Source organism: Astatotilapia calliptera, unplaced genomic scaffold, assembly GCF_900246225.1.
Source record: "Astatotilapia calliptera unplaced genomic scaffold, fAstCal1.2 U_scaffold_1, whole genome shotgun sequence".
In the NCBI taxonomy this organism is placed as follows: domain Eukaryota; kingdom Metazoa; phylum Chordata; class Actinopteri; order Cichliformes; family Cichlidae; genus Astatotilapia; species Astatotilapia calliptera.
Window position 1 is genome coordinate 2,290,281 of NW_020535618.1, and position 72,089 is coordinate 2,362,369.

The following is a 72,089-nucleotide window of genomic DNA, read 5'->3' on the forward strand; positions in this document are numbered from 1 at the left end:
AGACATGTAGATGAGGCTGATGTGGAGAAATTATTTTAGAATATTTTCATGAAGTCTAATCAGGAGCTCACCTATAGCAATTCATTGTTTTGCTCCAACACACCACAAACCTAACGATGACATCATCATAAAAACTGGAACCACTGATTAGTCCGAGTTTTGAGTTCAAACTCTGCTGAACTAAATGAAAAGAATTAAAAGACAACATGCCATAAAAATGTTTTCAAAACTTTATTGTCAATAAACAGAGTCACAAAAAATAAATAAATTGATTAATCAATCAATAACATTTGACCTTATTTTGAAATGTAGACTGCAGTAACAGAAATGCATTGATGGAGAGAAAAGATTAAAAAAATCAGAGAAAACATCTAAATCTGCAGTTACACTGAAAAATAACATAACACTGTACATTATAACACTGTACAATATAACATTCATTCAGTTGAAGATGATCAATAAATCCTAAACACTATCAGGCAGATCACTGATTGTTTATAATCCACAGTAATCCATCGTTTCTTCACCACATGCAGTGTTTATGGTGCAGGTTGGTTCAGTCAGTATCAATAATTATACTGTAACAGCTGATCTCTGCATGAGGATTAATTTGTGTTGTTCAAATCTCACAGAACCAGTTTGATCTCACAAACAGCTGAACCTGAAGATGAAACACACTCAGTGACTCTGTTATTGTAACATACAGGACACTGAAGTGACAAATTCTTATTTCTCTGATAAAGCAGGGCTAGGCCAACGCCGATCAGCATGAACCCTGTTATCATGGTTCCGAATAGGTAGATATCTTCAGCGTCCTCGATCGACAGTCCCGCCAGGCACACGGTCCTCCAGTTCTGCCACCCGTCCATCGTGTAACCGGCAGGGAAAGTCCCTCCAGGGCACTCAGGCTCTCCCGAGCCCCGACTTCTCGTTGAGAAAAGGGGGTCAATAGCACTCAGAGACCAGTTGATCAAATCCATAATTCTCTTTTAGGTTTAGAGAACGACAGTGAGAGACTGTTCCAGGGAAAGTAAATTCACACAAGACAAGACAAGGACATAGAGGCGAAGCAGGGAAGATAAGGGTGAGGAGGAGAGGAGAAAGTGCGACCGCCTTCGCTGAGAGCTCAAGAAGAAACATCTGTTGCCACCAGCTTTTCTATTGGTTCAAAAACATTGAGTGGGAGACTGACTTTCTTGTCTAAAGATAGAAGTGAATACAATTCTTTAAATATACTGTTCACCAGTGAAAAACCTGAAGTGTATTTTTTTTAAATAATTTGAATTAAAACAAATTATAGATCTGACAAACAAACACACAACACCAAGAGATGATAAGTTTATCATTAAAAGCTAAAAACATCCAGAAGAAACAAGTGTTTTATAATAATCAAATTACACTTAATAACTGCAACGTTACATTAATCCTCCCGCAAGAGTTGTTTATGGCCACTAGAGGGCGATGCTTGACTTTAAATACTTCATGAATACAATTAGATCATTAATTCTTTTACAGTTTGTTATAATAAGCGAATAACTGAATAAATCACACGCTCAGCACGCTTGCTGTTCTTAATGAAATGGCCTTATTTTCTTTAAATCTTAATAAAGATTACATTCATTTGTTCATGTGACTGTATGTTTGTTGTGTGTCTGTTCAGCACAATAGTAAAAGAAACTATGGAGATCTCTACACTGTGTAGTCTAGAGATGAGAGAACAAAATATTGTTGTTCTCTTATTTAAAGAACAAAGAAGTTAAATAGACCAAAACTCATCACAGTTATATTAATGCTGTTTTGTCATCATAGAAATACTGATGGTAGTGATTCATACACATGCACATTATTGTAGTGCTCCAGTACTTAAAGACCTTACCCCTAATGATGACGTCATCAGGTGGAGTGATAGTCGAACTCGGACCTGCATGATTCCCACCCCCTGGTGGTGACATTGCGTCATTGCACCAAGGACCAACCTGCTGCAATTGTTAATGGACACACAGGTTCACCAGTTGCTTCTTCATAAAGACGTCCAGAATCCACAGACATTAAAGTTCATGTTTGGAAAAGTGACACAAGGAGGGAGAAACAATAAGGAACTCTGTTAAACCTGACAACAACAGCACCACAGCTTAGCAAGAAGGGAATGAATGCAGGAAGGTTCACAATTCATTACTCAAGCCAAGTTAAAAGAGATTTTGCATGAAGTAATAAGTGCATTTCTGCCAGAGGTTTCTTCCTGTTAAAAGGGAGTTTTTCCTTCCCACTGTCGCCAAAGTGCTGCTCATAGGGGGTCATATGATTGTTGGGTTCTTCTCTGTATGTATTATTGTAGGCTCTACTGTACAATATAAAGCGCCTTGAGGTGACTGTTGTTGTGATTTGGTGCTATATAAATAAAATTGAGAGAGAGATATTTGTATGACCTTCATCTGAAACCAAACAAAACAACCTCAAAACAACAACAAAGCATATGTTATTATATTCTTATTGTCAGCAGTGAAGATTTAAACCAGTTTCAATTGTATTAACATTACATTACAATGAGCGCCTGTCTCTGAGTGTGGATTTCCATGGAGATTATGCTAGTTTGCTTCATAATAATCAGTTCTCACATGTAAATTGTGCGATCATTTTCAAAATTAAACATTTTGTGTTCAGTTTTTCAGTCACTACAGATCTGATGATTTGTCACCTCTGATTACAGATTATTCCAACAATCTATTAGATTTTTATTGATTTAGTCAAACTGGATCATTCCACTCACAGCTGTCCAGGGACACACTGATTGTTTCATACATGACCACTAGAGGGAGAAAATTGTCTTTAAGTACTTCTTGAATACAAGCAGGTCATCACTGATGCTTCCATAGTTTATTACAGGAAATGAGAGGCTGAGGTTGAGCTTCCTATTAAAAGTGATGTATTTCATTCATCTGTCAATAAATAGTGCCTTCACTTTAACATGTACTATGAATGTGGGTGTTGAAGAGTGTCAAGAGTGTCCAACGATGCACAAAGGAATCCACACACTATAACATGCAAGGTAATGAGGAAAGCTACGAATTGGCATGCAAACAATACATCTGAAACTAATTAAACATGAGGCAACAGGAAGGAAGCAAAACAGAACATGGGCATAAGGCTCATTTATGTTGGAAGTGATAGCAGAGCTGTATGTTTGAATTGTTTCTGAAACCACTCAGTCAGATAATAGTAAATCATGTTTAGGTGGAGACGAGTGAGCTAACTCCCTGCTAACTTCTAACTCTGTTTAATTTAATAAATTCTGTTTTCATAGATGCCTGGATGTTAAACTCCATTGTTACACCTGGCAAAGCAGCAAAACTGATCATTTTATTAAAGATGAAAGATTTTAGACAGTTTTTAACTCGCAAGGATGCTGCAGTGTTCGTTTGACTTTTGGGACCTGAAGCAGAGTTTGGACTCTTAAACAGCTAATGACATCAGACTTACACCAGGTCTGTGTGGTTTACTGAAGATACATAAACAGGTCATCATTTTATACAGGTGTCTGTATGATCAACTCCGTCACATCTCTAAGTTTCTGCCTCGATCCTCAGCTCTGAACACCACACGTTGGATTTTGTTGAGAAGATGAGAGAAGTCATTATGAAGGCAGATGAAACCGTGGTCTCGTGCGATGTTACATCCGTCTTCACTTGCATCCCAGTCACTGAAGCGTTGGAGGTAGTTTGTAAGAGATGTAGGTACAGCAGCTCTCAACAGACAAACATTGTGGAGTGATCATTTAACCAAATGATCTACAACATGTAATGCGTTAATATTGAGGTATTAAATCATGTTATTTGTACTTCACAGTGAAACAGAGTCCTGAGGTCAAGTTTTTTTTGTTCTTTGTGCTTTACCAACAGAACCACACAAGCAGAAGAAGACCCAGTGAGACAAAGTTTATTGATCCTGCACAGACACCAGATCGCTGCTGCGGTGATAGCAGCAGGTTCCACACCTCCTGCTGGTTGTCCGCCTCAGTGAGGTGACTCTTGCTTCTTTTAAATCTCCAAAGTGCCGCAAAACCAAGAACAGCGACACCGACAGCAGCAGCAGCAACAACGGCAAGAACGACTTTCAGGGTGGTTGAAGTTTCCACCTCGAATGTGTCATCCACATCTCTCTGTGCCTCTTCTTCTTTCACACCATCCAGCTCCCACATGTGTTCATGTGTTTCACCTGCAGAGAAAACAGCAGCTGTCAGAGCAAAGTCCTTCACACAGCAGCACAGCAGCAAACTAACAGGTGTGAGTTCTGCAAGTGAACAGCTTCAGTTTCTGAGCAGTTTCAGCTTAGACACAGAAAACATCTAAACATCAAGGCGGCTGTGGGTGAAGCGTTTTAGCTCAGCATCTATTGGATGTTCATGTGTTAAATCACAAGTGCAGGAAACTCTAGCAGGGCTGTAAACATGGGCAGTGCTGCAGTTTCTCAGAGGTGACAAACTCACCTGTGACTGTGAGGTTGATGAAGTGACTGATCTCAGTGTGAACTCTTTTACTTCTCCCAGATTTCCTCACAGCTATGTGACACTCATACATCCCAGCATCATTAAACGTAACGTTCTTCAGAATCAGTGAAACGTCTCCATCCTTCATCTCCGGGTCCCTCAGCTTCACTCGGCCATAAAAAGATGGATGTTGGTAGTTTTCATAGGAGCGTTTGTTCCTGTAGAAGTAGACGTAGCCGTCTGTGTTCAGGTCAGCTCTGCTCCACTTCAACACTGAGATTATTTCATCTGTGGAAATCTGACACTGAAGAGTGACGTCATCTCCAAGCTTCACCTGAACATCCTGCTGAAGAGCTGAAGCAAAAAGAAGAAGTGATATTTTTAATATTTAACACACCTCAGTGACCTGAACTCACAGGAACATTTAACATAAACCACGTGGTCTCAGGTGAGAAAACACCGGAAACATTTTTAGTGAGTCAAACAAACATGCTTCTTTTAATCCGCCCACAGTGTTCAGTAAGCACACTCATGATTCAGTGACTTGATAGGAATGCCCTAGGTTTTTTCTGTATAACATCATCATCTGTGGAGGAATTTTGGGCAACTCTTCTTTATTGTGTTACTTCACTTCATTTTTTCAGACTCTGCTGTAGATTTGCTCTGCCTGAAAACACAAAAACACTTTTTCTGATGTTAAAGTGATATTTGACTCTTGGAAACAAAAGTCTGGTCCTTCAGATCAGGTAAACATTTGTGTTAAACATGATCAAATTCCCTGAAGATGTTCGTGACATATCAAGTTTCGAGTTTCCTTCACCAGCTTTCCGAGTTAGATTTAAAACACCTGGAATGATCTCCACCCAGATAATGAACCAGTGTTGCTCTCTGACACCAGACCCGAGCAGATGTGATCACAGCTGTATCCAGCTGTCAGATGGACTTCAGCTGAACACATGTCTCCTTTGAATTATCTCCTGGCCGTCAGACAGTGACTTCAGACTGATGTTAATGACGTTCACTTAACAGTCAGTGATTAAACCTTCATGGAAATGCTTCTCGATTCCTATGCCATATATTTTTAATTTCTAGGTAAACACATGTTTACACACAAGTCCGACATGTTAAATATGATTTGTTTGAACAGATATGGTTACAAACTGTCTCCACCTCCCTTCGTGTGAGGTTTGACTTTCCTGTATTTGAGAAGTTATTCGACTAATGTTGTAAAACCTTTTGGTTTTAGCTCTGCCTGATGTGTTAGCATGAAACAGTGCAATTCATCACATTGTGCTCAGTAATGAGCCCCTTCTTCTCAAGTGGTCTCACAGTAGAGTCATACTGACAGCCAGGATTTCATTTAAAAAATCCCCCTTAAAGGCAGGTGGGCCTGTGGAGGGAAAGCTGAGACCACTTCCAAGCTGAGGACAGTTATTTGAGTTGTGTCTGGACATTTCATCGTTGACTTGACCTTTTCTGTTTCTTTTAAAGCTCTGTGGTTGTAACAGTCACAGTTTTCTGCATCTCGTGATGTTAGCTTCAAATGCTGAGGGGCTTCTATTGAACTATATCAAACTGTCTGAAGTCCTGACTCAGTCTGAAAATGGGTTAGACTGTAACAAGTTTTAACATTCAGCGTGTGACACGTCAAGGCAAATACCTTCAAAGTTGCTGCAAAGATTAGTTTAGTAATACAGCAGCGAGAAACTTGGACGGACAGTAGGACAATATATTGTGATACATTTGTGTTACAAATTTTTTTCCTTTATTTTGTTTTTTAAACATGGAATATAATTCTGCCTGGTGACTACTTCTACTTTAATTTTATTTTGGTTAATCAGGCGGTACCTTGACAAGTGTGAATGGCTCAGACATAGAGTATGAAAGTGCTATACCTACTGTGCAAAGTGACATCTTTTCTAAGTCATTTTGGATGTAAAGGTTTTAGTGCATAAGAACAAGTCTATTCATCACTTATCAACAAGGGCTTAATGTGAGACTTTTCTGATCAAATATCTCCACTCATTTAGAACAAATCCTCAAAATAGCCTCTGAACAGAGACAACCCCACTCCACAGTTTGTACTATTGCCAACTATTGTCTCATTGTTAAGTGTTGTATAGTAATAACAGATAAGTCTCCATCCATGATTAAACAGTGATTTTAAGACAGGAAATGTTATATTTTGCACTATTTGACTGCAACATTTGCTGCTCAAAAAAAAAAAAAAAAACCTGAAATAATCTTTCAAAGTGTTGAAGAAATTACTCAGAATGATACAGATTCAACATTACTTACAATTTGTAATAATCTATTTTCAGTTCTGGGTTTAACTCACCGGTAGATGTAGAAATCAAACATAAAGACAGCAGCACGTTGAGAGAAGCCATCCACAACAGCATGGTAGAGACTCAGAGATGACAATGCTTTAAAGGAAAGTTCAAAGTTCAAAGGAAATCACACCTCTGTCGCTCACAAGTACCCAGTAAATAAGTATATTAAATAAATATATTGAAATAAATTAGCATCTATGGTCCAATGAGGAGAAGTTTCTCTGGGAAACTTCTCTGAACAAAGTCAATGAATGAATGACTGAAATTCAGAGATTGAAGTATTCATTGTTTTGACTGTAAAATGTCAAAGTGAAACAAATTTTACCTTGAAGTTAAATTCATAGGTAAAAAAATCCCTTCACGCAGTCAGGTAAGTCTGTCTGTGAATGATATAAAGGTCAGATTTGCATATTTGTTCTTTTTATTCATGCTTGACATTTTCACTTTCAGTTTGTTTTTTTAGACTCAATAAAACTTAAAAGAAATGAAATGGACAATGAGTCAAGGTGCGGCGGGACTCATTTAGTATTTTGTTGGTAGTTTGTGTTGTTACACATTTGGACACTAGAGGGCTGTCACCTACCTACATAAGTAACGACCAAAAAGGAGATCCGACCTGAGATGGGTGCAGACACTTGTACTGAAGATGGTTCGTTGACTGCAAAGGCAGCTGGAAATCTTGGCTCGGCAGCATCACCACGGATCAAAGCAGAAGCTGAGAGAGCTGCTCTGATGGAGAAGTGTGAGTGACAGGAACAGGATCAACGACTGAGGAAAAGTGAGTAGGCTGTGTTTTTTCGGCTGAAATAACTGCATCATCGGCCACAGAGCATGAGCGAGTCCTTGGAACATGGCATAAATTACTAGCCTTAAAAGATTCAGCAACCTGCAGTTTCTAAAACCTTTCACCTCAAAGGAAAACGATCCATTTACAGTCTGTTAGAGGAAGGATCGATTTTCACTGTTAGGGTGCTGTAAGGAAAGAGGCAGATAATATTCAGCTAAGTGGAGATATTTGTGATTTTCTTCACTGAGTTCATGTGCATGAAAAACAACCACCACCAACAGTTCTCTCACAGGAATTAATGCAACTTATGAAGCTGCAAGTCAAAAAAGAAGCACCTGAAGGCATTTTCAATACAAACCAAAAACAGAATGACATCACAGCAGCTTTCATTTATCGCTTTGCCTGTGTGAGACGTGCTGATATTTGATGGAAACCCACTTGAGTACAAAGTTTTTATACTGGCGTGAGCGTGGAAGGAAGCAATGGCAGAATTAAAATAGAGCAAAATTAATCTCAATTTGTTGGAGCGTGTGAACGCATCATCCAGATGATGACGGACATCATACAGTTTTCTGTGGAGTGGAAGCCATACTGAATGGCAACAACGATTATTCCTGTCTTTAAAAAGGCTGAATGGCTGCTGAAAAGCTTAAATACACACAACAGGTAACGAGGGAAAAGGAAACAGGTGGGAGCACAGTTGATAATAATCTCAGGATAAGGAGACATGGCATGTAGAATTAAACTCAAGCATGCAAGACACCAGAATGTGAGAATAAAACAGGAACAGCAGAACAATGCATAGAGGAATGACAGAACTACAACATAAACCACATCTTGAAATCCAAAAGAATGAAGAAGTCCACAACAGAAACACAAAATGCTGTGTCAAAGGCCCAGGAACTGTAACAGTGTGATTATTAAAGTATTAAATACAAAGGAAAAAATTGAACAAAAAATTAAAAAGAAAAAATGAAATATCAACAAAACGCTGACTGATGCACATCATGTGACTGTGTTGTGACTGTGTTGAATACTGGCCTGTAGCTGGAATATAAACAATATTTACTGTGACTTCCTGAGTAAATAACTAATTTACATATTTGATAAGCCAAGGCAACTTTACTAATAAAGTTCTTTAAAACAGCAAGTGCCGACCAAAGTTAAGAACAGAATAAAAATACAAAATCATTTATGTGAAGACACTTTAAAACAATCAGAAATCAGCTGTCACTCTGTGGCCAATGAAAAAGGTGTTTTAAGAAGTGTTTTAAAAACAGGACAAAGGCTTTCTGATAAATTCAAATCTGTTTCCTGCCCGGGGCTTTCACGGGGTGAGAAAGAGACACAACAAAAGAGACACTTTGGACACTCATTCCCCCACCTCTCCCCCCTCCATAGGGCCATCACCACCATCAAACACTTCACCTACAACACCCCCCTCCTCACCCCACACAAAGGAGGATTTCACACCACCTCCTCCCACCACTGTTCTTCATATTCATGAAGCAGGTGTGAGGAAGCAGTTTATGCTCAAAAAGCTCCCGGCCCAGACGGTGTGTCTCCTGCCACCCTCAGACACTGTGCAAACGAGCTGGCCCCAGTGTTTTCTGGTATTTTCAACTCCTCACTGCAGGCATGTCATGTGCCTGCCTGCTTCAAGTCCTCTACCATAATCCCTGTCCCCAAGAAACCTAGATTAGATTAGATTAGATGAGATGAAACTTTATTAATCCCTCGGGTGGGTTCCTTTGGGAAATTCAGTTTCCAGTAGCAAAGCACCGAAAGAAGTTGCATGTTACAGATACATTAAGGGGAATGAGAGTAAGGATATAAGCATAAATACACCACATACAGTGGGGCAAAAAGTATTTAGTCACATTCTGTCTCTCACAGTTGAAGTGTACCTCTGGTGCAAATTACTGACCTCTGTCATCATTTTAAGTGGGGGAACTTGCACAATCGGTGGCTGACTAAATACTTTTTTGCCCCACTGTATACACATATATAGATACAACACACATATGTAGATCACTGGACTAAATGACTACAGACCCGTGGCTCTGACATCTGTGGTCATGAAGTCATTTGAGCGCCTGGTTCTCTCCTACCTCAAGACCCTCACGGCCCCCCTCCTGGACCCCCTGCAGTTTGCATACAGAGCCAACAGGTCTGTAGATGACGGCATCAACATGGCCCTACACTTCATCCTGCAGCATCTGGACTCCCCAGGAACCTACGCCAGGATCCTGTTTGTGGACTTCAGCTCTGCCTTCAACACCATCCTTCCAGACCATCTCCGAGGCAAGCTTTCCCAGATGAATGTGCCTGATCCCATCTGCCGGTGGATCACTGACTTCCTGACGGACAGGAAGCAGCACGTGAGGCTGGGGAAGAATGTCTCGGACTCCCGGACCATCAGCACCGGCTCCCCTCAGGGCTGTGTTCTTTCTCCTCTGCTCTTCTCCCTGTACACCAACTGCTGCACCTCCACCCACCAGTCTGTCAAGCTAATCAAGTTTGCAGATGACATCACCGTTATTGGACTCATCTCGGACGGGGATGAGTCTGCCTACAGGAGGGAGGTTGAACGTCTGGTGTCTTGGTGCAGCCACAACAACCTGGTGCTGAATGCCCAGAAGACAGTGGAGATTATTGTGGACTTCAGGAAGCACACAGCCCCACTCCCCCCCATCATCCTGACTGACACCCCCATCACCTCTGTGGACTCATTCCGCTTCCTGGGTATCACCATCACTCAGGACCTGAAGTGGGAGCCCACCATCACCTCCGTCATCAAGAAAGCCCAGCAGAGGATGTACTTCCTGAGGCAGCTGAAGAAATTCAACCTGCCAACACGGACGATGATGCAGTTCTACACTGCAATCATCGAGTCCATCCTCACCTCCTCCATCACAGTGTGGTACGCTGGAGCCACTATCAGGGACAAACAGAGACTGCAGCGTGTTGTGCGCTCTGCTGAGAAGGTGATTGGCTGCAGACTCCCATCTCTGCAGGACCTGTACACCTCCAGGACATTGCGGCGTGCAGCTCGGATCACAGCTGACGCTTCTCACCCTGGACACAGTCTGTTTGACCTGCTCCCCTCAGGCAGGAGGCTCCGGTCCATTCGCACCAGAACCTCTCGCCATAAGAACAGTTTCTTCCCCTCTGCTGTTGGACACATGAACAATAACCATATGACTGTTCCCACCACTAACACATGACCCTACGCTGTGTCACTGCATCATTCCATGTTTGGCACTGATCACCACCTGCACTCATGTATATATCTTTCTACGCAGCACTTTTAATTCTTATTCTTATTTTTATATCTATTTGAGCGTTATATGACAGTATGTTTGCACTGAAGCACCGCAGCAATTTCCTAATGTTGTAAACCTGCTCAACATTTGGCAATAAAACCCATTCTGATTCTGAGAAACAGGAAATACCAATGGTTTCTCTTTCTCTTCCAACAGATTCCCGATACTTTGATGACACATGTTGGGGACAGCTGATGAGAAGTATTTTAATGATAAAAATCTGTTACACACAGATTTATTAATAACATATTAAATAGTAAACTGGCATATTGTACAGAACGCAAAGTACATAACATTTATTTCTTTTCTTTTTTTTAATTTTCCTTTGTTTGCCCTGTTTTATGAGTACTGTATATTTAAAGACAAACAAAGCCAGCAGTGCATTCACAGATCTTTCAAGTCAAGTATAAATACATTCATTGTCACAGAGCAGCTTCCACCTGATCTTGCAAACAGCATCATTGTGAATGACTTTGCTTCATCGTGATGGTTCGAACAATAATATTTTCAAACAATAACTCAGAGTTGATACGAAAACAACAGTTACCGGAAAATTCAACAGCTCTTATAACTGAACCAACAATTTTGAGCAGCAATAAACAAAAATATTAAAGTTTTGACTTTCATCAATGATACACATTTATTTATTCCTATTTATTTCCCAGGGTGGGATCATTCAGTACACATTTGTTTGCATTGTTTAATTCATGTTTAGTTTAGTTCACAGTGAGCTTCAACAATCCCTCTAAATATTACTATTACTGATACTACTATTAATAGTAGTATCAGGTTGCATCATAAAACAACTGTTTTCATTTCATTGCGAAGATGTTGGACAATGATCATATCTAAAATATACAGTTTCTATGGGACCTTCTCACAAAACACAGATATTTTAATAAAATTACCTCACATTTTAACAGTATTTCTCATAAAACATGCACTAGTAGACCTGCACATATCTTTATCATTCAGGCATTTAGTTTGTGTTGATGCAGAGAAGTGTTTAACTTCCTGGTTTGCACTTCTGTATAGTGACGCTGCCATCAGCACATTAGGAATGTTCCCATGAATGACTTCCTAATTTGAACATTAGGAAGTCATTCATTGAACCAGATCAGATATATTCACAATTAGTTTCATCAGTTACTTCACACAACATGTGCAGTTTTTCATGCTTCTGTCCTCAAGCTTTGAGATATCTCAGTGCTACAGCAGCTAAATTTAAACAACCTGGAATAAAATAAAACCATAGCACAGTACATGACCTGATCACTATAAAAATATCAATATTTCCGTCAAAAGAAAGGCATCTGTGTTTTTCCTCAAAGTTTTGTAACTTCAATTTAAAAAAACACAAACAAAATGGAAGAATAAGAAAAATAATAATACTGACGTTAAGTGTAAAATTACTCAGACCAGAAAAAGACTAAAACTGAAGTAGACTGGAGATGGTGGCCTGCAGTGTGTGTGTGTGTGAATGCATTTACGCACATACTTTAGGATTAGATGTGAATATTCTGAAGGTGAATTCAGCTGTTTGTGATGCTGGGTGGTTTTTCTTGGTTAACGAATGTGGTTTAATAAATTTGTTAAAAGCTGTATATCAATAAATGTAATAAAATGTGTTAATGCTGTAACAACGTGCTTTTCAGTACTTTAGTTTTCATAAAGAAAGCTTATATGTTTCTGTAGCAGCTTCATTACACTTCAGCAGAGTCTTCAGTAGGAAGCTTGACTGGATGTTGCTTCTTATGTTGATGAGTTTTTCGGTGTACCCCAAAAGCAACGGCAACAAGAGCAACAAAAACAGCAACAGGAACAACAACCTGAAGAGATGGAGATCCGACCCTTTCAGCATCATCCATGTTTCCATCTGCACCTCGTTTTTCCATGACTGTTTTCTCCAACACGCTTTCATGTGTTTCACCTGCAGAGTAAACAGAAATCAAATCACAGGTGGAGAGAGTTCTAACTGGATCATAAAGCGCGGAGGAAGTTGTTAGTTTACATTTAATGAGCTCCACAAACTCACCTGTGACTGTGAGGTTGATGAAGAGACTGATCTCAGTGTGAACTCTTTTACTTCTCACAGGGTTCCTCACAGCTATGTGACACTCATACATCCCAGTGTCATTAAACGCAACGTTCTTCAGAATCAGAGAAACGTCTCCATCCTTCATCTCTGGGTCCCTCAGCTTCACTCGGCCATGAAAAGATGGATGTTGGTAGTTTTCATAGAATCGTTTGTTCCTGTAGAAGTAGACGTAGCCGTCTGTGTTCAGGTCAGCTCTGCTCCACTTCAGCACTGAGATTATTTCATCTGTGGAAATCTCACACTGAAGAGTGACGTATGCTCCAGGTTTTGCCTGAACATCCTGCTGAAGAGCTGAAGACATCACAATTATAAATTATTATTTCCTGGTTCGGGGTTTAGAGTTTTAGAATTTAGTTTTAGAATTAAATTAAAGAAATTAAAACATGAATAAAAATGTTGTGTCCACTAGCCACTGAGCAGACAGACACATGGGACAGACAGAGAGAGAGAGATTGTTAAAGAGAGATTGTTAAAGAGAGATTGTTAAAACATCTATTCACTCACCTGTTAACTCAGAAATTAGAAACAAAACCAGAAGGATTTTAAAATAAGCCATGTTTAACAGAAGCATGAAGACCACGAAGCAGCAGCAAGAATCCGGAGTGAAACGGAAAGATACATGCTGAAACTGAATTACCCGTGTGGGGAATTTAGAGGGGAGTGAGTCACCAGCCCTGCTGCTTACCTTTCTGTTTCTGTTTTACCGTTCAGTCTGTGCCAGGGTTTTAATAGTTTTGCAATTTTCATTAGTTTTTATTTTAATTTAGTTTTGACTTCAGATTTTCAATTTTATATCAGTTTTAATTAGTTTTTACCAATTGTTTGCTAGTTTAGTTTAGTTTTTATTTTTTTGAAAAGCCTTAGATTCAGTTTAGTTTTGATTAGTTTCAGTTATAGTTTTAGTTGTGTTTGCAATAATTAAGTGCAACAAAATCCCAGTTTCATCATATCAGTCATTCTCTTCTGCTTATCCTTGGGTATGTTGCTATTCCAGCTACCATACCCTGCACCCTGCACAGGTCGCCTGTCTGTCGCAGGGCTAACACGCAGAGACAGACAACTCACATTCCCACCTATGGGTTCTTTAAATAAATAAATAAATAAAGGCAGATGAACAACCATTGATACCAGGCAACTATAAAATGTATATCTTGGCCCCAATGAGACTATTAACTCTTGCAGCACCGGGTGTTCGTAATTTTGGTTCAAGTGAATTGATAAACTTTTTGAAGGCAATTGACTCACACAGTTGTGTAGATATCCCCGTCCTGTTGTCTCGGGATGCATCACGCTGCCTTGCGTGGGGTTAGCGTCTGTTTCTGGGGATGAGGGTTGAGTGTGCTCCCTTCTCAAGGTAAGCTAGGTTAGCCTTCTGTGTGAGCTTTTCAAGTGCACTTTAAGGTTTGTGGGATTTTTTTCCCTTTAGAAATGTCCCTCATATTTTGTCTCTTTCCACTACAAGACACTTGCTTTATCCAAAACACAGTCATATTCAAAGTAATCCCAAATTGGACTCTGGCGCTTTCTCCCGACTTTTCCTGACATGATTCTGCGCGTGGACGGAGCAGCAACACAGACGACTCGACTAACGTACTGCCACCTGCTGGCATAATGAGACACAGCAAGAAAAAATCTGGAAACTAAACTTCATTTTCACCCTTGACTATTGTATGACACGCACATCAATGAAAACTAAACACATTTTGCTATAAATTCAGTTAATTTTAGTTAGTTTTGTGAACACTCATTACAGTTTTAGTTAGTTTTCCTTTTTTTGTTTTTATTTTTATTTCCGTTAACGAAAATGTTTTTTCACTTCTAGTTTTCGTTAGTTTTCGTTAACGATAATAACCTTGGTCTGCGTCACGGTGTCCCATTCTCTGCTCAAAGAATCAGGTTTCATGTACTATGTGTTGAATTTCGCGTTACTGACACCAGCAAAAAAGCCCAGCGGTAAGATTTTAGCAGCACAAGCTGTGTGTCACATTACATGTGGTTTGTGACTCCCAACTATTTGTGTGTCAGTGCCTGTGAGGCTGAGTCTATTCCCCAGTCTGTGGCTGTCTGGGACTGTGGGCTCAGTGGTGATGAAGCTCAGGCTGCTCTTTGTCCTTGCTGCTGAAACCTCTGAGCTGAACGAAGACCTCCAGAGGGACCACCTCTGAAGAGCAGAGACCCAGAAGGAATTTGTGTCAGCTCACTTTCAGTTTCACTAACAAGATCAACGTCATGACTCACGCTGCGTTCACTGAACCAGAGGAGTGTAGGAGGACTCAGAGGGCGTAACCACACGCAGGCTTCATGCTGACTGAGGAACCAGGGACAAACTGCTTCACTGAACCTCTGCAGAGCAGGTTTTTATGTTAACAATCACAACACAACTTATTGACTTGAAAAGTATGAAATTGTTTTGAACCTGACTAAATGATTTTGTGACTTTTTCAATGAATAACCAAAAGGTGTGCCTGCAATAAGCTGTTTGTCTTTTATCCTTTAAAATGTTATCTTCATTTATTTGTGACTCTAAGAACGTCGAGGTAACAGGAAGATGTTTTATTTGCACTGAAATGAGTTTTACAGTTGTGTTCACTGCAGACTGTCAGGATCTGCTTCACAGCGTATTGTTTATATTCTGTGTTTGAATGGAGGGATTAAGCTCCTCACTCTGATTGGCTGCTGTAATAGTGAAGTTTACTTTTGACCTCTTTAACCTCGCTGCTCTGTGTTGTTTCCTCTTTTAGAAAAATAAAAGAGCCGAGCGTCGACAGGCGGTGTCTTTGACTGGATGTTACCTCGCTGGTTCATATTTCCAACCAAATATCTATATTTGTTTTTTCAGGATCAGAATTTTTTGTGTGTGAATAACAAGAATGCATGAATCCAGCCTACCTGAGTATTCTTGCTGACCATGTCCGTCTCTTTCAGACCACATCTGCTGATGGCTGCTTCCAGCTGGATAACACACCACTTATTTTAAAACTTTTTCTTTAACACGATCACTTCACTGTGATCAGACGACCTCCACAGTCACCACATAAAACACAAGCCTTTAGGATGTTCTGGAAATCTTCAGTAACATTGGGTATCATGTCAGTTTGGAGTAAAATATCTGAGAAATGTTTACAGTATATTTTTTTAATCTATGACATGAAGAAGTGAAGCACTTCCAAAAGCAAAAGGGGAGTTCAACTTGATAGTAGAAAGGTGTTCCTAATAAAGTGGCCAGTGAGTATATAACACCATAACTAAATCAATAATATGACCACAAATTGTGGTGGTTGAGCAGGCGATCCACAGTTTACATCTGCTAGTATGACGTTTGCTCCACATCAGACACAAAGCAGCTGTTGCTCATTCACAAAGTGGAGGTTTTAAACTTTCAGAGGTGGAGAGCCTGTTGTTGCACTTTACTGTCAGCAGATGGCAGCATCAACGCATGATTTAATTTCTAACGAGCATTTATGGACCAGCTCCAGTGTCTCATAGCACCAGAGGGCGCTTTAACACAATCAGATTTGAAGAGTTTCATCAGTTCATCAGCTTAGAAGAAACTCCAACACGTTGTACACGAAGGCAGATTATAAATGGAGTTTCCTTCATATCACCAAATGTTGATATGTATCTATTAAAATAAGAGTGTGACTTTGGTATGATCTATTAAGAGTCTTCTTATAGAGTTGCTCCGTGTTTTCTCTTCTTTCATTTAAACTTGAGGTTGAACATTTTACTTATAACATAGAGTTAAAAATCATATTTTATCATGAACTCTGATCCATCATGTAGATACAGAAGAAGCTGAGTCCAGCTGTGTCTGAGAATGATTTTGTCCATTAAATCTGTTAAAATCAAATGTGTCATGTCTGATAAGCAGACGACTCTCAGCTCTGGTGTCAGACATCAAACTGCACAGTAACTAAGATTCGTGTGGGAAAGTGTTCCTGCTGCTTTAAGTCTGTGGCTCACATGAACTTTGTTATCTGTTATCTGAGGACTGAAGTGTGTTTGTGTTCACCACAACAACGTTTCCCATCAGACATCTTTGTGAAATAGTGATGAGATTTGTGGGGACCTGTTTGTTACTGTTCCCCCCTCTCCCCCCAGACCTCATTTGTAGGGACGTAACACAGCCACAGTCAGTTTTTGTCCTCGATGTCAGCTGAAGTTATTTGTGGGTTCTTTTCATCCCACACATTTTTCTGGCAGCCGTGGCTGAATTTTTTTTGGCCTACACTTACTGAGGCTTGGTTTCTACAGAATTCCTAGTTTTCCACTTCATAATTAGAGTTTGGACATTGCTGACTGATGTTTTCACTTGTGGGATATCTTTAACCTCCTAGGACCCTGCGTCCACATATGTGGACATCACATTTTGGGTTATTTAGACCAAAATACTCAATTTTGCTCTACAAGGGCCTGATATCCACTTAAGAGGACATTATACTGCTACTGTTCTATCAAAAATGTAAACAAATATGCTCATATGTGGCTTTCGTTTTTCTTAGAAACAACCATCAGGTAAAAAAGAAAATCTGGTAATTCTTTGATTTTACACTCATTGGTCCCCAATCAGCCCAAATATCAAAGAGAAATTAAACATGCATGCTGTGGAAGAGTTGAGGTCTTAGGAGGTTAAATATCCTTTTACTGTTTTATAAAGTTAAACTTTCTTCTACAAATTCTCTGATAGTTCTTTTGCGGTCTCTTTGTCTCTGATTTCATCAACGTCAGTGCAAAAAAACATTTAGCGGTGTGTCTGAAGACCAGAACCTCACTGACTTTTGATAACACACACAAACAAGCAAACAAATGGCAGGTAAGGATGGTTACCATAATAGTCATTTAGACCTGTGTGTGTCAACTTGTTTGTTATCATGCCAAAATTTCCAAGGTATGTAAACTTTTGATTGGGGTCATTTGAGTTTTTTCTGATGTCATTATGATTTAAAAAGGTCAAACATAAGAACATGTGAAATAAAAGATTTTGTATTTTCTCTCATAATTCCCAAAGTCACAAATTCTGCCAGGTTATGTAAATTTATAAGTACAGCTGTACCTCCGCTGTCTGCACAGTCCCATGGCAGTAGGTTGAGGGTTCATATCGAGCAGTATGAACTCTTATTATATCATATGAGTTTTCACGTCTCTGGAATAGTTGGCACTAATAAGTATAGATTTCTGTGGAATGGCATGGATATGAACCATGAATTAGATTCATAGATGGTCCCAGTGTTAGGCTCAGTGATGCCAGGTAACACAATGATATCCTGCATTTACTGACCTCCGTGGGCTCTGAGACAGCAGCTAGAGTGCCTGTTTACCCTCGTGATTAATATTCACAATGAAAATGCTAGTTCAACATCGCAAAGTCTGCATGTGTTTCATAGTGTCTAACAGGACCTGGTAGAGTTCAACCATTCAAAATAAACAGTTGAAACAAGCAAGACATAAGAACATCAGGAAATAAATAAATCAAGTTGTGTTCAATCGCTGAGAAGTGACAGTCAGTGGGGGTTATGACAGTTGTGTACCAGTGTGGGACTCGCACTTTGTCAGCAGTATAACAGCTCGAGCGCGTGGATCTTGTAATCAAACTAAATGCAGAAAGGTTTTGGGTTAAAGTTCAGCTTCACCTCTCCCACTGTTTGTTTTTCTTTTTATTTATTTATTCATTTTACAGTGTTCTTCTTCTGTGACTCAAAAGAAGAAAAAAACAGTGTAAATATACTTGTCTGTATCTGGAGTGCAGTTCTGCAACTTTTGAGCCGTCAGTTTGTGAGAGGTTGTCTTTTATTTTATTTATCTTGTAAACCTGGTGAAACAGTATTTATTGCTAAAATACAGCAGAAACTAAAACATAAAAACATCAAAGTAGCAGAAACAACATATTTAATTGGTAAAAATAGGACAAAATACATGATGACTCAATAAAATGATTAAAAAGGCAGGTTTTTCTTTATTTAAAATGTTTTAATATTGTTTATTTACTTTTTCACAGAACCAAAAATGGAAAAACTAAACAACCATACTACATTTTTAAAAGCTTTATTTAGTTTTTCCTCATGCAAATCTTCAGATGTCCTTTTTAGAGTTTAAATACACATATCAGTCTAAGATGTGACAGAAATATAAACCAGGCTTCATATCAGTGAACACAGTCCTGACTAACCTGCTCACTGTGTATGTTAACAATGATCAGATGAGTGTTTATTTTTTGTTTTTAGTTTAAACCTGATTTGTTTTTTCTTTTGCTCCAAATTGTACTGAATTCACAGAAGATGAAGCATCTGAACTGAAGTTAAAAAGACAATTTCTTAGAGAGACATAAGCTGCATGAAGGAGTGGAAGCTGAATGTGATATTTTGTGGCCTCTGTGTGATTCATAGTCTGTTTGACTGTTAAACAGTGACTCAGTGGGTCTATTTAAATTTGGTTCACAGTTTTTCAAAGGAAGCAGAAAGTGGAGCTTTGCTGATTTCGGGGATAAACACAATACAATATAAATAACTACAATAAATGATTTGATAAATGATAAATGATTTGATGATCAACAAAAATATCGAGGAACTGGCGACAAATGTTGGAGATGTGGGGAGACGGAGCTAACCATTTCCATATCTTTTGGGACTGTAAAGTTATTCGCCAGTATTGGTCTCTAATCCATGATCATCTACAAAATGTTTTCTCATTTGTTTTACCTTCAACCTTTGAGGCCATAATTTTGTGCAATTTACCAGTTGACAAACTGAACTCCAATGATAAAAGACTGTATATCCTACTGGCCGCAAGTAAAAAGCCTCTTACGAGGAGATGGCTTAGGCCTGAACCACCGACGATGGAAGACTGGATACATTCTGTACAAGAGATCTATACGATGGAAAAAGTGTCATTTTCTCTTAAACTTCAGAGCGATACCTTCTACAGAATATGGTCTAAATGGACAGACTATGTTAAGCCTGTGAGATGTGATTTTGTATAAGACGTTAAAACCCTGAGTACTATGCAAACTTACCTGCTGCCTCCTAACCCAAGTCCTTTTTTTTCCTTTTCAATTATAAGTTAAAAATGTGAGAGCAAAGACAGTGTAAAAAGCCATACTACTGTTATGTTCAACTGCTTTCTCAATAAAAGAGATAAAGATTTAAAAAATGTGTTGATTTGAATCTGCTGACTCACAGATTAAAGAATAAAATTAAACGTCTTTAACTGTGTGATTAAGAATTAGAAATCAAATATTTGGGCTGTCCTGATTAAACAGCACAGAACATAAAATGGAGAAAGTCATGCAGAGTTTGTGGTTTATAGCTGTTTTACACTCTGCTGCACCACCCACTGAATTTCCTCTTTGAAAAGAACAGTTCAGAGTTGTGTTGTTGCTCAAACAGGAACTGTTGACTCTCTGTTGCTGACTCACACGAGCAAATTCCTGTGTAGCATTTAGTTCTGTGAGATCAGAGTGCTAATCTGAGCAGGGATCATACGTCAACTTTGTATCCATGAATATCACCAACATGCCTGCTGCTAGTTGTTCCTCTCTGTGTTGTGAAACTGTGTTTAGTCTTGAGTGACAGTTGTGCAAGTCTCAGCAGTTTGAGAGATGAGGATTTTTTTGTACCTCTATTACAACAAAGGCCACAAGATAAAGTTTCATACAGGAGTGTCTGTAATTTTTTCAGCTTTTCACAGATCACGTCTTCATGTTACACAGAATCCCTGGTGACTGGAGCTCACCTCCCTCACGGGGGGTGAGCGTGACCATCTGCGCCCCCTGTCGACCAACTTGAACTTAAAGGGCTGCATAGCCAGATACCGTGAGCTGTCTGGTGATCTGGGCGCTGGAATCCTTCATGCATCCATTGCACCTGGACATGGTCTGAGCAGAGGGTCAATGAGCGTCCCACGAGCTAATATGGAAGACTTGAACGCCCACTGGATCACCAGGCACACCTTCTCCACCGTGCTGTATTTGGTCTCCTTCTCTGTCAGTTTCCGGCTACTGTATAGGATCCGACGGTCGACCCCACTTACCTACTGGGACGGCTCCCCACAGAGAATGTTTGTTTTTTTTTACCTGCAATAACGCCACCTGACACCGCTCTGCCCACTGGAGTAGATCCTGGGCACCCTTTTCGGTGAGGTGAGGTCAATTAAGGGGCTGGTTAGGCCACAGCTGTAGTAACTGTAGGAGACCGATGCTGGACAGGAGTGTCAGCACTGCGGCCAAGGTGAAGGCTACCACGCCCAGTGGGACAACCCTGAGCTTTATGATAGCATCGTGTAAGAGAGGTGGCAGCCCTCAGGACAGGGCAAAGACCTCCTACAGCTGCTGGTGTCCCATTCGCTACGCCCCCTGGTGTTCAAGGTCCATGGCTCAGCGGGGCAGGGCAATTTGGCAACGCCAAGACCCTCCATCGCCTCAGGGGACAGATTTACTGGCCTGGCTGTCACTGCTGTGACACTTGTACAAGGTAAGGTCTCCCTGTCACCAGTCACCTTTGCACAGGTAAGGGAGATCTGACCTGTGTAACGGGTCTATCTGGTTATCTGTCTACATGAGACCGGGACATGTGTGACCGGAGAGTGTAGATCCACTCAGGGGATTTAGGGGAAATATTTAATATCATTACCATTTCTGTGGACTTCTGGTCCAGAGCAGTAGACTGTTTTCAAAAGTTCAGTAAGAACAAACAGAAGCTAAGAAAGATAATTAATAAACTGTCCTCTACGTGTCAAGTTTTCTCAAAATTTGTAAGGACTTGCAGACAACGAGAGATAATCTGTATAAATATGAAAAGTAAAAAGAAATAAAAATATAAGTGTCAAACTGAACAAGAATCTGCAAAATTGTCATTCTTTCATTACCGTAACTTTTGGGTCATAAGCCCTACTTTTTCCCCACACTGTGAACATTATACTGACGTGCGGCTAATGCATATTTCTTTTCAAAAACATTTTGCCTGGTAACAGTAGACCAATAAAAGTGATAAGTAGTATATATACGGTATATATTTTTTACCGGTTGTTAAGAGACGTTGTAATGTTGTTTCTGCATTGTTCCATAGAAAAACCATAAGCAACGTAATTTGTGTGTTACTGATAGTACGTATACTTAAAGGTAGCCGTGTTACAGGCGCTGTTCGAGGAAAAAAAGCATTTGCAGTATGTATTTTTGTATGTTACCATAACGTTTATGTTACCTTATGGATTAAATTAAACGTTAAAAATCCTCACGTGTAATATTTCTGTGTAAATATCTCATATTACAAGTGAAACGTATACGGCTTAAAATCCGGTGCGGCCTGTACGAGTACAAAATTGATTTTCTTTCTAAAATTAGAGCATGCGGCTTTTAATCAGGTGTGCTCTGTAGTCCGGGATTTACGGTATTTGAAAATTGCTCAGAGAATGCTCTGTGCGCATGCGTGTGTAGTGGGCGAACATGGATTTTCAGTTTCGACAGTCCTGCTGTGTGTATGTGCTCGATTTAGCAACAATCAGCCTGTTTAAGTCTCTTCTTCATCTGATTTAAAACAGTTATGATATGACATGATTCACAGTAAAGGAATATTTAATATATCACATTTTATCAGAAGCTGATCAGAGCTTGAAAAGTTTACTTACTCTTATAATTCAGCTTTCACATAAATGTAGTGGTGCCAGTATATTAAAAGAACAATATTTGAATATAGAAACAGAAATAAAAGCACTTTGAATGTTTCCTGAAGCTCATATCATATTTACATTATATTATCAAAGTGTGGTGTTAAGTTCATTAGCTAGCTGTTGTTTAGCTAATCTGCTTTCAAGTCTGTCAAACAATGCTGTCCGTAACGTTTCAAGCCCACACTTTTTAAACAGTATGTCACAGAGTGACAGTCACAGTACGTAGCAGTGACATGGTGGAGGCTGTGCCTTAGAAATAGGAGGAGGAGTGACTCCCAACATAAACCCGCGAGTGCACTCCGAGTGTGCTTCATAAAACATGTTTGCTGTAACATCTCCGTGGATCTGCGGGACTTTACTGTCTGTCTCCTTCGTGGGCTTTACCTGTGCAGGTGAGTTTGATTTTAAAATCCTATCAGTTTATGTGAGCTGCTCACACAGAGGACGCAGGTCTCCTGACACCAAACCTCTTCTGTCATGTGAGAAAGTGGATGTTAGTGTTTAGATGTACTAAAAGGTGTACACATACACAGGCAGGTATTTAGATAAACACTTTATTTATCCACAGAGGGAAACTCACAGATCCAGGAGCTCATTTAAAATAAACCCTTCAGTCATAACTGTGAAACTACTAAACAGATAGAAACGAGTTCTCAAGAGCAAAATGTTGATAAATAATGTTGTAAATAAATAATGTCTTTGATACAAAATGTCTGAGTTCGACAATGAAAAACACAATCTAACATAAACACTGATAACTAATAAAATTTGCATTGCAAATCCCTACTTGACCGTAGTGAAGTAGGGTTTGCAATGCACACTTAGATTTGCCACACTTAGAGGACAGTGGTAAAGCCTGGGGCAACATATAAAGTTTATGTAAACTTCAGAAAACAGCTGTCAGGATCATTATTTAGGCTGAATTTACACATTTGCACATTAACTTTCTGTTTTGAAGTCAAGTACCTCAAAGTCCATGGACCTCATAAAATATAAAACTGCACAAATCATGTATAAAGCTGAACCAGATATAATGCTAGCAAAAGATGTTTTTTGACAGAGAAGAGGACTGTAACCTGAGGAAAAGTTAAACTTTAAAAAAGTTTAACTTTTCCCCCTACGCTGAGGTAGGGGGAAAAGGAAACTGTTGTTAATCCTAATGCATTAACAACAGTTTTTTTTATTTCCATTTGTAGAGTAAAACTGTGGAACAAGTTTACTAATGTTCAGGTGATATTCCATAAAAAAACTCTTTGAAACCTTTTGGGAGAATAATGAAACGGTGGATATAATTAGATGGTAGATGTAACGGTCTTTTGCATTTGATGTTTGTTGTATTTGATATTTGTTAAGACTTTGGGGTTTGTTCCTTTGCGCCCTCTGGTTGTGAACTGTGTAGGGTACAGCTTTGCTGTTTGGGTCTCCACCCAGCCACTTTTCTTTTGCTAGCGCACATGGTGTCTGCATGCTGCAGCTCACAGGCAGCTCCACACATGGAGAAAATATCGTTTGAAGAGTGGAAATAATTGACAAAGAAGATGGAAGATAAGGCAATAAGGCCATAAAGGACTATTTAGCACCTCCTGGATGTCAGCTCACGAGGTTTGTGTATTTTAAATGTTTATTTTCTGTAATTAAGGATTTTTGATTGTTTGACACTACGTACAAGAGCGCATTTTGATGTGATGTTTTTGTTTTATTGTTTTGTCCGTGAGCAGTTCTCACGGGTTGTCAAGACCAGAATAAACCCTGTTTTATAACTACATCGTGCGTATGTCAATTCTTGAGGGTGCTACAGTAGATATAAATTATAGCTGAATCCTAGCTTTATTTTAATTTATACATAGATGTTTTTCTTTTGAGTCCTTAAAAGTGCTGATGGTGAATCAAGTATTGATCGTGGTGTAGTGATTGATAAACGTGTGTACTACGTTGTGTGTATGTGTGTACATATTATGCAGGCATGTGTGTGTATATTGGTTTGTTTCATAGCCAGAAATAAAAGCTCATCATCACCTTGAGAGCATGTTGATGTCCCACAGTGGTCACACTAACTGATCAGCCACAGGACTCAAATGAACATCACTGTCTTGGTTTTATTTTGCAGCAGCTGTATTTTTTTCTCCTATGGAATAAAAACATATTCTGACTTTTTAAACAAAATATATTTTTGCCTACTTTTAGTTAAATTCACAAAACAGCGTTACAATAAATAATAGACATATTTTTTTCTTAAGGTGGAAAAAATTCAGGCAAACTCTGTTTGCAAAGAAATGAAGGTTTACAGAAGCTGGAGTTGAATATCTATTTATATTTATTTTGAATATTTTGCACTGTGATGGTACACTGGCATAAACATGTGTATGTGTTCGTGTCTGTGGTGTGTCTGGTGACCCTTTAGCCTGATGTGATAGATCCAGTGTGTACGTTACACACTGAAGGAAGACAAGGCTCATCCAGGTGCACATTGAGATTTATTGCTATGAAACACGGGGATAGGCTCCAGCGCCACTGAAAAGTATAAGCTGAAGCAGATGGATGGATGCTATGAAGCACAGCTAAACAGCAGTTCTGTGTTACTCATGGCTTCCATTACAATAACTGGCCTACGTTACTTTTTTTTAGGGATTACATGTAATAGAACTTTAGTAATCAGATTAACTTATAGATAATAAACCAGTTAATAATACACAACATAAGATGTACTGGCTGGTTTGCTAAAACATATCTTATAACTTTAACTTAAACCAAATTGTTTTCTATCACATTTGTGATGGAACAGCACGGTTACACAGTCTAATGCAGGAGATTAACATCACTTAGCTAGCACACAAACGTTACTAGCTTTACCCACGGATAATATGAATTAACTTCTTTATTTGGTCTCATTAAAGGCCTTATAAACAGGAATTACACTTCAAACATGTCACTTTAAATAAGTATCAACTTTACATGAATGTAATATCGTATACTGCTGTCACTTGAACCAGCAAAACAGCAGTTCTGTGTTACTGGCAGCTTCCATTACAATAACTGGCCTGCATTACTTCTGTAGGGGATTACTTTGCCAGTAATTCATTTTTCTGAGCCACCATGCCACCTACTGGCGGAAATCAATATCGCACCACTTAAGGTGGCAGCAAATGAGCTTTTCCCTCTGTGCTATGATGTAAACTATCATCACAACAAAGGCAAAAAGATGATTGGGGGGGGGCAGCTATAAAAGTGAACAGTTATACTTAGACATAATAAACCAGTTAATAATACACAACATAAGATGTACTGGCTGGTTTGCTAAAACATATCTTATAACTTTAACTTAAACCAAATTGTTTTCTATCACATTTCTGATGGAACAGCACGGTTACACAGTCTAATGCAGGAGATTAACATCACTTAGCTAGCACACAAACGTTACTAGCTAAGCTACACTATCTCTACTTTTAAGATTAGGCTTAAAACTTTCCTTTTTTCTAAAGCATATAGTTAGGGCTGGACCAGGTGACCCTGAATCCTCCCTTTGTTATGCTGCAATAGACGTAGGCTGCCGGGGGATTCCCATGATGCATTGAGTTTTTCCTTTCCAGTCACCTTTCTCACTCACTATGTATTAATAGACCTCTCTGCATTGAATCATATCTGTTATTAACCTCTGTCTCTCTTCCACAGCATGTCTTTATCCTGTCTTCCTTCTCTCACCCCAACCGGTCGCAGCAGATGGCCGCCCCTCCCTGAGCCTGGTTCTGCCGGAGGTTTCTTCCTGTTAAAAGGGAGTTTTTCCTTCCCACTGTCGCCAAAGTGCTTGCTCATAGGGGGTCATATGATTGTTGGGTTTTTCTCTGTATCTATGAAGCGCCTTGAGGCGACTTTTGTTGTGATTTGGCGCTATATAAATAAAATTGAATTGAATTGAATTGAATTGAACTAGCTTTACCCACGGATAATATGAATTAACTTCTTTATTTGGTCTCATTAAAGGCCTTATAAACAGGAATTACACTTCAAACATGTCACTTTAAATAAGTATCAACTTTACATGAATGTAATATCGTATACTGCTGTCACTTGAACCAGCAAAACAGCAGTTCTGTGTTACTGGCAGCTTCCATTACCAGAGGTGTGGACTCGAGTCACATGACTTGGACTCGAGTCAGACTCGAGTCATTAATTTTATGACTTTAGACTTGACTTGAAAAAATGTTGTAAGACTTGTGACTTGACTTGGACTTTTACACCAATGACTTGGGACTTGAATTGGACTTGAACCGGTTTACTTGAAAAGACTTGATATTTTACCCCAAATATAAAATTTAACATGCATATTATATAGAGATTGAAAATGTGACGTCATTCACGGGTAGAACCGCAAAGGATTCTGGGAACTCGTGGCAAGAGGTGCTAGCGCACGCAGGCTTTCAATTGAAATCAGTCACACAGCGATAAAAAGAAACACAAAAATGTCAAGAAGCCGTTGTATTATTAACTGCAATAGCCGGTCGCATGACAGCCACGGGAAGCCGACGGGTAAAGAGATCGGTTGTTATCGGATTACGTCGTTGAAGAGAAATTGTTCGAGCCATGTTTCCGAAGTAACAAAGACCCGACGGATGGCCTGGATTGCAGCCATTCAAAGATCAAATATAACGTCCTAGAACACTCCAGCTCACAGGTTAGTCTGCTCCAAGCATTTACACAAAGGTCAGTCTGCTGTTGTAGTTAATGCGTCATTTTTCTTAACATAATTGGTGATATAGGTTACAAGCAAGTCTGGCGCTGAACAGAAATGGTCGCGCTATGCTCCTTTATTTATTGTGCATAAATAGTGAATTATCCTGACACAATATTGCGTTTCGCTTCTGTTATTATGGTACACTGACAAAAACACATACTTTTATTCACAGGATAAAACAGGTTTTTTGTATCACTAATTGCCCAGTACGATTACAGCATACAGTATTATTGTCACTGCTACATTTCTGTGATGGGTACCAGAAATTATTTCCACTACTAATTAATTACCGTTGAGCTCAAAGGTTATATTAATAAACGGTTAACGAATGTGTATTTATGACGACGATTTGTGAGACTGGTAAACTTATGATACGTACGATGGTCTTTCGTTCTACACGGTGCATTTCAAGGTCCTGTACCCATCCGTCGGTAAACTGTACCTGGGCTTGTTGCAGTGACCTGAAGTTACTAAACTTCATGAGTGTGTGCGCTCACTCCAAGAACCGTATGATTATAAATATGCATATAAATATGCTACGATGAGATAGCTGACTTCATCTAACTAGCAAATGTTTTCCAGGCTACGTTGGTGATACAGTTTTTTTTAATGTGTATGATATTTTTGTCATGCGATTTTAAAGCCGGTCCTACAACCACATCCAAGAATAACATGCAGCTTATCTCAGAACTGTCGGTGAAAATTATTCTTGGAGCTAGGTTTAATTGAGCTGCATTTTAAAGAGGTGCAATTTCACAATTTGTGTATATTTTCTAAGTTCACTATTTTGTCATGTGTTGAGAAAAACACAGATTTTAAAATTACATGGTCTAACATTTACATTTAGCATATAACTGCAACATTATTTTTTCGTTTGTTTTTTTTAAAGACTCGAAAGGACTTGAAATTCAAAGTTTCAGACTTGTGACTTGACTCGGACTTTTACACCAGTGACTTGAGACTCGACTCTGACTTGCCTGACATTACTTGAGACTTGACTTGAGACTTGAGGATAAAGACTTGAGACTTACTTGAGACTTGCAAAACAATGACTTGGTCCCACCTCTGTCCATTACAATAACTGGCCTGCATTACTTCTGTAGGGGATTACTTTGCCAGTAATTCATTTTTCTGAGCCACCATGCCACCTACTGGCGGAAATCAATATCGCACCACTTAAGGTGGCAGCAAATGAGCTTTTCCCTCTGTGCTATGATGTAAACTATCGTCACAACAAAGGCAAAAAGATGACTGGGGGGGGGGGGGGGGGGCAGCTGTAAAAGTGAACAGTTATACTTAGACATCTGTATCCTCTCTGCTCTGTGTTGTTTTCTCTTTTAGGGCACAAAAGCATCACAGCTGAGTCTGGGCAGGATGTCACTCTGACATGTGGAGCTCCAAACAAGAACATCATAGTGGTAGAGTGGAGCAGAACTGACCTGCAGCCAGATTATGTCCTCTTGTACCGGGATGATCTGTTTGTTCCAGACAACCAGCATCCATCTTTTAAGAACCGGGTGGATCTGCAGGACAGACAGATGAAGGATGGAGACGTGTCTCTGATTCTGAAGGATGTGACGATTAATGACACTGGAACATACGAGTGTCGTGTGTTCATGAGAGGAGCAAACCGCAGGAAGAGAGCTCATCTGAAGACTAAGCCAATCACCACCATCAGCTTAAATGTTTCTCCAGGTGAGTGAGTAGAGTTGAGTGTGTGTGTGTGATCAGAGGTGAAGCTGCTTCCTGGTTGTTGATGTTTGTTTCTAAAGATGTTGTTGATGAGACTTTGTAGAAAGCAGCTGGTCTGAGTGATGTGATCAGAGTGCAGTAGATAATGTCTGACAGCAGTTTGAAGAGGAAATGGATTCTGTTCTGTTCTTCACTCATCACCTACCTGACAGCTGACACCTCACACCTGTTTCTCACCTGCAGGTCAGACAGGAGGACACACAGAGGATGGAGGGAAGGAGGATGGAGGGAAGGAGGATGGATCTGTTGGACTGAAAGTTGGTCTTCCAGTTGGGGTTATTGTTGTCGCTGCTGTTGTTGGTGTTTGTTTTTTGATCTATAGAAAACTTAAACAACGTAACCAGGGTACATACGAGCCTCCAGTTGAATGTCAGCCTGTTGGAAATGTCTCAGTGTTTTCCAGCTGATCTGAGACTCCTGCTGTTACAGAGGTGACACTGAGCACTCAGGGTAAAGCCAGTTGTGGTTTTTCAATCATGTAAGTGAAACAGGAGCAAACTGAAATGTCACACATGCCATCAAGAAGTGGCAAAAAAGATTTTTATGGGTTTTAAATGTTCTTTTAATTTTAGTCCAGGAAACCTTTTCAGGTTTTATGTTTAAACGTCCATTATAGAGTTGGTTTTTATGGGTAATAGAAAAATAGTTCAGTAAGTTTAGTATTATAAAAGTCTAAACTGCTTACAAAACAAATGTAAGGTTACTAACATCAAACATGTTCTGTTTGTACTGTGAGCTGTAGCTGCTACTTCCTGCTCTCGACCTCCTGCTGAGCTAACGTCTCTTTAACTTTACTTTTAATATCAAACTACCTGCTGCTTCACTTTAAACAGATAAAACACTCATGTTTATATCACAGAAGCTTCTGATGTGTATTATATACGGCTTTAAGCACTGAACGCACTTCTTAACTTTGTTATTGCACACTGTATGTAATATATTTATTTCTATAAGTAGGAATGTTGTTTAGTTTTCTTTTTGTTTTTATCAGAAACCTTCTGACTTGTTGACTCAGTTCATGCAGTTTTCAGGGAGTTTCTGATTTAAATGTTTTTACTGTAAAAGAGCCTTCAGATGCTGGTTGTTGTTGTTTCCTGGTGCTTTGTGAATAAACTCCATATTTCAGTTAAATCAGCTTCTCAGAAGTGACACTGAGCACTCAGGGTAAAGACAGTTGTGGTTTTCCAATCATGTAAGTGAAACATGTGCAGGCATGTCACACATGCCATGAAGAAGTGCCAAAAAAAGATTTGTAATTATTTTTAAATTTTCTTTGGTGTAAAATGTCGACAAACATTCCAGGAAACATTTTCAGGTTTTATGTTTAAACGTACATCATAGAGTTTCGACCAGCTGCTGAGCTAACGTCTCTTTAACTTTTACTTTAACCCCCTGAGACTCAAACTCTTTCATGGCATTTTTAATTTCTCTTTGATATTTGGGCTGATTGGGACCTGATGAATGTGAAAACAAAGAATAACCAGATTGTTTTTTTGTTTTTTTTTTTAATCTGACATTTGTTTCTGAGATTTAAAAACATATTAAAATTGGGTTGATCTGAGTCATTTAAACAACAACATCAACAACCAGGAAGCAGCTTCACCTCTGATCACACACACACCCAACTCTACTCACTCACCTGGAGGAACAACACTCAGGTAGATGATGCTGATGGGGGAGTCTTCAAAAGGGCTCTCTTCCTCCAGCTTGTTCCTCTCCCGAAGACACGCTACTTGCATTTTCCAGCATCTGAAGTTGTGACATTCTTCAGAATCAGAGACACGTCTCCATCCTGTCTGTCCTGTAGATCCACTCGGTTGTTAAAAGATGGATGCTGGTTTTCTGGATCAAGCTGCTTGTCTCAGTACTAAAGGACATGTTCATCTTCCAGGTCAGCTCTTCTTCACTCTATAACTATGAAGTCGTTGTTTGGAGCTCGACATGTCAGAGTGACGTCCTGTGCAGACTCAGCTGGGACGACTTTCTAGTCTGAAAGAGTGAAAGAAACACAGCAGAGAGGCTATGAGGGTCAAAGTGCAGTTACTCATTTTTACAGCAACGAAAATTAAGAGAAGCTACAAACAGAGACATAAAGTTACTTAACCAGAGAGAGCACAACAGAACTCAGGCAGCAAAATGAAGAACGTTGTCAGAGGTGTCTTTTTGCAACTATCGCCATCTGGTGGCCTTCAGAGAGAATGCAGTCTTCGATGATCATGCATTGCCCAAGACACTCAGCGTGGTGCCATTATTAAAAGGTCAGATCTGTTACATTGTGGGTGTTTGTGCTTACAGGTACAAACTACAAGCATCAATAGACAGCCAGGTCATGTTCTTACATTCATACTGTTCTACTGACCACTCAAAGTGCGTTTAATTACTCGCACATTTACAAAGCAGCTTATTCTGGGCACTTCACCTCCCTCACATACACGACCAACCCAGAATCATCCAGTCCAAAGTGCCTCAGTGCAATCTTCACACAGAATAGATTCCCATGACAGGGTCGGGGTCTTCTTGACCTCTGTCAGCTCTGTCCCATAAAAACACACACACAGACAAGACGTGTAGTTTCCCCACAACTTTTTTTTTTTTTAATTTTATTGATTTTGAGGATCTAAAATCCATTTGAACAGATGCGGGTCATATTTCACTCACAACAACATCCCAGTTCACATTTGCCACTTTATTTTACATATGCTTTGTACATACAATGACGCAAAATGGTTTCTGTTCTGTTCTTTGAATAAAGGCGGATTTGACGTATGCAGATTGCGATAGAGGGCGGGAATGAACACATCCATCCATTCGCTTCCGCTTATCCTTTTCAGGGTCGCGGGGGGCGCTGGAGCCTATCCCAGCTGTCATAGGGCGAAAGGCGGGGTACACCCTGGACAGGTCGCCAGTCTGTCGCAGGGCTAACACACAGGGACAGACAACCATTCACGCTCACATTCACACCTAGTGGCAATTTGGATTATCCAATTAACCTATCCCCACAAGCTGCATGTCTTTGGACGGTGGGAGGAAGCCGGAGTACCCGGAGGGAACCCACGCAAACACGGGGACCACATGCAAATGAATGAACACAGTCTTGTCCAATAGGAAAGCTGGAAGGAAGCATGCGCAGGACTCTTTTCGCCATCTTTTTGATCGACCACGTGACAGCCTCCTTCGTTTTAGGAGGCGCAACTAAAGATACCTTTAGGTGCACCTCGTAAACTAAGCTATCTACATACGAAAAGACAGCAGATTGTTTTAAAGTCTTTATTTATTTTTCTTAAATTTCATTTGTTGGCATAAACACATCTGTCATCACCTCTCTTGTTCTTGTTCTTTGTGTTCCAGCTTTTCACAAAGTTCAGTGCTGACGTCACAAAATTAAAATATGATCTAAAATTTCAATATCAAATTTTATCGTTAAATTTCCAGAAAAAGATCTTTGTTCGTCACGTCGCCGGGACCCTTGGAGATAGTTTTCATGTTTTATACACAAGAAGGTGATAAACAATGTTTGCATTGGTATAAGGACTTGTTTACGTATTTCTAAGACTATTATAACCAGGCTGTCACAGCAACAGAGTGCACCTAAAGGCAGCATCGCACTGACCAAAAGCATCCCAGCTTGTGGAAAATACTCGGTCGGTGCCTCACTTCAGGTTCATGATGACTGCTGCAGCACCTTCGACGCTCTGCTGGACTTTTGTGTCCTTCTCCCTCGTTAGGTTTACCTGTGCAGGTGAGTTTTATATCAAAATCCTATTGATTCATTTCTTACTACAGCTGAGCGCTTTTAGTTGTTAGAGCTGTTTTAGTTTTGGCCGCTCACAGAGACGCAGGTCTCCTGTCACCAAACCTCTTCTGTCATGCGAAAAAGTGGGTGTTAGTTTATAGATGTACTCACACACGAACAGTTTGGCACAGTTACTTTGTGAACAGAAGATTTTTTTGTAAAACAAAGTTTATAACCGACCAGCAGAGGGAGTGTCGAGGCACAGCTGTCTTATGCTGGGCAAACACTGTGCGATTTTTTTCAGTCGCGCGATTCAGCTCCTGCTCAAACTGCACGATTGACTCGCAGGGGTTAGAAGTTCATAGGTCACGATGCAGGGTCTCACACTATACGACCCGATGCTCTGATGCGACCCGAGTGCTCACACTGTGCCTCCATAAAATGAAGGTTATAACAGAAATTCTGTCGCTCGCTCTCCCTCTCTGTCTTTCACTCACACAGACACACCACCACAATGACAAATGACACCACCACAAAACACAACCAAAAGGCCACACTCTTCAAATTCATGCCAACTAATATTTTTACGTCCAGTAGGTGTCCTACTAGAGCAAATGAAGCTTCAAGAAGCTTTGCGTTGGGGTGAACCAATTGGATGAAAAGCTTCAGTGCTTCATGAGGCTTCATCTGCCCATCACTAGCAAATGGTGCATTATCGCCACCAACTGGTGTGCAGGTGGAAAACGCCTGCCTAGCATTTTGTTGTTTTAAGTCCTGCTGATGTGACATCAAGCGGGGGGTTTCTTTTTCCATAGAAATGCTTCATTTTGTTTGTTTCAAGTTCTGAAGGGGTTTGTTGAATCTTGTTTATGTAAACGGAGCCATTTAGTTACGTAAATGTGTCAATTAGAAGTGTGAGGAGGTTTTGTGTCTTTTTAATCATCTGTGTAGAGTTTTAGAGGAGAGGTGAGCTGTGTTACCAGGTCCATGAACTGATGGGTTTTGTTAATCGAGTTACTTTTGGGGAAAGTTTTGTTAAGTTACACATTAAACGGAGTTCATTGTAAATAAATTGCTCACGTCTGCAAACCCGAAATTTCTGTGTAGTCTGCTTCCCTACAACCTTCCTTGACATTCGAGTCGGACTACCTCAACATGTTTGTTTGATTCATTTCTTAATGTGAGAACAATCAGGACACAGTTTGTTTCACAGATGCAGGTTCATATTGTGTGTGTGTGATGAACATTTAGCCTAATGTGCTGAACCCAGTGTGTACAACTCTTTGCTGATTGGCTGGTGTAGAAGTGAACAGATCAAACTTTCATCTGTAACCTCTCTGCTCTGTGTTTCCTTTTCAGACCACAAAAACGTCACAGCTGAGTCTGGACACGACGTCATTCTGACATGTCGAGCTCCAAACAACAACATAGTAGTAAAATGGAGCAGAGCTGATCTGGAGTCAGAATATGTTCTTTTGTACCGGGACGATCTGTCTGTTCCAGACGACCAGCATCCATCTTTTAAGAACCGGGTGGATCTGCAGGACAGACAGATGAAGGATGGAGACGTGTCTCTGATTCTGAAGAATGTAACGGTTAATGATAGTGGATCATACGAGTGTCGTGTCTTCTCAAAAGGGAGGAACAATAAACCCATCAGCATCATCCACCTTCATGTTGATCCTCCAGGTGAGTGAGTAGAGTTGAGTGTGTGTGTGATCAGAGGTGAAGCTGCTTCCTGCTTGTTGATGTTTGTTTCTAAAGATGTTGTTGATGAGACTTTGTAGAAAGCAGCTGGTCTGAGTGATGTGATCAGAGTGCAGTAGATAATGTCTGACAGCAGTTTGATTCTGTTCTGTTCTTCACTCATCACCTACCTGACAGCTGACACCTCACACCTGTTTCTCTCCTGCAGGTCAGACAGGAGGACACACAGAGGATGGAGGGAAGGAGGATGGATCTGTTGGACTGATTGTTGGTTTGGTAGTTTCTGCTGTGCTTCTTGTTGCTGCTGTTGTTTGTGTTTTGATCTACAAAACACGTAAACGACAGAAGCAGGGTTCATACCAGCCTTCAGTTGAACTTCAGTCTGTTTGAAAGGTTTCAGTTTTTTCCAGCTGTTTCAGCTTCTCAGAGGTGACACTGAGCACTCAGGATAAAGACAGTTGTGGTTTTCTAATCATGAAACATGTGCAGAGTCAAATGTCACACATGTCATTAAGAATTGCCAAAAAAAGATTCATAATTATTTTTATATTTTCTTTTTCTTTGGTGTCAGATGTCGACAAACAATCCAGGAAACATTTAAACGTACATCATAGCGTCTCGACCTCCTGCTGAGCTAACGTCTCTTTAACTTTTACTTTAACCTGCTAACACTCAAACTCTTTCATGGCATTTTTAATTTCTCTTTGATATTTGGGCTGATTGGGACCTGATGAATGTGAAAACAAAGAATTACCAGATTTTTTTTTAATCTGATTTTTGTTTCTAAGAAAAATGGGATCCACATATGAGGACATTCCTTTTAAATTTCATAGAACAGTGTCAGTATAACGTCCTCGTACGTGGATATCAGGTCCCTGTAGAGTAAAATTCTGTATTTTGGTCTAGACGACCCAAAATGTGATGTCCACATGTGTGGATGTGTTACAGGCCCAGCTGTAGAGGGCGCAGCCAGATTACGATCCTGTAAAACAGGTGAGAGAGTGAACACAGGAACCACGCTGATGTTCGCCTGCTCAGTCTTACCAGAACCACGAGCTCACAACTCAGTCTCACAGCACTCTACTCTACTGTCCAGAGTGAAATGACCTCCCCTGTAATACCAAACCTCATTATACCAGCAAAGTGAAACATGCACAATCGCCTCCATATATCACACCACTTAACTCACAGTTGTGACCACAGATTTGTGTGGATCACAGACGCCAGGTCCTAGGAGGTTAATATCAAACTACCTGCTGCTTCTCTCATGTTTGTATCAGAGGAGCTTCTGATTATTACAGCTTTAAGCACTGAACGCACTTCTTAACTTTGTTATTGTTCTTTAATATATATGCTTTTAATGCACGTTACAATAGTGGATGATGAGGTTTCATGTTTATTTTTTTAATGTAACTTTGTGACCTGTTGACTCAGTTCAGCTGTTTTCAGGGACTTTCTGTTTCTCGTGTTTTTACTGTAAAAGTGCCTTCAGATGGTTGTTGTTTCCTGCTGCTTCATGAATAATTCTGCAGTGAAACTGAATCTGAGCTGGACCCAAACAAACCTCACTGAGCTGATGTGTAAACTGGATCTAAGCAAGAATCAAACTGCATTAAAAACCTGACAGAAAACCTGCTCACTGACTTTCTCTCACTTTGACTCTGAAACTGTAACGAGAGACAACATTTAGACATTAACTGTCATTATATAACAAGTTTATACAGCTGTAGTCTCGATGCTACGAACAGAAAACAAAAAATAAATAACTTGGTCATAAAAAGGTGTCGGTGTAACTGGCTCAACCAGGACTTTGCACGAGGGCTCAGACAGCTGTGTTCATGGTCGTACCTCAGTATTTACAGAGTCAGTGACCAATCTAGGACTGGTTCTATGTTCCCACCAGGAAAAGAAAACGACTCACGTTTTCCATCAGACATCTTTGTGAAACCCACAGAAGCACACGAGAAGATCAAGTGAGACCAAAGTTTATTGAACCTGCAGAGAAACCAGATCACTGCTGTGGAGACGACAGCACACTTAGAAATAACATAAATAACAGCAAAGTTACTGAAGACATGAAAACATGGATTACATCTACAATTTAGCTACATAACATTTATTATTGTTTATGTATAAATTACGTCTTGGTCATGCTTTTATTCTGAAAGGCCTGATGAAGAAAATTTTTCTTTTTTATATAAAAAATTTAAAAACTAAATTAAGAAAGTTAAATTTTTCCAGCTTCTTTATAAAAGAAAATAACAAAAACTCTCCATTTGAACTTTCTGCCCTCAGAGGTTGTGTGAGGTTTCTTTCATGAGGAGAACAAACAGAATATAAACCAGTGTGTTTACAGTGAATGTGTCAGGTCTGAGCTGCTGTGTGGACCAGTTAGAGAGCAGCAGCTGGATCCCAGTGGTTGGACTGGTGGACGACTTCAGTGAGGAGTCGATGACATTTGGCTCTGGTAGAAACTCTGCACACACAAACACACAGGAGGAGAATATAAGCACAAAGCAGAGCCTCTCTGTTCTCTTTATATACAGCAAAGCATCAGGACATGTCAGTGAACGCATCACAGTTACAATAATGTAACTTATTGAACTTGGACACATTTTGTGCAGGTGTGTCAGATCACACAGCATCTGCAGACACACAATCTTGTTTTGATACATTTTAACTGCAGGATGAAAAATAAACTGATTAAATAACATCAAATTGCTCCATCTTAACAGGTTACTGGCACCAGAATATTTAGTGGAACTGGTGCTTGTGTCCCAGTCAGTGTGTACATCCTGAGATGCTGCAGCCACAAACCTGTTCACTGTTCCCAGCTCACACTTAAAGACGACTGAATGTTTGCTGTGAGGACTCCTCGATCCTGGGACGACCTGCCTGAAGAAATCTGGCTCGCCTCATCAGTGTCGTCTTTTAAATCCTTGTTAAAGTCTTGTTCATATCATAAGGCTTTTTTTTTTAAATCCGGTTGTTCAGTGATGACGCGACGAATCCTACTTCTGGGTCTAAAGTAGTCTGCGTTTAATATGGCTTTTGTGTTGTTAACATGTTTAATGTTATGTATTTTCTTCTATTTGATCTCAAAAAGCTCCTAAAACAGTCAGTGATCACTGTTGACCTCCCTCGGCTTTTATTACCGCTAATCATTTATTTAAGCTCAGTTTTTAAAACCTTAGGATGTAACTACAGCCCAGCCCATGCAGCAGTATATGAATGACTAACCTCGTATTGTGGATGGATTATCTCAGTTGTTCTCCTGGCTGAAGTTTGGTCCTTTTACAGCATCCTGCCATGCGATTACATTTGTTCCTGACCACCGACAACACTCACGGTAACTTTTATCGAGTGGAAAAAAAGTTAGCTTGTTTATATTATGCTAGCATAGCTGTGTCGCTAGCGGTCACGTAGCACATCATTATATACCAGCTAGCCCAACTTCAGTAACCCTACAAACGTCACTGCTGTTTAGTTTTCTGTCTTCATTTATGCTGGAAGTGATAGCAGAGCTGTACGTTTTAATTTGTTTCCAAAACCCCGCAGTCAGGACATGCTATATTGTATTTAGATGGAAGCTAGCGAGCTAACTCCCTGCTAACTTCTAACTCCGTTAAATGTCATAAATTCCGTTTTCATGGATGCCTGGATGTTAAACTCAATTGTTACACCTGGTAGAGCAGAACGCTGATCATTTTATTAAAGATGAAAGACTTTAGACAGTTTTTCAACTCTCAGTAATGCCATAGTGATCGTTTGATATATGGACCTGCAGCGGAGTTTAAGCCCAGACACGGCTAGTGACGTCAGACTGAACAACCGGATTGTATTTTATGTTTTCAAATTTAGATAGTATTTGGATAGATACTGCCCCCTTGTGGTCATCCTACAAACAAAGTAGCATGCAGAAGCTGCATGTTGCATATAATGATGTGATGAGAATCCTTTGCAGGTTACACTTTTAAGAAAGTTAATGTTCAATTTTAGAGAACGACTGGATGGTTCGAGTAACAGTATAATTTTAGCACTTACAGATCCGACAGTGAGTGGTTCCCGTTACTCATCCAGTCTGAGAAAGCACTGGTTGAAGTGTTTGTGTATTTATTGATTTCTTTTAAGTAATTGTGTTTTATGTATTCCTGCCCGTGTACTGCCCTGTATGACCCTGCACATTGTGCTGGCTCTGGATCCAATGTGTAACTGACGCCACCAACATTAACAGAACACTTACATTAGAGCCTCTTACTGTGTGTTTTATTTGGATTTGCAGCAATCAGAATAAGAGAAACTGTATTAGCCCCAGATGAATATTGAGTTAAAAAAAATTAATAGATAAAGGGGCCGCGAGTCATACTTGAACCTGGGCCGGTCGCTCCCAGCCGTGCAATATGACTACATGCTCATCCAACTGAGCTAAACCTGTGCCTGTCTGCGCTAAAGCACCAAAATTGGAGAAGGCATAGCCTAACATATGAAACCAGAAATGTCCGCTGTGTATTCTATTTATTTCAACACAGTAACTGTATTCTGATTACTATCTATTTAAATGTAACTGTAATAGAATACAGTTACTCATATTTGTATTTTAAATGTGGAACGCCGGTACATGTATTCTGTTACTGTTGTTGGTTTAGTTCTTTGTTGCACTGCAGCATGTGACAGTAATTAAAAGCTGCACTTTAGTGCCTAAAAGCCCACATGGACACACGATGTCATGTGCACCTATCAGGCGATCAGTCCACAGAGAGACAGATGTTACGTGTAGTTTTAGATATCTGACATTTAAATCGTGCATAAATGATCAGTATTCAGGTTCAGATGTACTTAATTGTAAAATAGTTTTACATCAGATTGCTTCATATTTGTTTGTGGCACCTGAGAGTCCTCAAAAGTTACACACAAATCATTGCACACATTTCTAAATCTTTGTTTACGCTCATGAATAATATCATACTCGTTTGCAATTCTTCTGAGGTAAATTCTCTCCATACTTTCTCATTGTTTTCTCTCAGCCTTTCAGCTCCACTTTTCTGGGTGAGCGCACAGCAAAGGTAGAGATGGGGCCGGTCACATTAAGACAGTTGATTATGCAATACAGTGTCAGAAATGAAAATCAACAAATGGGCTGCTGCCATTGCTTGCACGGCTGGTGCGCAGTAGGGCTGCCACGATTTGTCGACTAGTCACGATTACGTCGACTATCAAAATCGTCGACGACTGATTTAATAGTCGACGCGTCGTTTGAAGCTTTGTAAGATCGCAAAAGACGCAGGAATAATAGCAGGATTTAAGAGTGTAATAACGGACTGAAACAGAAGATGGCAGCACTGCATGTACAAGGATGCCAGCTGCCGTTAAACCCCGAAGAAGAAGAAGCAGCTGTGTCCCAGAATTCATAGCGCGGCCCAGCTTAGTTTCCAACAATGGCGGTAGCTAGTTAGTTTTAATATTACTCTTATTATTCTTTCTGGGTCACAAAATAAACGTTTAACATATTTTCAGGCGAGAATGTAGCTGTGTAAACCTCAAATATCGGCTCAGTTTATCAGGACACCACATATTTTCAAAAGCGCTCCGACATTTTCGGAGACGTCTGTTACCCACTAGCTCGATAGCTAGCCGGGGGCTAGGTCACTAGCACGGTGAGAACACCGGACTCCAGGCAAATTGTTTTCAAACCCACCGCCGTCTTTCGCGACTCAGGTTAAATATATATGAGTCACTTAGATAAATTAAAAATGTTGTTGTTTGGCTTTTTTTTTTTTTTTGTATTTTATTTGTTCCTGAGTAAATCAGTTTGTCTGAGATTAAAGTTATAGTTTTTACACAGCTGAATAAACGTCAAGCAGACAGCTGATTATCAGAAGTGTGAGATGCTCCAGAATATACTCCAGTGTCCTGTTATATTTTAGATAGCAAGGAGTTTATTAAACTTCACCGAAACAATCTGCAAATTTCATTAAAATTGAATAAACTATCATCTTGTCTTTATTTTTAGTTAGCACCTTAAAAGCTTAAAGCTGTAAGCTAATGATAGTTATGTAAGAGCAGATGCTGCTGGTGCAATAAGCTGTAGTTTTATGTCCAGTGGATGATGATCTGATTAGTCGACTAATCGCATAAATAATCGGTGACTAGTCGACTATCAAAATAATCGTTTGTGGCAGCCCTAGTGCGCAGTGAAAATAACTGGTTTGTTAGATTACCACATAACAAAAAACCCCTCAATTCTTAGGAAATAGATTCATTTCTTTGTACTAAAAGAAGATCAGTTGTACCTTTCAGCCTCTCTTCTCTTTGGTGATATTCATCCGTATCAGCTGACATCTTCTGTTCTCACTGCTGAGCAGACTGCAGCTCATCACTCTCTGCACAAGAAAAGCCACAAAAAATCAATCAGGTTGGAAAAAACAACCAAAAAGAAGAGTTTCATTAATAATGAGGTCTTTATTTCCTGTGTAGAATTGCAAAGATATTTCTTGGAAACTAACTGGCAGAAGGTCTCAGCAGCGCTGTGGGCCACTGTGGATATTGTGGACAAACTCACGACCATATTTGTTGTTAGCGCCACAAGAATTAGGAAACACACACTTTGCCAAAAACTACAAAACAGAGCTATATATTTGCTGTATATATTGTCTCATGCTATTTGCACACCATCAAGTAAGATCCCAGAATCAGGTCTGAAGAACAGTCAGGAGATCAGGGGTCAGTTATGACTATACATGTGTGATATGCATGAGTAAGCAATAGTGTCCTCCAAAGATCAAATGACATCCACCTCTGATTCATTAAGTTCAACACAGCATAATTAGACACATTCAAACACACGGAAACACATAAAGACTCATGCATCATCATCGACTGGAAGCTTGGTGATTTGATTACAGAAAGTATCCTTGCCCAGTGGGCCGATGTTTTTATGGGCCGATGGATTTTTTTTTTTTTTTTTTTTTTTTTTTTTTAGGAAGGGTATATATAATGAAAGGTGTTGGATTGGCCAATTGGTCATGATCGACTCTGGGCTGGACCAATTACAGCCGAGGAGGCCGGATGGACCCTCCCCCTTGTTTAGCAATCACGTTTTCGCGCATTGCATGCCGGGAACTAGTGGCAAAACAATCCAAGTACCGCATCAAATGCAAGCATTTGCAGCACCGCAAAACGTTCATTCTCCGGTTCCAATACCTTCTTGCTTTTTCTTTGGCGCACAAAAAAGGTATGTACAAAACAAAAGGAGAACAATGCCGGTCCGTACAAAGACAGACTCGACGAAAAGACAAAGAAAAGATGCGAGGAAAAATCAAAGGAGTGAAAGGGTCAGACCCTTACGAGCACACAGAGTGGACAAAAGACGTTAGCGTGTTGCCCAACTTTCACCACGCTCAGATTTATAATTATACGGTTCTTGGAGTGAGTGCATACACTCATGAAGTTTAGTAACTTCAGGTCACTGCAACAAGCCCAGGTACAGTTTACCGACGGATGGGTGCAGGACCTTGAAATGCACCGTGTAGAACGAAAGACCATCGTACGAACAAAGGTAAGTTTACCAGTCTCACAAATCGTCGTCATAAATACACATTCGTTAACCGTTTATTAATATAACCTTTGAGCTCAACGGTAATTAATTAGTAGTGGAAATAATCTCTGGTAGCATCACAGAAATGTAGCAGTGACAATAATATTGTATGTTGTAATCGTACTGGGCAATTAGTGATACAAAACAACTGTTTTATTCTGTGAATAAAAGTATATGTTTTTGTCAATGTACCTGTTACGCCCCTAGTCTAGGCGGGTAGGGACGCACATAAGGTTGGAGGAGAGAGAGACAAATCCCCGCCCTGGTTCCCAAGCCAAACATCCAAACCAGTTGTGAGTAAAAAAAAGTGATTTTATTTAAGGACAAGAAGCATAGCTCCAGGGTGAGCCCAGGCCAAAATAATAAACAAAACCAACTAAGTCCCACCAGAAAAGACTAACTAAACCCTAAGAAAGAAAAAAGAACAAACAAATGCCAGAGCTATCCCTCGCTCCCTGACCAAGAAAACAGGAGAAAACGATTCCAAAAGAAAAGGCAGCTCACCCCTTCCGCTTCAGCCCACGAGTGCCTAAGCTCTCAGCTAATGCACTAGGAGCGGCTTTTACAATTCACACTCCCACAAATACACAAGATAAACACAGGCTGGGAAAACCAGGGTCAGGACTGCGATGGCTCCACACTCTCTCTCTCTCTCTTTAAGTTAACACAAACTCGTCGGCAAGGACCGCGGCTTTAGACAGTAACCCAACCTTCTGCTCATTAAGATACACGACAATGTTTTCAGGGAGACATGTCTTGAACTCTTCCAGCAGGATCAACTCCTTTAGCTGAGTTAAGTCCTCCGCGTGACTGGCAGCCACCCACTTGTCAAATAAGACAGTTTTCTCACGTGCAAATTCCACAAACGTTTGACTATCAAGCTTGCGACAGGCACGAAACTTCTGTCGATACGCCCCTGGGACAAGTTCATAAGCCCGCAAAATAGTGGATTTGACAACCTCATAATCCAAGCTGTCCGCAACAGAAAGACTCGCACAGACCTCCTGCGCTCTTCCTATTAATTTGCATTGCAGCAACAGACTCCAGACGTCCTTTGGCCATTTTAAAGTGGTTGCGATGCGCTCAAAAGCAGTGAAATATGAGTCAACCTCTCCTTCCCTAAAAGGAGGTACCAAAACAATCTGTTTGCTAGCGTTAAACTGGTCTATGGTGGGAGTTTCGGGGAGTGTACTTACAGGAACGGGAGCAGCGTCACTCGCTCGAGAACGATCAAGCTCCATAGCTCGAATGCGGAGATGCATGAGCTCGACTTCCTTAGCCTTAGCCGCCAACTCCACCTCCTTCAAGCGAAGGGCAAGCCTGAGATCCTCCGTCACCAAACCCGCCCCAACCTGGCCAGCCGGGTCAAATACAGGAGACTGAATGGCGACAGGAGCTTCCGCCCCCGACGGCATCCGCCCCTTGGAAGGCTTCGGGACGGCCCCAGCAGCTTCCGCCCCCACTGCCGTCTCCAAACTCCCAGACCCACTCGGCGAGGTTTTCTGCCCCCCAAACACTCCCCTGTCCACCAGTCTCTCCACCAAACAGTGTTTAATTTCCGCCTTCTTAGCATTCAACGGAACATCCACCCTGAATAAGTTAGCCACTACCAACAAATCTGCTTTTGTGCACCGCTCCAACTTTTCAATGGAGGGACGTTGCGCAAAATCATCCATGTCAAACGACATCACGAGCAAAGCGAAAAAGGAAAACACAACTCTGCAGACACCCAACCGCATTCGCGCACTCCAGAGCCGCAAAACTCGCGCACGACGTCTCCCCCCCACCACAAACGCAAAAAGGAAACGAACCAATCACACGAACGAAAAGGGACGAGCCCCCATTTATGTTACGCCCCTAGTCTAGGCGGGTAGGGACGCACATAAGGTTGGAGGAGAGAGAGACAAATCCCCGCCCTGGTTCCCAAGCCAAACATCCAAACCAGTTGTGAGTAAAAAAAAAGTGATTTTATTTAAGGACAAGAAGCATAGCTCCAGGGTGAGCCCAGGCCAAAATAATAAACAAAACCAACTAAGTCCGACCAGAAAAGACTAACTAAACCCTAAGAAAGAAAAAAGAACAAACAAATGCCAGAGCTATCCCTCGCTCCCTGACCCCTGAAGAAAAGGCAGCTCACCCCTTCCGCTTCAGCCCACGAGTGCCTAAGCTCTCAGCTAATGCACTAGGAGCGGCTTTTACAATTCACACTCCCACAAATACACAAGATAAACACAGGCTGGGAAAACCAGGGTCAGGACTGCGACGGCTCCACACTCTCTCTCTCTCTCTCTGGAGCTGTCAGAGCGGCTTTTTGAATGTGGTCACCTGTTCCATGGTCCAATCAGCTGCTCACTACTCTTCATTAGGGGAGGGACCTGTAAAGAGTCTTAAACACAGTAAAGACACAGAACAAACAGCCCACACAGTGTTCTTATGGCCACAGCCGTAACAGTACCATAATAACAGAAGCGAAACGTAATATTGTGTCAGGACAATTCACTATTTATGCACAATAAACAAAGGAGCATAGCGCGACAATTTCTGTTCAGCGCCAGACTTGCTTGTAACCTATATCACCAATTATGTTATGAAAAATGACGTATTAACTACTACAAAACTCTGACCTTTGTGGGAATGCTTGGAGCAGACTAACATGTGAGCTGGAGTGTTCTGAGACGTTATATTTGGTATATCCAGACCATCCGTCGGCTCTTACTTCGGAAACATGGCTTAAAAAATTTCTCTTCAACGACGTAATTCGAAAAAAAAAACGATCTCTTTACCCGTCGGCTTCCCGTGGCTGACATCATGTTAATAATACAGCAGCTTCTTGCCATTTTTTGGGTTTCTTTTTATCGCTGTGTAACTGAGTTCAATTGAAAGCCTGCGTGAGCTAGTACCTCTTGCCACAAGTTCCCAGAATCCTTTGCGGTTTTACCCCTGAATGACGTCACATTTTCAATCTTTATCCTGGTGGGCCGGTCTCTAGTCAAAATGCCCGGGCCGATTTTTTGTCCCAGTCCAGCCTTGGACAAGATAGTGAATGTAAGTTTCATCAGCGTGTGAACTCTAGAAGGAAAGCACTTAGATGGAGACAATTTATTGATTCATATATAAACAAGTAGGTCCAGGCTCCAAGATCAAGTTTAGGCCCACCGATCAACAGAAACACAGTCCAACATCAGAACACAGAAACAAAAAGGTGGAAAAGAAACATTGAAGTATGAAGGACTGATCCTGGCTAACTCCTGGTCTCACTACACAACTGAAGTACAGATTATTTCATGAGCTTTTCCTCTTTTGAACAATAATGTAGTGAAAGATGAGCGTGCTGATGGAGGAGGCTGTTGGACTGACGGAGCACAGAGCTGCTGGATGGTTAACACAGCAGAATGTCACACAAACTATGAAATCATTAACTTCATAAAGTTTAAATATAAAAGGAATAGAATGCCTTTATTGCCACTATACAGAAGTACAATGAGATACAGAGCATCTCCTACTCAGTGCAAACATGTAGAGGCGGGGTGGGGGCTGCACAGTTTCTGCAGCACTATAGTGGATGGATGATGGTAGAGGCTCCTATGGACCCAGCAGGGTGACAACAACACCCCATCAAAGGGACAAAGACACTGAGCAGCGTGCAAAGAAGCCCACTCACTATAAACATCATGTAAGAAATAAGAACTACAATGGGATCATTGATGGAGCTGGACTGTTGTCAGAGTGCAGCTTAGAGGAGATTCGGAGTAAGGTTTCCTTTGACATGTGAACATTTAATAATGTTCTCTATCCAAATTCAAACTGTTTAACTTATGAATGTTATAAAGTAAATAAACATCTTGTAAATAAGCACAGTTACAATATTATATGATGTATTATTTGTCCCCCTTAGGGAAATTTGTTGTGGACTCAAGTACTGCCACAAATGCTGCCTTCACAGAGTCAATAAACATTAAAGAAATAAGAAAGAAATAGATGCTTTTTTTTAAAAAAAATTTTTATTATCTATAATTACAAAGATACTTGTTAGTATATACTCATATTGCAAATAACTCTAAAAACTGTTATTTAAAAGCTTGATTGCTGTTGTAAAAAAGGAATTATTAAAGTAATTCAGATGCATTTTGGGACTCTGTATCTTCAAGAAAGAAAAAAGCTCATACTGACAGAACTCTGTACCTGTGTGATTACAGACCAATCATCTTGTCTTGAGTCCTCCCAGTTGCACAAGACGTGGCGGCTCAAATTTTGCCTGCTCAGAGAGATCACATACCACGGTCATACCTTATGATGCTCCACAGCCTTCTGCTAGGGCTGATCGATATAATGATATATATCAGATGACGATATAGAAACATCTATTGTTTCATATTACACGCTATCGTTTGTTTTGTGGTGCAGCAAAATAAACTGTTTGCTGCAATATTTTTTCATGGTTTTGATGGTCACTGTAGTGGCTATATTAATTTCTTACATTTCTCTCTTTCTCTTATATTTAAAATAACCACACTACGGACAAGCCACTGTTATTACACGTTGTCAGTAGCAACAACGACGGTAAGCCCAGCTTGTGGCTCCACTCTCCGCTTGTTTATTTTCCACATAAACCTTTCACAATAAAGCTGAATATCCTGTTGAGACTGTTTAAAATAAACTAAATGAATGATGACAAACAGAAAGACCAGTCAAAGCAAATCCAGGAACTTATTTCTAAAATTTGTGATATATATCGTTGTCGGGATGATAAATGTCTTATGTCAGGATATGAGATTTTGGTCATATCGCACAGCCCTACCTTCTGCTTTTATTCCACTATATTGAAATGCAATGTTTGCATGTGTGCTCCATGCCGTTTATTTAAAAGCTTTTGTTACTTAGTATTCTGCTGATAAATTGTATAATTATAACTTAGCTACCCAGCAATATATATATATATATATATATATATATATATTGCCTATATATATATATTGCCTATATATATATATATATATATATATATATATATATATATATATATATATATATATATATATATATATATATATATATATATATATATATATAGGCAATGCTGGACAATACTTCCCACCCACTCCATGACGTGCTGGCCAGTCACAGAAGCACCTTCAGTGCGAGACTGAGATTACCCATAATGCACCACTGAATAACACAGAAATCGTTTCTCCCTGAGGCTCTATCTCTGTACAACTCCTCCATCTAATACACAGCACACGCTCTACAGAGAAAATAACAAAGTTTTACAGTTTACAGTCAATCATATATATTTAACCTCTGTAATATTCTGAATATTTATTATTTAGCTATTTGTATATATTAGAGCTTTTTTTATTTTGTAACTTTGTAATATATTGTATTATTGAATTTAGTTCAGTCTGTTATTGTTACTGTTTTTGAGCAGCTGTAATAATTTCCTTAGAGATTAATAAAATATTCTGATTCTGATTTTCCATTACAATCGAGTTCCACCTAGTGTGCATGGGTTCGTTGTGGCAAAGTGGCCATGCTTCCCGTGACAAACACCACAACAACCATGGACGCTGAGGCGACGATATAACTGCTGCTCAGTCTGTGGCTTTAAGGAAGACTTGGGGACCACAGTGCTCGTTTCAGGGTCTCAGCTTTGATTTTGCGTGACAAGACAAACGTGACTCGTCAAGTGCTGCCGCTGACTAGTTGTAGGTGCCATGCAATCTGTTGATGTCACAGAACAGAACCCTGGCAGAATAGGTAGGGATGGGTATCGAAAACCGGTTCTTGTTGAGAACCGGTTCCCACTGTTTCAATTCCTCCTTATCGATTCCAGTCGCCCCGAATGACGTCACCACGTTGCGGAGCGTCATTTACCTGGCAGGAAACACGGCGCCTAAGCGGCTCAAACGCTCAAAAGTTTGATTATACTTTATGAGAACCGATGACAACAGGGCAACTTGCAAAGTAGATATTTCATTTAAGGGAGGAAACACTACGAATATGCAAAAGCATTTGCTCACAAAACACGCGATGACACGCGTTTTTAATTCCGCTCCGGACTCGTGACTCTCAACCCAGCAGCAGCGCTAACGTTTGCACGTCCTCTCCCGTTAATGCGGCAGGTAAATAATCAACTAACAGTGCATATTATGTTAGCGCACTCTGCCTTATTACAAGACCTGCCATTACTGTACATGTAGGTGACCATGATGAGAGAGACAGACAGAGTCTGGCTGGCGCTCGCTGGCAGTTGTCGCTGCAGTCTACCGGTAGCGTCTCCTTTCAGGCCAGGATAGACTAATGTCACCGAGCAGTGACTGAGTTTGTGGTCAAAGGCTTGCACCCATTTGCCACAGCAGATGCCCCCGATTTTTGGTAAGTGAATGTGTTTAATTGTAGGCAGGGACATTACTGGATATTCTTGTGTAATTGCCACAGAACAATTTATGTTATACTTTGTTATTGCTACAGAAGAATGTTGCAGCTTTAAGGCAGGGATGACTCCTGGAGTTGCTTTCTCACTGCATATGCTTTATTTCACAATCAGATCGATTCGATAACAAAAACATACAGCAGCTCCTCTCCTACTCCTAGCCCTTCGCTGTGGTGGAAAAAAGAACGACTTCAATCCCCTTCAAGGAACATAGTACAAAATAGTTTTCCTGATACACCAATGGGGCGTTCAATGCCATCTTGTAAATATGATTACTCTGGCAGAGTAACAGTTCAAATGAAAAATACACCAGAACAAACAAGCAAACAAAAAAAGAAGTGTGGGGTACCTTTGAACCAATGAACAAAGTATAACAATTTATACTTTTTAACATAACCCGACCCCGTCAATATGTGATATGTCTCACAAGAATATTTATTTTATTATTTTACATTTACAATTTTTTTTTCCTGGGGACCCTGTGACACCCCATTGAAGAGCCGTAGGCTGGATCTCTCAAGATCTCACTGTTGGGTTTGTAAGGCCATGTTACTCCTAAATTTCTATCTTGTTCAAAGAGAAGATATAAAACAAAGCTCTGAGCTAATCGACCTTAGTGTTCTCCTTTTTTAAAAAAAAAAAGAGAATCGATAAAGAATCGAATCGTTAAACAGAATCGAAAATGGAATCGGAATCGTTAAAATCTTATCAATACCCATCCCTAAGAATAGGTACTAAAAAAAACTGGGTACCAAGTACTATGACCTAATGGAAACCCCTGAAAACCATGGCAAGCTGACCCGAGTAGGCGCTAAAGGGGCAAAGGAAAACAGTGGGGAAAGGACAATGAGTGAATTAACAAGCTACTAGATAAAAGACAAAAAACTCACAAAACACATGTTTTTATATGTGAATAAACAGAAATGTGTTAAAACATGAATGTAAATAAAATATAAATATCAATTATAACTTAAGAGTTTACTATAATAAGGTACACGCCTGGCACATCATACACAGTAACCTGCCTAGACAACTTATGTTGATGTCTTCTAATGTAGCAGAAGATGTATTCATGCACAAGGCAGAGAAATTTTTGCCTCTGTCACAGAGTGGACAGCAGAGCTGTTGTTTTTGTTTGTTTGTTTAACTATTATTAAGTGTGCAGCATATTCAGCAAAAATGTAGCATTTAAGCTAGCTTGATTTAGACTTCTGTGGGAAATTATTTCCTAACTCACGTTGTAACCATTAGTAGTTCACATTATCCAGGAAGTGCAAGTCAGGTTATGTCAAAGGTTTATAGTGTTGTTTCAGGTGTTGTGCCACAAAGTGATTTCCAATGTTTCTCTGTTTTTCTTATGTCTAATATATTGGCTTATAGTGGTATGTTTTGGTAAATAAACTGTAATGAACAGGATTTGTGAAGGGGTTATATATAAAGACATGACTTGTTTTTGAAGTGTCTTTATAACAGCACAATTGTTACAGTCCTTTTGATCACTTAAAATATGCTTACAGAACTGTGATGTTATATTTCTTAGCTAGATCTCTCTGGAAAGCCATATTTTTTTATGTCCATCAGACTTCAATCATATAACATAGCGAGCCTTATCATGAAATTACATGAAATTACCACAGTGTAAAAAAATCAGATAGGTAAAAAACACTTAACTTTTGAAATATCCATTCTTTTAGATAAATATATAGTCATACATATTAGGATATGACTGATTAGCATGCAGTGTTAAAAACAAATACAAGTAAGGCAGGTGAGGCTTGCACTCAAAACTAGTCTTTGAATATCTGACTTAGAAATAAATATACAACGATTTCACTACAGTGTAATACACAAACTACTGCAGAACAATTTTTATTATTACTATTACCAAATTATCAAAAAGGGCAGTTTTGTCAAGTCCATTGCCACATTCAAGTCCCTTTTTAAGCACCTCCCATAATCGCACACAGTCCCATCGCATTAAAAAGACCGTTCAAAATACTCTAATCTCAGGATCAGCAGAACAAGATACGAGATGGGTCCTGGGAACTCCTGCAGGATCGATGCGGTGCTCTTTACCGGCTTGATCGTGTTGGTATCTGCAGGTGGGATTTGACTTTCATCAAATGTATTTTGAAAACTGCAGCAGCGGTGTAAATACAAGACACTAGCATTATTAGCATTAGCATTAACGCCTGGGAGTTAGTTTAACTTAGCTTGGCGACGAGATCGAAGAAGCGTTTGCACAAGACTGGGGGTGGGGAGTTGAGATCAAGACAATGTTTGGCTACAACATCGCTTTCCACACCCGTCATTGTGTCTGTAGTAGACATATACTGACCACCCGATCTACTAAAGTTCCTGAGAAGGCCTACTAGCTCCTCATGTCAAAGATGGACGCTGAATCGACACCGGTTAGCCCATTTGACAATCAAGCGATACGTCAAAGTAGAGGAATGGGTATTTGTATCTATGTGCAGAATGACCGGTCAAATAATAGCATAGAGTGGGCGGCATCTGCTCTCCAAAACGAAGAGCAGTGGCCGGCCAAATGCCAAGCTAACTAACAGCTAGCTAGCCGGCGTTAGCTAGCACCACTAGCTAACAGTGGTGATTGTTACTGCTGTCTGGATGATAACGTTAGCATAGCTCTTAAAAGAATAACTTTTTGTCACTGTACATATACAACGAAATTGTGGGTGCTGCACACCAACTGTGCCGGAATATAAATAGTAGACATCAAGACTAAATAACAAAGAGGAGAAATCTGTACAATCAGACTATCATCAGTTAACTGCGGTCTCACCCTGGTTTCATATCATAAAAATGAGATTTTAATCAGGAAAACCTGAAGTCTGTACTTTTAAAATTATGTCAACACGTGTAGTCTCGGACTATGGGCGAAACCACACTTGAAACTATTAGAACTATTAAAACTTGTCCTGTGGAAGCACACCCACAACTACAGGACTGCTTTAGAGCCTGGCTGAATACGCAGTCATTTTTGTCCTACATCAAGTGCTGTGCTCATAGCACCACTTATTGATATTAAAGTTTATCAACATATTTTAGTCCACGACGATTTACCTCGACGTACCTCCACTACGCTTGTTATTATTATCGTCTACAATCCTTTGCCATTCAGTGCAGGGTGACATTTGAGACAGTAGGTGGCGCCATTGTCCCTTTTAACCGAGAACCTGCACCTTTACAGTTCTGTCACACAAAGTGGACATGAATGACTACTGATGGCTAAGGCTTACGTTTACACCATTGAGCCCTACACTACAAAATGTGATTGATTTAACACTTTGAAGCCGGATTTAATAAATGTTTGTGCCTGTACAAAATATGATGTGGCAGGGTTGATTGGTTGCTGCTGCAGTAAGCAACAAAGAGTAACCTGAGATTCTGACCTTTCGAGCCAAATACGTTTATATTTAAAAATGGATTCATGGTTTTAATGAATCGATATCGCCGTATTCAAGCTAGAATCGACTTTAATCGGAAAATTGATTATCAAAACCCACCCTTAAGGAAATTACCTCCTAACTCACGTTGTAACCCTCCGTTAGTAGTTTACATTATTCACGAAGTCCAAGTCGGGTAATGTCGAAGGTTTATGGTGTTGTTTCAGGTGTTGTGTCACCTTTCCGATGTTTCTCTTGTGTGTAATATCATTGCTTTTATTGGTATGTTTTGGTAAATAGACTGTAACGATCAGGATTCATGGAAGGGTTATATATAAAAATGGCCTGTTTTTGAAGTGTTTATAACCGCGTAATTGTACCCATATTACAATGACTGCAGTTCTTTTGGCCACTTAAAATACTCTTACAGAACTGTGATGTTATATTTCTTAGCCAGATCTCTCTGGAAATCCCAATTTTATGTCCATAAGACTCCAATCATAACAACCCAAATGATCACACTGAATATAAAACGAACGAACTGCATTTCTTGCAGCATAAGCTCTCTGCAGGCCGCTCCTCTCTCCTGACCGAAGATTATCACTGTAGAACAGCCTTACATGACGTGACACCATTTTGTTCGCACAAGGGCGAGCAGTAACGACGGGAAATACCACAGCGAGAGCCTAACACGGCCATATATATGGGACTTCATCTGCTCTGTAACCAGGCCTGAAACAATCTCCTCAATTTATATGTCTGTGTTTTACTTACCCCAACACGCCGAGGCTGTACAAGTCCCAAATCTTTTTTTCTACATTATCCGTTAACGACCGAGATGAAACCAAACGTTCTTCGTCCCCTAGAGCGGACTAAACGGAGGGAACGTCACGAAGCAGTAGGCGTTTCACAAGAGTACACAGCTCCTCCTCCTTTTCTTCAGCGTCGCTACACAAACGAGCCAGTATGCTGAATAAAGGCCGCTCACCAGTGTGCGGAGAATATCTGACAATGTCTATAACTGTGGTAATAGTAATATTTTAGTTACATTACTTAAATTTTCAAATAAATTCTTACTTTAGACAACTGAAAGAGTAAAATTATGCAAAGACCTTGATGTAATTATTTTAGCTCCCTGAAACATGTCATTTAAATGAAAACCTTTAATAGAATTAAAACAAATATTCTGAATATAATATGATTCAGATTTGATTGATTATAATTATCCTTTTATGCTGACTGTGTGGTTACTGTGTGATTACTGTGTTTAAACTACAAGTAGATGTGCTACAGACTAAATCGTTGTATTATTTCTGTCCTGGGTTTTAACTGATTAATTCAGATTTAGCAATTTGATGATGCATCCTCCTTAATTGTTAAAAAGTATTGGTGATACAGACCCTTTATTTACTTGGTATAGGATTGATAACAAATCTTGCAGTGCCACATGCCGCTGCCAAGGACGGCATGCTCAGGGTGCAAATCCAGTTTATAGATTATTTTTATTCATCTGTACACTTGTTCTAACAGGTCTAATGGTCAGGGTCACTTGATTCAACCAGCATAAACCACGGACTCATGGTCTCTCTCTGATTGGCTGCTGTAGAAGTAAACAGTTTGACCTTTAACCTCTCTGCTCTGTGTTGTTTCCTCTTCAGACCAGGAAACCATCACAGCTAAATCTGGACAGGATGTCACTCTGCCATGTCGAGCTCCAAACAACAACGGTGACATTGTAGAGTGGAGCAGAACAGGCCCGAGAGATACGTTTGTCTTTGTGTTGAAAAACAAGAAGCCCAACGGAGATGTTCAGGACCCATCCTTTAAGAACCGTGTGGCTCTGCAGGACAAAGATATGAAGGATGGAAATGTGTCTTTGATTCTGTACAATGTCACGGCTGCTGATAATGGAACATATGAGTGTCGCATCATTGAGGCAGGAACAGCCTCATATGCCCTCATCAGCAGCATCACCCTGAGTGTTGTTCCTCCAGGTGAGTGAGTAGAGTTGAGTGTGTGTGTGATCAGAGGTGAAGCTGCTTCCTGGTTGTTGATGTTTGTTTCTAAAGATGTTGTTGATGAGACTTTGTAGAAAGCAGCTGGTCTGAGTGATGTGATCAGAGTGCAGTAGATAATGTCTGACAGCAGTTTGAAGAGGAAATGGATTCTGTTCTGTTCTTCACTCATCACCTACCTGACAGCTGACACCTCACACCTGTTTCTCACCTGCAGGTCAGACAGGAGGACACACAGAGGATGGAGGGAAGGAGGCAGAAGAGAAGGAAGCAGGAGGGAAGGAGGATGAATCTTTTGGACTGAAAGTTGGTCTTCCTGTTGGGGTTATTGTTGCTGTTGCTGTTGTTGGTGTTTGTTTTTTGATCTACAGAAAACTTAAACAACGTAACCAGGGTACATACGAGCCTCCAGTTGAATGTCAGCCTGTTGGAAATGTCTCAGTGTTTTCCAGCTGATCTGAGACTCCTGCTGTTACAGAGGTGACACTGAGCACTCAGGGTAAAGCCAGTTGTGGTTTTTCAATCATGTAAGTGAAACAGGAGCAAACTGAAATGTCACACATGCCATCAAGAAGTGGCAAAAAAGATTTTTATGGGTTTTAAATGTTCTTTTAATTTTAGTCCAGGAAACCTTTTCAGGTTTTATGTTTAAACGTCCATTATAGAGTTGGTTTTTATGGGTAATAGAAAAATAGTTCAGTAAGTTTAGTATTATAAAAGTCTAAACTGCTTACAAAACAAATGTAAGGTTACTAACATCAAACATGTTCTGTTTGTACTGTGAGCTGTAGCTGCTACTTCCTGCTCTCGACCTCCTGCTGAGCTAACGTCTCTTTAACTTTACTTTTAATATCAAACTACCTGCTGCTTCACTTTGAACAGATAAAACACTCATGTTTATATCACAGAAGCTTTTAATATTTACTATATTCAGCTTTAAGCACTGCACACACTTCTTAACTTTGTTATTGCACACTAGTTGTTTATTTTTCTTTCTGCCTTAATAAAAACTTTCTGACTTGTCCAATCAGTTCGTGCAGATTTCAGGGACTTTATGATCAAAATGTTTTACTGTAAAAGTGCCTTCAGGTGGTTGTTGTTGTTGTTGTTTCCTGGTGCTTTGTGAATAGACTCAAATTTTCTTTTAAATCAGCTTCAATCAAATAACCATAACCTTCCACCAGGGAGCACTTTAACATACACAGACCTGTCTGTAACCCATTTACTGTCAGTTTTCTTATGGAAATTACTTCACCCGTATGCTTAGACACTCGAACACATTGTACAGTAAGAGTTTATTGGTGCTGTTATTTACTTTTACATGGAAAAATTTTCTATTTAAAAATATATTTAAAAATTCATCTGTAGATATGACTTTATGTGTTAATGTTCAGATATTAAATCATGTTCATTGTATCTCCCAAAGTAAAAGCTTACAGGCAAACATCACATTCATCATCAGTGATTCATTCCTTTCTAAACTGTAAATGAACACAATAAAATACATTTTTCTTCATGTGGTCGTCTGCTCTGAATCACTTTATAAATCTGCATCATGCTTTCATTTCACTCTCATCACTCTTACTGCATGAAAACGTGCTGTGAGCACTTTAGTTTTGACTCTCAGCTCTACCAGCCTGAAGTCATTTACTTCACTGATGAACTTTCTGAAAACAGTCGTCTGTCTGCAGATTCTCTCAGACTGGATGAAGACAGATGTCACAGATGTTCTCTTTATTGCTCCTGACAGATCATCAGACACCAAACTGCACAGTAACTAAGACTCATGTGTGAAAGTGTTCCTGCTGCTTTAAGTCTGTGGCTCACATGAACTTTGTTATCTGCTCTGAAGAGGACTGAAGTGGGTTTGGGTTCACCACAACAACTCACGTTTTCCATCAGACATCTTTGTGAAACCCACAGAAGCACACGAGAAGATCAAGTGAGACCAAAGTTTATTGAACCTGCAGAGAAACCAGATCACTGCTGTGGAGACGACAGCACACTTAGAAATAACATAAATAAGAGCAAAGTTACTGAAGACATGAAACTTGGATTACATCTACATTTTAGTTACATAACATTTATTATTGTTTATGTATAATTTGTCTTGGTCATGCTTTTATTCTGAAAGGCCGGGTGAAGAAAAATTCTTTTTTTAATATAAAAAAAATTAAAAACTAAATTAAGAAAGTAAAAATTTTTCAGCTTCTTTATAAAAGAAAACAATAATAACTCTCCATTTGAACTTTCTGCCCTCAGAGATTGTGTGAGGTTTCCTTCATGAGGAGAACAAACAGAATATAAACCAGTGTGTTTACAGTAAATGTGTCAGGTCTGAGCTGCTGTGTGGACCAGTTAGAGAGCAGCAGCTGGATCCCAGTGGTTGGACTGGTGGACGACTTCAGTGAGGAGTCGATGACATTTGGCTCTGGTAGAAACTCTGCACACACAAACACACAGGAGGAGAATATAAGCACAAAGCAGAGCCTCTCTGTTCTCTTTAGATACAGCAAAGTGAAAGAAGGATCCTTTAAAAGTTATTCAGCAGTTCTTGGTGAGTGTTTGGGATATAATATGTCACATGTAACACCTGTGGATGATATCCAACAACTCTGAAGCAGAAATATTTTTTCAGTCACAAGTTAGAGGCCACAATCACTTTTTGGCAGCTTGAAAATTACATATTATCGGTATTAATGTTCTTTCAAAAGTTATTCAGCAGTTATAAAGGACTGTTTGGGCTCCTATGTGTCACATGTAACCCTTCTGGAATATATCCAACAAGTTTGAAGCCGAAATATTGTTTCAGTGACAAGTTATAGGCCACAATCACTATTTGGTAGCGCTAAAATGCCATGTTCTCAGCCGTTATTCTGAACAAACAAGAAAGAGTCATGGTGATACTGGCACAATAGGTCTTTATTGTTTTAACTACTACTCGACAGTCTTATAACAAATATGAACAACGCGAGTAGACATACTAAACCTGTGGGCATTAATTATTCCATCGTGATGCGTGTAGTCATTCGTGACTGCGCTACACACTGAAAGCAACCTTCTGATAAGCGTCATAGTTCGGTTACAAGAAACGTTAAAGCTCCATAAATGCATACCTTTGCCTAGTAACAAATGCATAAATGTGTTTGTTTGGTTTTTTCCCACGTTATATCAGTTGCACGGAAGTAGCTGGCAACGCTGCAGCTTTAAGCAGCTGGACGGCAATCACTTTTTGGCACAACACCGGCGGTGCGCCAAAAGTGATTGTCTGCCAAAAACTGATTTCCGGTATTTGCCAAAAACTGATTGCTCGTATTTAAACTGCTATAAGTAACTTGTTGGGCTATAATATGTGAAACATATGTCAAATGCATCCCTCATGGATGACATAAAGTCATCTTGAGCCACAAACAACATTCGTGTAACAAGGTAGAAGCCGCAATCAGTTTTTGGCAGTGACTTTTATATAACCTTTATTTAAACAGTTAAAAAAAATCTCATTAACATTAAAAATGTCTTTTGTAAGAGTAAGTTGGCCAAGAGGACAGCAGAAATGGCAGCAAATATTACAATATTTCTGTAAAAATATTTTAAGTGGGGATAAAGGACCGGATTGGTTATAATGTAAGTACAATAGCAGAGAGTTGTAAAGATACTTGAAAAACAGATATTGTTTTAATTCTCTATATAACCCCTTTGTAAACCCTGTTCACCGAAGTCTATTTACGAACATACGTAAAGATATTACACATAAAAAATACACAGAAACATTGGAAATCAGTTTTTGGCAGACAATCACTTTTTGGCACAACACCGGCAGCTGGTACACTCACTGTGTCGATGTTAGACAGAAACACGAACAACGTCCTCACACTCTGCTGTCCTTTCGGTAGCTAGCTTTGTCTGCTAGCTGCACGGTGGTTTCTAGGATTAGCAGGTTTCTAATAAACCTCACACTGCAGCTGGATAAAGTTGTCAAATCAGCGATCAGCAGCTCCAGTCCTTTCAGTTTACTTGCGATCTAATGTTGGTCAGGAATATGGTGTGTGTGTGTGTGGGTGGAGTGGTTGTTTTCTTTAGCCTAGCCAACAACTCATCGGTCCCCCCCCCCCCCCCCCCCCACTTCCGCTGTTTCCGCGCGTGCACTGCCGGTGTTTACCGATGCTTCTCGACGTCCAGCCGAAAATTACGTGAACTGAATTAAATCGCCTACAACCCAGGGTCATCAGACACAAACACACTACACCTCACGGACGGGTCTTAACCAATCAGATCAACATACGTCATCTGACGATCAGTTTTGTGTATGAACTTTAATAACACCAGAGCACAGAGTCGCTCTCTCACGCCTACCGCGTTGCATCAGCATTACAAAGACTCCTCGGGAGGATTTTAATCCCTTCACACAATGACTAAAACAGTGGTTCCAGTGTGGATTTTCCTGCTGTGCGCTTATCTCTTCTCACACGCAACCGCGGAAAACAAAGGTAATTGGTTGTTTTTCATATTTCTAAGACACACTTTCACGAAAGTCTTTACAGACAGGAAACTGTTTGAAACACTTTCCTCTCTGTGTTGTTTTCAAACATTCTCATACCCAGAGTGCATACTAAAAAATACACACACACACACACACACACACACACACACACACACACACACACACACACACACACACACACACACACACAAATACTTCTTTTGTCCTGAAATATGTATTTTTCACTTTAGTTTTACTGCAGAGTTTAGGGATCTATTTTGGAGCTCAGTGTCATTCATCTGTATTTTCTGCACTTAGTATAAGAGATTGTGCTCAGCAGCAGGTCTGATGGTCAGTTTTAAAGGATTTGACGACTATAAACCAGACACCAGTGGTCTCTCTCTGATACTCCGATTATCTGCTGTAAAAGTGAACACTTGAACTTTGACCCATTTAACCTCTCTGCTGTGTGGTGTTTCCTCTTTCAGACCAGAAAGTCATCTCAGCTGACTCGGGACACAATGTCACTCTGCCATGTCAAGCTCCAGACAAGGACATCCCCATCCTAGTTGTAGAGTGGAGCAGAGCTGACCTGGAAGATGAATATGTCCTTACTTACCGGGATGGTCAGTTTGATCCTGATGAGCAGCATCCATCTTTTAAGAACCGGGTGGATCTGCAGGACAGATGGATGAAGGATGGAGACGTGTCTTTGATTGTGACAAATGTCACAGCTGTAGACGCTGGAACATACGAGTGTCGTGTTGTCCAGAGAAGAACAAACCGCAGGAAGAGAGCAAATCTGGAGACTGACCCCATCAACATCATCTACCTTCATGTTGTTGATCCTCCAGGTGAGTGAGTAGAGTTGAGTGTGTGTGTGATCAGAGGTGAAGCTGCTTCCTGGTTGTTGATGTTTGTTTCTAAAGATGTTGTTGATGAGACTTTGTAGAAAGCAGCTGGTCTGAGTGATGTGATCAGAGTGCAGTAGATAATGTCTGACAGCAGTTTGAAGAGGAAATGGATTCTGTTCTGTTCTTCACTCATCACCTACCTGACAGCTGACACCTCACACCTGTTTCTCACCTGCAGGTCAACAAGGAGGACTCACAGAGGATGGAGGGAAGGAGGATGGATCTGTTCTGAAAGTTGGTCTGTCTGTTTCTGCTGTGCTTCTTTTTGCTGCCATTGTTAGTTTTTTGATGTATAGAAAACATGGCAGCAAAAAACATCACCACAGAACTGATTGTAATGAATTGAAGCATGTTTGAAATGCCTCTGAGGTTTTTACTCCTGAATAGAGTAAAAACAGCTTCTCAGTGTTAGGGATGGGTATCGTTTAGGTTTTATCCGATACCGGTGCCAAACCAGTACTTTTGAAACGGTGCCGGTGCTTAAACGGTGCTCAAACCGGTGCTTAAAGAATAGAGAACACAAAATTGGTCCAAAAACCTCTCATGTTCAGCTGTTTTTTGTAAAAAGATAACAATGTTAGCCTTTTCTGCAGCTATGGGGCATATATGGTATCACTCTTATCAGGAAGCAGTGCTTAAACAATGGAAAAAACACAAACTTTGTCCAAAAACCTCTCATGTTTAGCTGTTTTCCACTTTTTCTTTGGTCATTTTAGCCTTTTTGGCCAGGGTGAAGGGAGCATCTGCCATCAAACAAGAGGACAGCCGCATGTAGCTATGATGATGTTTGCTAGTTCACCTTACATGCATTAATGTAATAACGTGGTTAGCCTACTCAACGTAAATTACACACGAACAACATTAAGCTACTCACGCAGAGAAGAACGGCTGCTGCTGCTGCCATCATCCTCCTCATCATTTCTGCTACACTGGCAGGGCTAGGGGCCAGGACTCTATTCATCGTGTTTTTGGGGGATGTTGCTCCGGGTCCGATAACAGGCAACCCACTCGCAGTAGATGCTCTCGGTGTGAGGTCTCGCAGCAAGCTATCAAATACGGTGCATTTCTCGGCTTTTAAAAAAAACGCTTTGCGTCGCCAGGTGTTTCATCAGATTTGAGGTGTTACCTCCTTTGACAGTATCACAGTATCGGCTTAAAGCACTTGTTGCAGGCTGCTGAGTTTGCATATTTTGCTGTGAAGTACAGACAGACTTTTGACCGCTTCGCCTTGGACATTTTTAATCTGTAGCTCTGCTCTAAAAGAACGTACGTACCTGGGCCCGCCTACTATCCTCGGAAACGTAAAATGATTGGCTAGAATCCAAAGTGTATGACATCTCAGGGGAAAAAAAGCACTGAAATGTGCGCTGCTTTTCAGTCTGGTTTATGTCTACCGTTTATGTCAGAACCGATGCCATAATGGCACCGGATACCGGTACCCATCCCTACTCAGTGTTGACTGAAATTATCACATTGTGTATTTGGATCTTTGGGAAAGACTTCAACCTGTTCTTTAAGGCACGCTAAAGAACTTAAACTAAGGATTTATTCATCCAAAAAGAAATTTTAAATAATTGCTTAACTTTTCTTTTTTCTTTGGTGCAAAACATCAACGATCTGTCCAGCAAACATTTTCAGATTTAAAGTTTTGAACATTCAATAACAGCATTATTTGTAAAATGTCTGAAAAACAGTCCAAAAAAAACAAAAACCTGTCTGCTCGATGAGCTTCATGAACACCAGCTGGAAATCCTCATATTTTTAAAAAGAATGCTGCGAGGTGGAGCTGTACTTACAGTTTAAATAGTTCAAATTCAGAGTATTCAAAGTTTATTGTATGAAGCTATTATTTATTTATGTTTTTTAAGCACTAATTGCACTGTAAAAGAGCACATCAGCATCTCCTTCTTTAAGCTGCTCCCGTTCACCACAGCGGATCACCTACCTCCATCTCGCTCTGTCTCCAGCATCCTCCTCTGGAACACCACCCCTCTGCATGCCCCCTCTTTTCCTGCTGTCTGGCAGCTCCATATTCAACATCTTTGGCCCAGTATATTCCCATTCCCTCCTCTGCACATGTCCACTTTGAATGTAATGTTAGCAATGATGAAGATTATGGGATTCATGTTTTTTCTATACCCATGAGCCTCCTGGTTCTTTTATAAGAAAGTTTCTGATCTGTTGATGCTGTTTTTACTCGAGCTCTCCCCATCCACGTCCATCTTTTCACTCCGAAAGTGTGTTTATACCATAAAAAACAAATGCTTTGAGATGACTGTTATTGTTGTTATATAAAACCTATTAAAACTTAAATAAACAAGAAAACTAAGTTCCAACTTTTCTTTTCTGTTTTTTGCAGACCTGAATGTTTACTCAATGTTATATAACTGTCTTGCTTTTGCATCATGAATCCATTGGAAACAGTAATTTGTTTACATGGAAACACGAGAAGTATTAAAAAGTAGAAATCATGAGATATTTCAAAGAATGCTCAAAGATTTAAAAAAAGGACAGTATGATGCATCTTGTTCTCATGTTTTACAGACAACTTGCCTCTCAGTTTCTATTCAGGTACTCGAAGGAAAGTAATCACTTATAAAACATCATTAAGTGACAATAAAATCAGCATTCAAGCTAAATTCATTTGCAGGTTTATACATGTTCCTGCTTTGTGTAGCTGAGCTAGTCTCCATGCCACTTTTAACCTTGACCCTTTCCTCACTCTTCTCCTCCAAACCTTTAAACTGACCCTAATCCCTGAACTGTACCACTGTGCTCCCTTTGAATGACACGTGCTAAACAAAGGACCCTTTTGTTAAATCAAACTCGAGTTTGTGGTGGGAACGTGGCTCAGATGAGTCATTTTGCCACCAAATGTATTTTTACTCTCAATATACAGAAAATATTTTGGTAAATACGCTTTTTAGCTGTCTGCACAGAGTATAAAATAACAAAACAAATTATGTTTTCAAAAATTAAAAACACTCAGCTGCTTTTGAACCCCTCAGTGATGCTACGTCTTCATCCAGGACTTTCAGGACTGCTCTCAAGTAAACTGTTTGTTTGACAGCGGAAATCTCATAGTTTTAGTTATGTTTCTAACTTTTTTAAAATCAAGATTTCGGCCTGTCTGTGCTCATAATGTGTATTTACTTCAGAGATGCAAGCTTCTCACAGGACTAGCAAGTACAGTGGGGCAAAAAGTATTTAGTCACCAACTGTGCAAGTTCTCCCAGTTAAAAAGATGAGAGAGGCCTGTAATTTTCATCATTGGTTTCACCTCAACTACGAGAGACAAAATGAGAAACAAAAAAATCCAGATAATCACATTGTCTGATTTTTAAAGAATGTATTTGCTAATTATGGCAGAAAACAAGTATTTGGTCACCTACAAGCAAGATTTCTGGCTCTCACAGACCTGTAACTTCTTCTGCTAGAGGCTCCTCTGTCCTCCACTCGTTACCTGTGTTAATAGCACCTGTTTGAACTCATTATCAGAATAAAAGACACCTGCCCACAACCTCAGACAGTCACACTCCAAACCCCACTATGGACAAGACCAATGAGTTGTCAAAGGACACCAGAAACAAAACTGTAGCCCTGCACCATGCTGGGAAGACTGAATCTGGGAAGACTATTATTAGAAATTGGAAGACATACAAAACCACTGATCTCCCTCAATCTGCTGCTCCACGCAAGATCTCACCCCGTGGGGTAGTGATGGGCAGATGAAGCTTCATGAAGCACTGAAGCTTTTCATCCAATTGGTTCGCCCCAGCCCAAAGTTTCTTGAAGCTTCATTTGCTCTAGTAGGACACCTACTGGACGTAAAAATATTAGTTGGCATGAATTTGAAGAGTGTGGCCTTTTGCACACAGCCTGTAAATGTCAACAACAAAAGGAGTGTGTAAAACATCTATATTGTAGTGATGCAGTATACTGTGTATATTTATACTGGCAGTATGGAAAATGATCATTTGGAAATGCTTAAAATGGAAATGATCATTCACTGTGAGGTGAGGTGTGGTTGGGGTGTGGACAGTGGTTGTGCTTTTGTAACGTTGAGGTATGGACAGCTACACACTGAGGCTTTGAGCGTCAGTCCTGCCTGTTCACATTTTATTCTGTAAAAACTAAATTTTCACTGCTTTTATGACCTTTTAGTGGGGAGAACATAGCTAGGATTTAATGATTTAACAAATCTTTTACATCCTTTGTCCTCCACAATGCTAAATGGCTGGGAGTCCTCAATCACCATGCTAACCAGGTCTTCATCTATTTGAGATTGTTCTCCTGAGGAAAGACAATAAAGACAAAGCACAGATATAAATATCACACACGTAACTTATTACAGCTGTATAATGATAATATTGTTATATCATTTAGTAACATTACAGCATGCTATATTATCATGGCATTTGATGGCTCACCTGGTCTTGCTCCACAATCGGTGTTCCCCTTATTCTCATGCAAAGCTCTGTAGTGCCTAAGCATGGATGAGGTGTTGTTGTTATATCCCAGCTCCCTGGCACATAGCAAACACCTCACCTTGTACAAAAGTCAAGACAGCTTAACATAAATTGTATTGCACCATCAGTATTATGAAAATGTAGAAATTTACGGCAGCACGGTGGCACAGTGGTTAGCACTGTTGCCGCACAGCAAGAAGGTCCTGAGTTCAATTCCACCATCAGGCTGGGGTCTTTCTGTGTGGAGTTTGCATGTTCTCCCTGTGTTTGCGTGGGTTCCCTCCGGGTACTCCGGCTTCCTCCCACTGTCCAAAGACATGCACTTAGTGGGGATAGGTTAATTGGTTAATCCAAATTGCCCATAGGTGTGAATGTGCGAGTGAATGTGAGTGCGAATGGTTGTCTGTCCCTGTGTGTTGGCCCTGCGACAGACTGGCGACCTGTCCAGGGTGTACCCCGCCTCTCGCCCTATGACAGCTGGGATAGGCTCCAGCGCCCCCCGCGACCCTGAAAAGGATAAGCGGACGCGAATGGATGGATGGATGTAGAAATTTACATACCTTGTTGGGAGGAATAAGATCAAAATGTTCCCACACAGGGGAGGACATCCTCCTCTTCTTAGCTGGCTCCATTCTCTCCTGACTTTCTCTCCTCACTCTCATAAACCTCCAAACTGTCTCCAAACTCTCACTAACCGCAACTCTCCATCAAACACCCACATTTTGAATGAAGTCTGAGGGGTTTATATCGCTGTCATATCTCGCGGCAAAGTTCGAACCACTTCATGAACCAGTCACGTGGTACAGCTGGGCAGCGAGGCTTCGGACGTCATCATTTTCAGCTCCTCCCATAAATGAAGCAAGCCTTTATATATGTATATGTATATATGTATATATATATATATATATATATATATATATATATATATATATATATATATATATATATATATATATATATATATATATACAGTTGTGGTCAAAAGTTTACATACACTTGTAAACAATATAATATAATGGCTCTACTGAGTGTCCCATTATTTCTAAAACTCTGATTTTTCTCTGATAGAGTGATTGGAACAGATACTTCTTTGTCACAAAAAACATTCATGAAGTTTGGTTCTTTAATGACTTTATTATGGGTTAACAGAAAAAAGTGATCACATCTGCTGGGTCAGAAATATACATACAGCAGTGCTAATATTTGGTTACATGTCCCTTAGCCATTTTCACTGCAATTAGGCGCTTTTGGTAGCCATCCACAAGCTTCTGGTTGAATCTTTGACCACTCCTCTTGACAGAATTGGTGCAGTTCAGTTAAATTTGATGGCTTTCTGACATGGACTTGTTTCTTCAGCATTGTCCACGTGTTTTCAATGGGGTTTAAGTCAGGACTTTGGTAAGGCCATTCTAAAACCCTTATTCTAGCCTGATTTAGCCATTTCTTTACCACTTTTGATGTGTGTTTGGAGTCATTGTCCTGTTGGAATACCCAACTGCGCCCAAGACCCAACCTTCATGCTGATGATTTTAGGCTATGTTGAAGAATGTGAAGGTAATCCTCCTTCTTCATTGTCCCATTTACTCTCTGTAAAGCACCAGTTCCATTGGCAGCAAAACAGCCCCACAGCATAATACTCCCACCACCATGCTTTATTGTAGGCATGGTGTTCTTGGGGTCAAAGGCCTCACCTTTTCTCCTCCAAACATATCGCTGGGCATTGTGGCCAAAAAGCTCGATTTTTGTTTAGTCTGACCACAGAACTTTCCTCCAGAAGGTCTTATCTTTGTCCATGTGATCAGCAGCAAACTTCAGTCGAGCCTTAAGGTGCCGCTTTTGGAGCAAGGGCTTCCTTCTTGCACGGCAGCCTCTCAGTCCATGGAGACGCAAAACACGTTTAACTGTGGACAATGACACCTGTGTTCCAGCACCTTCTAATTCTTGGCAGATCTGCCTTTTGGTGATTCTTGGTTGACTCTTTACCCTCCTGACCAATTTTCTCTCAGCAGCAGGTGATAGCTTGCGTTTTCTTCCTGATCTTGGCAGTGACGAAACAGTGCCATGCACTTTATACTTACAAACAATTGTTTGCACTGTTGCTCTTGGGACATGCAGCTGCTTTGAAATGGCCCCAAGTGACTTTCCTGACTTGTTCAAGTCAATAATTCACTTTTTCAGATCCATGCTGAGCTCCTTTGACTTTCCCATTGTAGCATTTGTGGGCGTTTGTATCCAATGAGCCCTATTTAACTGGTCTAAGAGAAGTCACCAGCTGTCGTCACTCATAATCACTCACAAGAAGTTAAGAGGCCATGCTATGAAGCTCAGTTCACTGACAACTTTCTAAGTCACCAAAATTGCTAATTCATGTTGCTGTATGTATATTTCTGACCCAGCAGATGTGATCACTTTTTTCTGTTAACCCATAATAAAGTCATTAGAGAACCAAACTTCATGAATGTTTTTTGTGACAAAGAAGTATTTGTTCCAATCACTCTATCAGAGGAAAATCAGAGTTTTAGAAGTAACGGGACACTCAGTAGAGCCATTATGTTATATTGTTTACAAGTGTATGTAAACTTTTGACCACAACTGTATATATATATATATATATATATATATATATATATATATATATATATATATATATATATATATATATATATATACACACCCAGCACGCCCCTGCGGGCGGTTTATCCTTCAAGCTCGGGTCCTCTACCAGAGGCCTGGGAGCTTGAGGGTCCTGCGCAGTATCTTAGCTGTTTCCAGGACTGCGCTCTTCTGGACAGAGATCTCCGATGTTATTCCCGGGATCTGCTGGAGCCACTCGCCTAGCTTGGGAGTCACCGCACCTAGTGCTCCGATTACCACTGGGACCACCATTACCTTCACCCTCCACATCCTCTCGAGCTCTTCTCTGAGCCCTTGGTATTTCTCCAGCTTCTCGTGTTCCTTCTTCCTGATATTGCTGTCATTCGGAACCGCTACATCGATCACTACGGCCGTCTTCTTCTGTTTGTCTACCACCACTATGTCCGGTTGGTTAGCCACCACCATTTTGTCCGTCTGTATCTGGAAGTCCCACAGGATCTTAGCTCGGTCATTCTCCACCACCCTTGGGGGCATCTCCCATTTTGACCTCGGGACTTCCAGGTTATACTCGGCACAGATGTTCCTGTACACTATGCCGGCCACTTGGTTATGGCGTTCCATGTATGCCTTGCCTGCTAGCATCTTGCACCCTGCTGTTATGTGCTGGATTGTCTCTGGGGCATCTTTACACAGCCTGCACCTGGGGTCTTGCCTGGTGTGATAGACCCCAGCCTCTATGGATCTTGTGCTCAGAGCTTGTTCTTGTGCTGCCATGATTAGTGCCTCTGTGCTGTCTTTCAGTCCAGCTTTGTCCAGCCACTGGTAGGATTTCTGGATATCAGCCACCTCCTCTATCTGCCGGTGGTACATACCGTGCAGGGGCCTGTCCTTCCACGATGGTTCCTCGTCTCCCTCCTCTTTCTTGGGTTTCTGCTGCCTGAGGTATTCACTGAGCACTCGGTCAGTTGGGGCCATCTTCCCAATGTATTCTTGGATGTTCGTTGTCTCATCCTGGACTGTGGTGCTGACACTCACCAGTCCCCGGCCCCCTTCCTTCCGCTTAGCGTACAGCCTCAGGGTGCTGGACTTGGGGTGAAACCCTCCATGCATGGTAAGGAGCTTTCTTGTCTTTATGTCAGTGGCTTCTATCTCCTCCTTTGGCCAGCCTATTACCCCAGCAGGGTACCTGATCACGGGTAGGGCGTACGTGTTGATGGCCCGGATCTTGTTCTTACCATTCAGCTGACTCCTCAGGACTTGCCTGACCCTCTGCAGGTACTTGGTGGTTGCAGCTTTTCTAGCGGCCTCTTCATGGTTCCCATTCGCCTGCGGGATCCCCAAGTACTTGTAACTGTCCTCTATGTCTGCAATGTTGCCTTCTGGCACCCTGACGAAAAGTGGGCTACTGGAACTGGAAGGCATCGGTGGGCAAGAGACGAAAACAGGGCGTTGTTGGAATGCTACTACACAAGTAACCCCGGCGGAAGGGGCTACATGAATAGGATGAGGGACCTATGGATATATATATATATATATATATATATATATATATATATATATATATATATATATATATATATATATATATATATATATATATGTAGCATGTGATGTAATGAAGAATTTCTGATGGACAGGGAATAAACAGCAAAAAAGTGTAGACTATTAGTTACTAAATAGGGGAAAGAGAGTGGGATTAAATAAGTTCATGCTTCTTCCTACTCCTTTTTGAACATGCAAGTTATTTATAATTATTATTGCTTTGTTTTCCTTTTGTTTGTTTGTTTATGTCTCATTTTTCCATGTTGTTGTACTATTTTAATATAGTCAAAATAAAGATTCAATGCAATGATGTCTCTCTCAAGCTCTGAAAAAAATGAGGAACAACACTTTCCATGTCATCCAATCTTCTTTGACTCACCTGCCAGCTTCCTTCCTTTACCCCACTCACTGGAACGCTAGGATAAAATTCCTTATAGTGGATCAAGAAAAAGTATAATAATACATTTTATTTGAAAGCTCCTTTCAAAACACCCAAGGGCACTTAACAATAGAATAAAACACAAAAGAAAAATGACATTGAAGAAAAATAAGAAAACAAAAGCACAAGATAAAATAAACAAACAATAGGTTCACAGTGAATATGCAGATTTGAATAGATGGGTTTTGAATAGGGATTTAAACGGGGGAGGGAATCAATGTTTCTTATATTTGGGAGTAGAGAGTTCCACAGCCTGGGAGCAGAGCAGCTAAAAGCTCTGCTTCCCATGGTGGTGAGGTGGAAGGAAGGCACAGCAAGCTGGATAGAAGATCGAAGTGAGTGGGCAGAGGAGATAAGTAGGAGCGAGGTTATGAATGGCCTTGGAGGTGAGCAGAAGAAGTTTGTACACTATCCGGAATTTCAGAAGGAGCCAGTGAATTTCCTGAAGAACAGGGATGATGTGCTGGTGGGACGGAGTTCTGGTAATAATGCGAGCAGCAGTTTTGAACCAGTTGAAGTTTATGGAGGGATTTTTGGGGGAGACCATGCAAGAGAGAATTACAATAGTCAATACAGGAGGTAACGAGACTATGGACAAGAATGGACGTAGACTGGGTGGAAAGAGAAGAACGTAATCTGTTAATGTTGTGTAGATAGAATGGATGTGAGATTTAAAGGAAAGCGAACTGTCTAGGATGACACCAAGATGATTCCAAGAGAGAAAACTGTGATACTGCATGAGGAAATCAGGAGTGCCAGAGAAGTATGTGAGGGTGGTGCAGGGCATGCATGAACACAGCATAGCAGTGGAGAGGTCAGTGATTGGAGTGACAAATCTATGGTGGGAATGGGATTACATCAAGGATCTGTTCTGAGCCCCTTCTTGTTTGCAATGGTGATGGACAGATGAGGTCAGGCAGGAATTTCCATGGACTGACGCTTGCAGATGATCTGTAGGTGTGACCAGTTGGAAAACCTGATATGTGGTTAGGCTCCCATCTATCCCGTTATAAGATTTTCATGTGTTTGACATACTCTAATGAAAATCCCATAAAAAAACTGATTTGTAACATCTTCTAGTTTCTAAAATTCTTGTTTGGTTTATGAGTTACATGAAAACTAACCTTAATACAAATCATTTCAATGGCTAACTAGTAGATGTTAAATTTTTATATTTACATTTATAAAGCAGCTTCACTGATGTAAGACTCAGGATTATTAGAAGATGGTAACAGACAGGTTCATTCAAGGCAATTTCAAGCTTCACTGAGATATTTAATATGCAGGAGAAACAATAAATGTTACCAAAGATTTTTTTTTTCATTTGTACAATAAAAATGTGAATGTATTTAATAATATCAGCTTCTGCTCACAGGTTTTTAGGTGACTATGAGAGATAAATAGATCAGACTCTTCAGTTTCAAACACACACATATCCTGTACTGAAGCTTTCCTGCGCATCGTACAGCCACTGAATGATGCCCCTGCTGTTTTTAGTCTGCACCTGTGGTTCAATGTTCATCGTTTTTTGCACAGAAGAGTGTCACTGAAGGTTAGCCACACACAAACTGTAACATATCAAGTTTTTCATTTGAGACTTTTTGAAAACCACAGAACCAAATGAGAAACCCAAGTGAGACAAACGTTTATTAAGACTGCAGAAATCAAGAAAATATAAACAAAATAAAAATTGCTCCAAAATTACTAAACAAATAAATCATATGAACTTATTTAAATATCTGTCACCGATTTTTCCTGCAATATGAACACTTTAAAGAGTCCAGCTGAAAACAGAATGTTACCTTTGAGTCATAGAAGTCTAGCTCAGTGATAGAAGACATAAAACACATTTTTTTAAACAAGTAAACACACTCTGGTCTGGACCAGTTAGCGAACAGCAACTGGACAGTGGTTGGACTGGTGGACTACTTCAGTGAAGAGTAGGCAACGTCTGGCTCTGATTTAAAGTCTGAACACAAACACACAGTTCAAACAACAGGAAACATGATTACAAGCTTCGTAGTTCAATTAAGACCTCCAATCTCCACCTCTCTGCATCACACACAGTCCCAGTTCAGACTGGGAAAGTGTTAACTGGGACTGGGCCCTGAGCTTGAGTGATAATGTGGTTTGATTAGCTTAGCTTAGCACGAGGGCTGTAAACAGGGTGAGCAGCTAGCATGTCTCTTTTTAAAGTTAAAGAACTGAGAGCTGCTGGGACTCACAGTCAGACGAGCTGTGAAGAAGACTTATGGAATATTATGTGCATAAAATAAATTATTTGACTATACTTCATTTATACTTATGAGGGTTAAATATTCAGCAGGATGCAGTGATCAATTGATGTATGATTATCATGTCATGCTACAACAAAGCTTAAAAAAGGACACTTAGTGAGGTTTAGTTCATGTCAGGTTTAAACTGTGACAGAAGAAGGTTACTGACCTTGGTTTGTTGTGCAGCTCAGCAGTGAGATCAGAACTAAAGAGAAATGACACTCAGGTTGATTTAAATGTGACAGCAGTAAAAATAAATCCACCAGACTGTGGATATCATGGGTTTTTTCTGAGTTGTGCACTGATGAGTGGAGAAAAGATGAAACAGTTTTCGCTTTCGTGTCCTACACAGAGTGTGTTGGATTAGAGTTTTGGCAATCTGCTAATATCACTAGTGAAACAATGTAAAGTAGTACATTTACTCAAGTCATCTGAAATTTGTCATATTTTATACTATATTCAAGTATTTCTTTGTTTTACAGCTTTCTGCTTTGGCTCTGCCACATTCTGGATTCAAACATTCTCCACACTATTTATTTTCAAGTTGTTGTTGGGGTTTTTTTACTATATATTGTTGAGCAGCACGTCTATATTTCATTTAAACATTTGTGTGGCAGGCAGGACAGGGATGAAGATGCTGGACTCACAAGACAAAAATGAACTCAAAACAATGTTGGAGTCGTTTGAAATATAAAGAAGCAAAACAAGGCAGTGCTGGAGCCAGGGGTACAAAAATAGGGATCTAGAACAAGACACAGAACACAGGAGCACACAGCATTGCAATGATTTCCTGAACCTGTCTGTCAAACACTAGTTTAATTTCTCTACAGTAGCAGAAAAGCCAAAGACTGTACAAACATGGCTTCTGCTTGGTCTGACTCAAGGAATTAAGCTTAGAGTTTGAATTTGAGAGGATTGTGGTGAAAGAAAACAAACAAAAACCAACCATCATATACTGTAAAGGTCATCCAACATAACATAATAACAAGATAATGACTTGTGATCATTTGTCACAGTTTTCAGAGTTTAAAGGAATTCTGTAAATCTCACAGTTAAAGCCACATATATTTAACTACTAATCACTAAAAAAATGAGATCTGTCTCTGTCTGGCCACATATTCAAAAAACCTGCTAAGCACTTTTGTGTGGAGGATGGAAACAATAACTCACAAAAAAAGGCATAAAAAATTAATTCAGATTTCTTTGTGATTTACTAAATCTTTTTAATGTCGTTTTAAAAAGGAAATAAGTGAAATGATTCAAAGTCAAATTTGGGATCATATTTACTTTGTATTTTTGTAAAGAAAATTTCTTTACACC

General features: G+C 40.2%; 5 protein-coding genes across 6 annotated transcripts; 2 read left to right on the forward strand and 3 right to left on the reverse strand.

Annotated features, from left to right (window-relative positions):
* Positions 1-3,552: 3,552 nt before the first annotated feature.
* Positions 3,553-6,873, reverse strand: LOC113017293 (uncharacterized). The gene is made up of 4 exons (XM_026160463.1): positions 6,822-6,873; positions 4,484-4,837; positions 3,955-4,212; positions 3,553-3,740 (listed from the first exon to the last, which is right to left on the reverse strand). The coding sequence occupies exons 1-4, from the start codon at positions 6,871-6,873 to the stop codon at positions 3,553-3,555; spliced, it is 852 nt and encodes a 283-aa protein (XP_026016248.1).
* A 5,438-nt stretch (positions 6,874-12,311) lies between these two features.
* On the reverse strand, positions 12,312-15,937 carry LOC113017294 (uncharacterized). Its single transcript, XM_026160464.1, has 5 exons — positions 15,917-15,937; positions 15,266-15,370; positions 14,273-14,318; positions 12,965-13,318; positions 12,312-12,859 (listed from the first exon to the last, which is right to left on the reverse strand). Exons 1-5 carry the CDS (start codon positions 15,935-15,937, stop codon positions 12,633-12,635), a joined length of 753 nt encoding a protein of 250 aa, XP_026016249.1. The 3' UTR covers positions 12,312-12,632.
* Positions 15,938-20,933: 4,996 nt separating this feature from the next.
* Positions 20,934-30,071, forward strand: LOC113017295 (uncharacterized). Its single transcript, XM_026160465.1, has 4 exons — positions 20,934-21,079; positions 21,311-21,492; positions 28,758-29,111; positions 29,352-30,071. Exons 1-4 carry the CDS (start codon positions 20,934-20,936, stop codon positions 29,573-29,575), a joined length of 906 nt encoding a protein of 301 aa, XP_026016250.1. The 3' UTR covers positions 29,576-30,071.
* A 6,749-nt stretch (positions 30,072-36,820) lies between these two features.
* LOC113017198 (uncharacterized) lies at positions 36,821-44,651 on the reverse strand. Of its 2 annotated transcripts, none has more exons than XR_003271415.1 (3): positions 44,528-44,651; positions 40,899-40,988; positions 36,821-37,084 (listed from the first exon to the last, which is right to left on the reverse strand). XR_003271415.1 is itself a non-coding variant. In XM_026160356.1 (3 exons), the coding sequence occupies exons 1-2, from the start codon at positions 43,939-43,941 to the stop codon at positions 40,902-40,904; spliced, it is 630 nt and encodes a 209-aa protein (XP_026016141.1). In that variant the 5' UTR covers positions 43,942-44,134; the 3' UTR covers positions 36,821-37,084; positions 40,899-40,901. The 2 variants fall into 2 exon arrangements, 1 of the variants encoding a protein (XP_026016141.1); XM_026160356.1 differs by lacking the exon at positions 44,528-44,651 and adding an exon at positions 43,399-44,134.
* A 4,901-nt stretch (positions 44,652-49,552) lies between these two features.
* Positions 49,553-54,297, forward strand: LOC113017199 (putative butyrophilin subfamily 2 member A3; the record flags this gene model as incomplete). Its single annotated transcript, XM_026160357.1, has 3 exons — positions 49,553-50,734; positions 53,698-54,033; positions 54,272-54,297. Coding segments are annotated over exons 1-3 (432 nt in total), but the record flags the coding sequence as incomplete, so codon positions are not given.
* Between the last annotated feature and the right edge of the window lie 17,792 nt (positions 54,298-72,089).

Coding starts and splice junctions, on each gene's coding strand:
- LOC113017293 (XM_026160463.1), bottom strand. CDS start 6,873: ATGGCTTCTCTCAACGTGCTGCTGTCTTTATGTTTGATTTCTACATCT. Junction 4,213..4,483: donor CATCAACCTCACAGTCACAG/GTGAGTTTGTCA, acceptor TTTTCTCTGCAG/GTGAAACACATGAACACATG. Junction 3,741..3,954: donor ATCACCGCAGCAGCGATCTG/GTGTCTGTGCAG, acceptor GTCTGTTGAGAG/CTGCTGTACCTACATCTCTT.
- LOC113017294 (XM_026160464.1), bottom strand. CDS start 15,937: ATGGTCAGCAAGAATACTCAG. Junction 15,371..15,916: donor TGGTCAGCAAGAATACTCAG/GTAGGCTGGATT, acceptor CCTGCTCTGCAG/AGGTTCAGTGAAGCAGTTTG. Junction 13,319..14,272: donor GGGGATATCTACACAACTGT/GTGAGTCAATTG, acceptor TGATGTCTTCAG/CTCTTCAGCAGGATGTTCAG.
- LOC113017295 (XM_026160465.1), top strand. CDS start 20,934: ATGGAAGACTTGAACGCCCACTGGATCACCAGGCACACCTTCTCCACC. Junction 21,493..28,757: donor TGCTGTGACACTTGTACAAG/GTAAGGTCTCCC, acceptor TTTCTCTTTTAG/GGCACAAAAGCATCACAGCT. Junction 29,112..29,351: donor CAGCTTAAATGTTTCTCCAG/GTGAGTGAGTAG, acceptor TCTCACCTGCAG/GTCAGACAGGAGGACACACA.
- LOC113017198 (XM_026160356.1), bottom strand. CDS start 43,941: ATGCGGTTGGGTGTCTGCAGAGTTGTGTTTTCCTTTTTCGCTTTGCTC. Junction 40,989..43,398: donor GTGACGCTGCTCCCGTTCCT/GTAAGTACACTC, acceptor TTTCTTGTGCAG/AGAGTGATGAGCTGCAGTCT.